General features: G+C 37.5%; 1 protein-coding gene, 1 non-coding gene and 1 pseudogene across 2 annotated transcripts; 1 reads left to right on the forward strand and 2 right to left on the reverse strand.

Moving 5' to 3' along the window:
- Positions 1 to 8,939: 8,939 nt before the first annotated feature.
- TRNAL-UAG lies at positions 8,940 to 9,019 on the forward strand. The gene has a single exon. It is a non-coding gene; the product is annotated as a tRNA-Leu (tRNA).
- A 10,383-nt stretch (positions 9,020 to 19,402) lies between these two features.
- Positions 19,403 to 23,692, reverse strand: LOC110941679 (annotated as a pseudogene).
- A 37,471-nt stretch (positions 23,693 to 61,163) lies between these two features.
- LOC110941179 lies at positions 61,164 to 62,686 on the reverse strand. Its single transcript, XM_022182796.2, has 6 exons — positions 62,618 to 62,686; positions 62,267 to 62,534; positions 62,089 to 62,185; positions 61,608 to 61,735; positions 61,426 to 61,510; positions 61,164 to 61,323 (listed from the first exon to the last, which is right to left on the reverse strand). Exons 1-6 carry the CDS (start codon positions 62,684 to 62,686, stop codon positions 61,164 to 61,166), a joined length of 807 nt encoding a protein of 268 aa, XP_022038488.2.
- Positions 62,687 to 72,089: the final 9,403 nt, after the last annotated feature.

Raw genomic sequence — 72,089 nt, forward strand, 5'->3', positions numbered from 1 at the left:
CCTAGAACTTTCCTCAATTTTCGTTTTCTTAGGCTTGGGTTTCTCGAGAGATAAAGCATTGAATTCTATAGGTTCTTCTATGTCTGGTATATACCTATTGAAATCTTTGGAAACCTCTATTCTTACTGGATAGAGATTTAAATTCTGAAGGGCGTCAGACAAGTCACTCATGCTGTTTAGCAAAATACACACAATTACTAAGTTTAAAATTCATAAAAAAATTTATAGAAAAACTTTTAAATATTATTTCATACTAGGTAACTACCAAAATAACTGAAATTTAAAACACACTAGGTTTTATTTGTAAATTTATTTATTTACTGAATAAGATTTCTAGACTGTAGATAATGAAGGTGCTAAAACTTGGGTCAGATTTGTGTTAATCGCTACATTGGCTAGCATATAAAGATCTGCCCATACTGTACACAATTAGTCAGATAATAAAACACATAATCATAAAATAGCAATTAGAAATTCCTAAGTATTTCTCAATTACTTTAATAGGCTAAAATCAATAGTAAGCTTAAATCAGTGGCTCTGATACCACCTTTTTCTGTCACGGCCCCCGACCCGGTTTGACCCGTTTCAGGAGCCGCGGGACAGAAATCCCGTGGTATTTAATTTAGGCGACAGCGGAAGTCTTTTAAAACAGGATCTTTCAATATTTAAAACTACCCGTTTACATAATTTAGGGATAAAACCCCCGGTAATTTACAATCATTTGATTTCACTGGAAATCTTTTATTTTACAAAACATGTTTCTTTATTTTATCATGAGCCACTTTCTTAAGCTTGTAGTGCTTCACGGCACCTTTCCTGGATCATAACAGATCACCTGAAACATGTTTGAAAAGGGTTTTGTCAGCGGGAAATACTGAGTGAGTTCATTCATGTTTTTATAAAATGACCCGTAGTCATAAAATTACAGCATAAGAGCGATTACAATGGTTTATATCTTATATTTATCTGGCGCCATGTCACAATGGTGACATGTCACAATGGTGACGATGGTCATACCACTATTAGGTCAATGAACCCAAATAGTGATGATTATCCCTAGTAAGTTAATGAACCTAACTGGGAGAAAATTAGTAATGTGCACAATACCCCACTAGCCAGTGATTCAAGATATCCATGACTTAGTCCCTGTAATTATAACTTCTGAAAATAATTTGGAGTATTGTAAAACAGTTGATAAAAAGAGAATGACTCACATTGCAGATTTAACGAGCAGAGTATAAGCCTACTGATTAGCCTTGATTAACCTAATCTAATTCACAATACACGCAAACGGGGTTAGTAACTAATACAGCAGTTACGTCAATTCACGAGATCAAACCCTCACAACGATTAACAAAGTGCAATACTTAACAATTCAGTTGATTCACAACGAATGATAGAGTATAGCCCGATTTCGGACAGCACTCAAACATTCAAGTCGAAATCACGATGAATAACAAAGTATAAGCTCAATTTGAGCAGCACTCAAACAATAGTTGGATAGTTTCAATCGATCGGACGTTGAATCGTAATAGCGATCGAGTTATTACCCTGATTGCGGCAGCGATTCGTGATTCGTGTGTGTTGTTGGACTGTTCCTACGATAACTCAGCGTACGTTTGGAATTTTTACGTCGTTTCAGTGTCAGAATTCAAGTCCCAAGGCCCTCTATTTATACTGGATTTTTGCATCTCCCGCGTGTCGCGGAAGAATACGTGGCCTGTGCCGCGTGTCGCCTGGGGTGACAAAGTAGGGTAGGGTAGCCCCGTCACCTGCATAGCCTTGCTGAGTTGCTTGTACGATGAATTTCAATTTAGACAGCGTTTTCGGAGGATAATTATCAATTAGGGTTTAACCCCCCTTGAGTTTTAGGGGCCCTGATCCTAATTCCAATTGTTATGAAAATTTTAGGGTTTATGCGGAATTACTTGGGTTTCTCAATTAGGGTTTCCTTACTAGACAATTAGCATAATAAGTATTGATTTTAGTGAGAGTTGTTACAGACATCGCGTTAAACAACTGAAATTCCATCAATTCCGACCCGTTCTAACGGCCGGGAACCAGCCCGTTCCATCAGATCTGGCCGTTCTTGACGGTTTTTCCATGTTTAACCCGAAATCACACAACACTTTGATTAGATACATAGATTCTAGGTGAGATGGTTATAAAAACATGTGAAAATCACTCAGATCTGAGTTGTTCATGGTGAATTGAGGTCATACTTTGAGGTTCATATGAACTCTTGATGACATCATCTTAGAACATCTCAAATCAGTAGATTTCACGGTTAAAAGTTGATTTTTAAAAGATAGAAAGGTGTAGGATTGAGTGTAGATCATAGAAGTACAAGATTTAGGTTGAGATCTTACCGGATTCGCGAGAAATCGAGAGAAAATGGCCCCAAAGCGTGCTGGTAGAGTGGGAGCTGTCACATCACTGTTCAAGTGATATGACATATGCTATTTATAGGCAAGAGAGGAGAGAAGGCGGTGCAGTGTGTTGGATCGGATAGTTGTCCGATCGGATGGCCATTCAATCAAACGCCTCCGGTGAGCTGAGTTTTGGCGTTCCGTTTCGATCGTTAAGCGTTGCGATAGTTTGGGTACGCATTTTCATCAACATTTTTGTATACTTAGTATAATTAGTCACATTGGGCTGTATATACATATCCATATTTCATATCCTGCGATAATCGAGTCACGCGTGCCTGCGAGTGCGCTTTTGAGTATTGAGTTGCACTGCGACACATCACGGCTATCAAGGAGGGTAGAATTGGTCCTCACTTGACATCTTCGTGGTTGTCAGCAAGTACAATGTGATGTGATAGCGATAAAATATGCGTAATATGCGAAAATACTGCGAAATAGCAGTGTATGCGATATAGCTACATTATGATCCGAATCTCTTGTGCTAGGCGTAACGAGTATAACGAGCAGTAACAACGCACGAACGTGCGGGTTGTTACAAAAGGAGGTTACGTGATGAAACATAAAAAAGGAGGTGATGGAGTGCGTGCGGTAAAGAGCAAGAGTTGGCAAGATCAACGATAACAGTGACGGTTGATACTGATGACCATATGGTTGTATTCAGATTCAACATAGGGTATCCAATATAGCGTGCCATTAGGTGTAGAATGTACAATAGTTGTAATTATTCTTGTAGTGTAGAATGTACAACACTTGTAATTGTTCATGTATACATAAAAAGTAAAACATATAACATTCTAATTAATAAGGTATATGGTGTCTGTACACACTTGTTCAACATTTATCCGGTGATGATTACGGGGCGTTGGTAATGTGATGCACATGTGCATAACATTATGTACTGATGGTTAACAGTTTATTTGTGATTATCATGGATTGTTATCAACATAATGCACATGTGCATGATTTATGTAATATATGAAAATAAAAGTAATGAATGTAAAAAAATAACAGTTATTTGTTTAATGTTTATTAGTGATGATTATTGGGTGTTAATAATGTGATGCATATGTGCATAATTATGTACTGTTGGTTAACAGTTTATTTTTTTTGATGATTATAGATGGTTGGCAACATAATGCACATGTGCAGGATTACATGATGTATGAAAATATAACTAACTTATGTAATAAACCAATTGCCTGTTTAATGTTTAATGATAAAAAAGAAAAGGGTTAATAATTAAACTTGGATTATGGTGTATTGGTAAAATAATAAACATTATGATTGTAAATAAATGTGATCTACTTAATGAGAGAATAATGAAGCATGTAAGTGTAAACATGAAAAACACTTTAAGGATATAATAATGAATCATGTGAGTGTAAACTTCGAAACACATATAAATGTATAATGCCTTTAATCTCAAAACGTATGAATTGCAACTCTAGTTGATCTAAATTTGTAGATGTTGTTGCGGTTGATGTTAAGGTGGTATCACAGGAGATTGAGTGTTCAGAAACGATGGCATTGTCTGCTTATACACAAGGGTCAACAACTCGAACCAACCACCGATGACTAAGATCACCCACAGGGTGAAAATGACCTGCATGTCCACAAGTTTTTTTTAATGGCCAATATAAAATTATTCATAACATTTAGCAAGGTGCTACACCATAATTACATCCACCAACAGAAGGACAACTCATACAACAAAAAACAAACAGAATACTATACTAGAAATACATCAAAATTGTTCTAGGCCGCCCAAGTTAAACTCACCTCCTTTGATCTATTTTTAACCATAACTAACTCATGTTCTTGATCTCCTCGACTACCTTCTGCACCGACAATTGACTTTGATTAAAAACCATCTCGTTCCTCATTCGCCAAACGTTCCAGAGGTAGACGCCGCATAAATCGCCTTTTTTCTTTTTTGCAGACCCTTGGACAAGAATATGATATTCCAGCAAATCTTTGAGACTGAAGATAAATGCAGTCGGGCCTTTGCACCATTGAGTAATTACAGACCAAACTGTTTGAGCGAATTGACATGAAATGAATTTATGTTCATATGTTTCTGGGGAATCGCTGCAGAAAACGTAGCAGTTTGACTGTGTTTAGATGCCTCTTGCGTTAAGTGCCGCCTTTGTTGGGAGTCTCTCGACTAAGGCTATCCACCCGACGAAACTAACTTTTTTAGGTGTCCAATTCAAATACCTGCTCGAGAACCTCCTTATTATAGGTTTGTAGCCTAGACTTAACTCCGAACAGAAAAGTCTCCCGACGTGCTCAAACCGCAAACTCATAAATCTTTTCAAGTCTCTCCCAGTAGTCATTTCCATTAATTATAAGCAGGCCTAATTGATCTGGTCCATCACAAGGAGAGCAATAGCATCACAAATTTATTGAGACAATGTAATGTCAGGAAACTTTGGAGGAGACCTATCAAAATTAAAGGTAAATCAAGCAAGAATATTGAAATTTTAATTTGTTAGGAAACAATTGGTTAGCCTGTATATGGAGTTATAGATACCAAGGTAATCAATTCAATTGTTAACAAAAGAATACAAATTGGACTGCAAGAACAATATGGCCAGAGTAAGTATTAAAAAGTGGCACAAAATGGAAGAAGATGGTAGCCTATCCTCTCAAACAGAAGCTATATGACAGTTGCAGAAACAAAAAATGGAAGAAGATGCAATAGCTGTATCAACTAAGTATCTCGCTTATGGATTTACCGTTAGAGCTGATGGGTTCATCGTCGGAGGAGGAGTATTCGATGTGGTTATCGTCGGATGAGAAATTTTCGTTGTAGTGGTTGGGTGATATTAATGTCGATTATGTAGACGTGAATGCACCATGAATGCCGCTGTGAACGTCGCCGGTGAACACCACTAGTGAATGCCGCTGGTGAATGTCGTGAACGCCACCGGTGAACACCACCGGTGAGTACCGCCGGTGAATGCCGCCGGTGAATGTCGTCGTGAATGTTGGTCATACCATATTAGGGTTCGTAAGAGAGAACAGTGGTTATTATATATATAAATGAAAGTCCGTAATTCATTACAAATATTAGACAATTGCACTTTCATTTACACTACCACGTGTAATACACTACTTTTTACGTTAACAATATTAGAAATGCACATGTGCATCTATATGTATCAATATGAAATAAGATGTGTTGGTACACTACTTTCTCTTTCATCTATCATTCCATCCATAATACACAAACATGCACATGTGCATTTTTGTCATTTATTTGACAAATTACGTAATTCATTACAAATATTAGACAATTGCACTTTCATTTACACTACCATATGTAATACACTACTTTTTTTAGCCCATGACTTTATAGCCTAGTGGCATCTTGGGGGTGGGATAAGGCTTTGGGACCAATAGGTCCTGGGTTCTATTCTCATAAGGGGGTTTTTCCCATATTTATTGGGTTTCCTCCTGAATTGGTGTATAGGCATCATGCCTAGTGGAGATGGATATGATCGGGTGGTTCCGCTGGTGGCACGATGATACTCTAGTGGTCCGTCAGTGATCCAAATTTGCCGTTAAAAAAATACATTACTTTTTACATTACCAATCTTAGAAATGCACATGTGCATCTATATGTATCAACATGAAATAAGGTGTTTTGGTACACTACTTTGAATACACTTTCCCTTTCATCTATCATACCATCCATAATACACTACCATTACCTTCTACCATCCATAATACAATACCATTATCTCCTACCATCAATAATACAATATCATTACCAATATTTTCACTTTATTACATGTATATCAACACCATTTATACCATCCAATCAACATATTACATCATAAATTGACAACTATAACCAAACCATCAACCACTAGATATAACTAACCAAAAAACATGTATATGGACCTACTTCTCCATTCAAAATCACAAACTTTTTGTACCAAAACACGTTATATCATGGTTATACATAATGATGCACATGTTCATTTTGAACATTGGTAATGTAAAAAGTAGTGTATTACGGATGGTATTGTAAATTAAAGTGCAATTTTCTATTACTGATAACGTATTACGGAATTTGTCGAAGTAATGATACATATGCACATGTGCATGGATAACTGTTACTCGAAAAAAAAAAGTTTTTTTTTTTTTTTTTTTTTTTTGCTAACTAAATATAGCGATTTTTTTTTAAATATTTAAAAAAAAATTTTTTGAGTGCTTTTTGATTTTTTTAGATTTTATTTTGTGTTCACATTGGTTCTTGCGTTTCTCGCAATAAGGGTGGTTCTCAAATGAACCTTACCCAAATGAACCTTACCATATATATATATATATATATATATATATATATTGTTGACGAATGCTTATGAATAGTAACATTATTCTGGATTTGCTAGAATCCGGTTTAGTATCGCCGGAGAAGGATCAAAAAGCGGGCTTCATATATTTTTTTTTTATTTTTTGAAAGTTTTGCAATTTGGCAAAGTAAGTCCCTGTAGTTCTTATGTTTATAAAACAGATTTTGTAAATTGAATTTTCTCTTGTATTGAACTGGATAGGTATGGCATTTTAGACCTTCTAGTTATTAAAGAGTATTTTTGTCATTTTAGTAAGATTTAACAAGGTTTGGACTTAGTACTCAACATTGTGACAAATTATAACGTTAATAACTAATTTTGTAACAAAAAAAACTTATAGTACCCGATATTGGAACTTTACAGAAACCAAAAGTACCAGCGGTATAAATTTTTCTTGGAATTCTCTAATTTTTATTGTTTTCAACTTATTTACAGTGATAAGCAACATACTTTAACAAAAAAGCATGTTGTTCTGCTTTATTGACGAACACGTCTTTTTAAAAAGATAATAATAATATAATAATAAATTCTCTCTTGTCAAAATGTTTTTGGAACTGTTTTTCTCATTTGGTATCACCGACATTACATGTTTTGGAACTGTTGGGTTCGACTTTATCAAATAAAAAATTATTAAAGAGTCTCTCTTGTCAAAACCTATACACAAAAGCTTTTCTCATTTGGTATGACCGAGATTAAATATTTTAGAACTGTTGGGTACAAATGTGAATTTCGGACACGACCCGAAAATACGAGACGGAGATAATACGAAATTCACGGATTTGGGTTTAGTCTAAATGGGTTCGGGTCAGTTTCAGGTTGAACCCGCGAACCCGTTTAGTTTAAGGGGTCGGGTTCGGGTCAACCCGATCAGGTTGGTGGGTTGACCCGTTTAACACATTTATATTATATTATATTTTTTACAACTTATTTTATGTCATCAATTAAATAGTGTGTATTTTATGTGATAATTATAACTTAAAAAGAGCAATTGTCATACGATTTTATAATTTAATATAATTGTCTTATATACATTTGTGTTTTTTAAGTAAATTTTAATTTTAATATATTAATTTCAGAAAAAAAAATAAAAAAATTCGGGTTGAATGGGTTGTGTTCGGGTTCATATGTATGATACGATTTTCGGGTTCGGGTTCTTGTAAAATTTTTGGGTTCGGGTCGGGTTGAACCCGTCAACCCGCGAACACGACCTATTTAGCACCCCTACTGTTGGGTTCGACTTTATCAAATAAAAGAAGTTAAGTTAAAAAGTTTGATTAATTGAAGATAAACCAAAGAAAATGTTTTTATATAATTAGTTAAGTATTGTTCATTGTAGTTAAAGCTCACTCTAAATGATATATTTTTTTTATAAACTTCTTATCAAAAGAATATTTATTAACCTAAAATTATTCTCTTAAGTTTTATTAAAATTTACAAATAGTAAAAAAAAATCTATTCATGCTGGTTATTTTAGTTAAGATATAAAAAATATAACTATATGCTTTTAGGTTACTTTTCGAAGATGCATGCTCCATTTGTTATTTAATTAGCATTTGGAGACAATGTTTTAAAAACCGGTTTTTAAGTCAAACTGGGTTGGACTCTAAAATGGTTTAACCGGTTGAACCAGGTTGTATTGGGCGGTTGAACCGGGTTACTAGTTAACCCTATAAATTCCATAAAATACAAATTCATCTAAAAAACAATCTAATCTCAACTAGGATATATGTAACTGTTCATAGTTTTATCGAAAAACAACTATTTTTATTGTAAACTATTAAGCATTTTAAGAATATTTTTATTAGTTATAAACAATATTGTATTGTACGATGTGAGTAACAGTTTCAACAACGATAAAATATTGGAATAGAAGGTACTAGGTTAATTACCGAAGATATGGAAGATCAATATTACCTTAATATCGTATTTTATTAAAATTAAGAAATCAAATCTTAAGATAATGCAAATCGGTTCAACGGTTTGAACCGGTAGAACCGGGTTTACCGCCGGTACATAAGACATACCGTATTCGTGTTTTACCGGCTTTTTTCGTACCAAACTCGTGTCCGATATCCGGTTTAACCGGTATAACCGGCCGGTTCATACCGGTATTTAAAACATTGTTTGGAGAAGCACATAACATCAATAAGACAGTTTGGCCGAGTGGTCTAAGGCGCCAGATTTAGGCTCTGGTTCGAAAGGGCGTGGGTTCAAATCCCACAGCTGTCATCTTTTTAATCTTTTAAACCAAACGTATGATCCGCCCGACCATTTGTAGAAATGAGTTTTACTCGCAGTTCGCAGTCAACATTAGACTGTCAAGGTTGAAGGGAATCCTTAAACGAGTCAAACGTTTAACAAACCGGACCCAAATGTGTGTTGAGTGAAAAATATTTGTGGGAATAGGTTGATGGGTTACAAGTGGGTTGTAAACATGTTAAATGGGTTGATTGGTTGTAACATTTAACAAACGGGTCAATATTTTCAACTCAAGTTTGTTCAAAATCTAACCCTCAATAGAAGATAAACCGTTAAATGAGTCAAATGTTTAACAAACGGACCTAAATGAGTAAACGTTTAACCCATAATATTAAATGAGTCAAACGGATATGTGGTTGTAAACAGGTTGACGCGTTACAAATACGTTGTAAACATGTCAAACAGGTTTGTGGGTTATAACAAATGGGTCATAAACAATTGGGCGAGTCGACATGTTTTATTATACATGTTAAACAAGTCAAGCTAATTAAACGCGTTAAATATGGCCACCAAAAATCGGATTATTTTCATTTAGTGTCATCGATTGCCACCAGATTATAACATTGATTAACAAAGCTGCAGACCAATAAGTATAATCTAGTGTTGATCTTAAAGTCAAATTAATAGCACAAGAACTAACAAAGTTAACTAGCATGTGTTTAGAAATAATCACTTTTAAGAGTAACTAGTTCAAAACCAACAATTGTGTTTTCAATTTGATTGTCTCAATCAAATTCAAGAGAATCTGTTGTGGTTGTCATCGTTGTTGTTTCATCATTTCGTTGTAGTTCTAGTCGTTGTCTTTTTTTTTTTTGGGATCTTATTATTATAGGGTGAAATAATTAGTTTTCAACAATAAACTTAAGAGTACCTAATTCAAAATGATTTTTGCGTTTTGAAATCACATACGATTTAGGGGTGCTCACGGTTTGGTCACAAACGATTTAGGGGTGCCCAGACCAGTCATCAGTTTGATTTTGCGGTTGTTTTTTTTTTTTTCTAAATTTTTGGTCAGTCGGTTTCAAAAATTTCAAACTATAGTGAACGGTTTGGTTTATGGTTTTCACCCAAGACTCGGGGACCGTAAAATTTGGATATATTTTTTTTAGAGTTAAATGCCATTTTACTTCCTGTGGTTTGGGCCATTTGCCCAATTTAGTCCAAAGGTTTGAAACGTTGCCATTTTAGTCTAAATAGTGTCAAGCGTTGTCATTTTAGTCCACTGTGTTAACTCCATCCCTTTATTTTGTTAACTAGAAGGGCATTTCGGTCATTTTAAATGTAATTATGTTAACAAGAAGGGCAATTCGACCATATAAAATGATTGAATTCCCTTCTAGCTAACATAAAAAATGGACGGAGTTAACCCAGTGGACTAAACTGGCAACGCTTAAAACTATTTGGACTAAAATGACAACGGTTCAAACCTTTGGATTAAACTGGTAAAATGGCCCAAACCACAGGGACTAAATGACATTTAACTCTTTTTTTTTTTTCATTTTCAAATTGAGTTAATTACTGTTTTCGTCCCTGTGGTTTATTAAAAATCACTATTTCAGTCCATTAGTTTAAAAATTGCGATTTCAGTCCCTGTGGTTTCACTTTTGTAACCATTTCAGTCCCTGTGGTTTCACTTTCGTAATAATTTCAATCCATTTATTCTATTAGTACAGGGACTGAAATGGTTACGAGGTAGACTGAAATGGTTACGAAAGTGAAACCACAGGGACTAAATCGCAATTTTTAAACTAATAGACTGAAATAGTGATTTTTGACAAACCACATGAACGAAAATAGTAATTAACTCTTTCAAATAATTTGTATTGCATATATTTTCAAATAACAAAACTGGCCAATATTAGTCACTCCACACCTCCATTTCGCGATTGTCCATCTTCCTACTGTTCTTGTCATTCACCCTTTTTTTTCCTGCACTATTTATCTATATATATTAAAGGAGTGTGCCATGGCCACGACCGTCGTCTGCCCTCATGGTGGCTGTGAAGCTACGGAGGTGGAGGGATTCCGGTGACTAATGGTTTGAGGTTTAAACTCTTGGTGAGTTGGGAATTAGGTAACCAACTAGATCTGATTCAAGCTAATTAGGTGAAGTTGAAGAAAATTATCTCGACAACCTACCTTTAAGCAATTACTCGATGAGTACTCAGCCTCCTAGATCTTCTTTTACAACATTGTTTATCATAACACAACATATGATTGAAAATAAATTAATATAGGCATTATTGTATGTTTATAATTATTCAGAAATTGGATGAAAATTAATTATATTTATATTTTAATACTAACGAGTTTTTAGGGTTTGTGCGTTGCGACAGGACTGTTAAATTACTTATTAGCATCGGACGACTTTTTTATTATTTTCTTATAGATAACATAAATAACATTAACAGTAAAATTATTTGAGAAAGAAGGAGGTGTTGCCACATGACATTAATTGGAAATATGAAATATTGGCATCCTCACTATTATTATTACTATATTAAATCGTAAACAAAAAAAAATCGGTGTATAATTTAAATAATGATAAACATTTATCATGTTAATTTGAATCATTTTTCGAGTACTATTCGTGTAGAGAAAAATGAAAAACGCGCTGTTATATTTTAACTTTACATCTTTATTTATAAACTTGACTAGATTATAGACCCATGCATTAAAAGATGATGTGCCATGAAAGCGATTTGATTATGTAATCTGTGGAAAACATTATAAAATTGATGTATTCTTATTATCATATGATAATTCTACAACTAACTTAAATCTATCATAAAAACCGGCCTATATATTTTAATTACGTAACACTAAAAATACCACGGGTTGAATACTAAAAATATAAAATACATAAATATATGCATTAAGTATAATATTGTATATAAATAATATTATTTTCTATTATTATGTATCTCTAAATATTACTTTTAAAGTAAATGAAAATTAGTTAATTACTAGTTTTCTTTTAACGTCGCGTGTTGCGACGAAACAGAGCAAATGATAATATAAAACAAACATGATTTGAAAAATAAAGCATTTTGTTTAGAAAGCCAAACCATTAGAACGGTTCAGTTTATCGTCGTATCGTTTTATGATACAAAATAATATTTTATTTAGAGTACAACTTCGTTTTTAACAAAACTTATAACAGAATGTCGGGGAAAAAATTAAGCACAACTACGTGCTTAAGTTTTTAGAAAAAAATTTATGAACGGAAATTATTAAAGAAATATCAAATTAATCGATAAATTAATATATGTTCTAAATAGGAAAAAAAAGAACTATTAAAAAAATGGTATAGGAAATATATGATTTTAAAAAAGGGAAAAAACATAAAAATATGTTATTAAAAGTAAATATAATAATAAACTATTATAATATATTAATAAACTATACATTTGGGGATTAATCGATGAGATTAGGCATGTAGTCAAAGCAGCTAGACCTCAAACTATAGAAGAAGCTGTAGAACTAGCAAACACCTTGACTGATGAATTAGCACGTACACGAGAAGAGGACCAGAGGAGAAACCTAGCTCAAAGGCTTACCCAAGAATTTCGTTATGGTAATTCCAACCGTGGGAAAGATGTAGGTTCTACCTTTGCACCTTATTACAAGGCCTGCAAGAAAAAGCATTCAGGAAGATGCTCCACCTACTGCAATTTTTGCAAGATACCATGACACAAGGAAGAAGATTGTAGGAAGAAACCTAATAATGGAATGTGCTTCAACTGTGGAGAAAAGGGCCATATCAAGCCGAACTGTCCGAAACTAGCTCCAGCCATGAATAACAAGACTACTAAAAATGCTAGAGCATTTGTGCTGACCGCAGAAGAAGCAAAGATGATTCCGGACGTGATTGCCGGTATGTTTTTAGTTAATGATGTTTTTGCTAATGTATTATTTGACTCTGGTGCAAACCAAAGTTTTATTAATACTTCATTTTGCAAGCTTCTCAATCAACCATTAACTAAACTCCCACAAGAATGTCTAGTAGAGACAGCAAATGGGGAAACCATTAAGATTTCCGAAATCTTGTAGGGAGCAAGAATAAACTTTTTAAATCAAAAGTTTATTGCAAACCTTTACCCAATGAATCTGGCAAGATTTGATGTTGTATTAGGAATGGATTGGTTAATAGCCAATAAAGCCAGTATTTTACGTGATCAAAAAACAATCCAGGTAATTTCACCAAAGGGTGAAAAGATCACAATTAAGGAGATAAACCATCTAGATCCACAAAATTCATCTCTGTGATGAAAACAGCTAGTTATATAAGAAATGGATCATTAGTGTATTTGATTTCTATAATCACTAACACTAAAGGAAAAGAACTGAAAGATATTCCAGTAGTATCCCAGTTTCCAGATGTGTTTCCAGAAGAATTACCAGGGTTACCACCGGACAGAGAAGTTGAATTCAGAATCCATCTGCTACCAGGAACAGCGCCAATTGCCAAAGCACCTTACCGTTTGGCTCCAGCAGAAAGGCAAGAGTTAAAGAAACAGTTAGACAAACTGTTGGAGAAAGGATTCATACAACCAAGTTCATCACCGTGGGGAGCACCGATCTTATTCGTTAAAAAGAAAGACGGATCAATGCGTATGTGCATTGACTACCGCGAATTGAACAAGGTCACGATTAAAAATCAGTATCCATTACCGAGAATCGATGATCTGTTCGATCAGTTGCAAGGAGCTCGATTTTTCTCTAAAATTGATTTACGATCAGGATATCATCAATTAAAGGTATAGGAAGAGGACATTCCTAAGACCGCATTTAGAACAAGGTATGGCCATTATGAATTTACTGTCATGCCATTTGGTTTAACCAATGCCCCAGCCGCATTTATGGACATTAGGGGTGTGCATGGGTCGGTTTGGTTCGGTTTTTACTATTAACCATAACCATAACCGCTAGTTCGGTTATGGAGTTTTGGTAACCATAACCATAACTAAACTTCGGTTATGGTTAATCGGTTATGAAATCGGTTATGGTTCGGTTTTGGTTAATTTCGGTTAAGTAACCAAGCAAGGTTTGAAATAAATAGGGTTATGCACGATTTGAACTTAGCTTGACCCTATTTTATAAGATAACGGAGACTAAACTTTTTGGTTAAATTACCAATTTGGGATTCTTTTTAATAAGGTAATTCTCAAACAAACAAAAAATTATGGACATCACACCTTAGTTCTTTATTAAAATAAATGGCATCTACATCAAGATCATTTTGTTACTAACATACTTTTATTTTAGTAAAAACCTTCTATATGGTTTTGTAAAACACAAATCCATTATATAAAGTTAGCATTACAAGTTTGGTTCGGTTTCGGTTATATCGGTTAACCAAAGCTTCATAACCATAACCATAACCGATTGAGCGGTTATACAAAGTTTCATAACCATAACCATTGGTTATATTGGTTATCGGTTATTAGTGGTTCGGTTATGTCGGTTATGGTTTGGTTGTCGGTTATGGTGGTTAATTTGCTCACCCCCTAATGGACATGATGAACCGAATATGTAAGCTATATTTGGATAAATTCATAATTGGTTTTATAGATGATATTCTCATTTACTCTAAAAGTAAAGAGGAACATGCCAAGCATTTGCACGCACTTCTAAGCTTATTGAGAAAGGAAAAGCTTTATGGTAAGTTTTCAAAATGTGAATTTTGGTTAGAAGAAGTGCAGTTTCTTGGACATTTAGTCAATCATGAAGGAATTCATGTGGATCCCACAAAGATTGAGGCAATTACCAAATGGAAAACCCCTGAATCACCAACCGAGGTTAGAAGTTTGTTAGGATTGACCGGTTATTATAGAAGGTTTATTCGAGATTTTTCTAGAATAGCCATTCCTTTAACTAAGCTAACATGTAAATTTGTTAAGTTTGAATGGAGACCAAAACAAGAAGAAGCCTTTAGAATTCTTAAGCAAAGGTTAACCAACGCACCCATACTAGCATTACCAGAAGGAACTGAAGACTTTGTAGTCTATTGTGACGCTTCTAAGTTAGGTTATGGATGTGTGTTGATGCAACATCAAAAGGTTATAGCCTATGCCTCTAGACAACTTAAGAATCATGAAGAAAATTATTCAACCCATGATTTGGAACTAGCAGCCATAATTTTTGCCCTTAAGATTTGGAGACATTACCTTTACGGTAGTAAGTTTACCATTTTCACCGATCATAAGAGTTTAAGGTATGTCTTCGGGCAAAAGGAGTTCAATATGAGACAAAGACGCTGGATGGAAATTCTTAGTGATTATGATTGTAATATCCAGTATCATGCAGGAAAGGCAAATGTGGTAGCTGATGCTTTAAGTCGAAAGTATCATGAAAAGCCAAAAAGAGTATGTTCTCTTAAGTTAAACCTGCAGGTAGATTTAAATGAACAGATTAAAGAAGCACAAGAATCGGTAATCAAGGATGATACTGAAAAGTTAAAAGGAATGATTAAAGAATTAGAGCATGGAACCGATGGAATTTGGAGATTCCATAAGAAAAGAATGTGGATACCTAAATTAGGAAACCTTTACCATTACATACTAGAAGAAGCCCATAAATCTAAGTATACGATGCATCTTGGAAGTGATAAGATGTATCAAGACTTAGGAAAGAATTTTTGGTGTATAGGAATGAAAAAGGATATAGCCGTTTATGTTTCTAAATGTTTAACTTGTTCACAGATCAAAGCTGAACATCAGAAACCCTCAGGATTGTTGCAACAGTTAGAGATGCCAGTATGGAAATGGGAATTGATAACAATGGATTTTGTTACCAAATTACCCAAGACCAGAAAATGTAATGATACAATCTGGGTGATTGTAGATAGGCTAACTAAGTCAGCTCATTTATTACCAATGAAGGAAACTTTCAGTATGGAACAGTTAGCTAAGTTGTATGTAAATGAAATAGTTTCATTACATGGAATTCCTTTATCAATTGTTTCTGATAGAGATAGCTGTTTTACCTCTCATTTTTGGGCAAGTTTCCAAAAGGCAATGGGAACCAAGTTGAATCTAAGCACCGCTTATCATCCTCAAATGGACGTGCAAAGCAAAAGGACAATTCAGACAATCGAAGATATGCTTAGATCTTGTATAATTGATTTCGGAAGTAATTGGGACGATCACTTACCCCTGATAGAATTTTCTTACAATAACAACTATCATACCAGTATCCATGCTGCATCATTCGAAGCACTTTATGGAAGAAAGTGCCGAACGCCAGTCTGTTGGGCAGAAATTTGAGAAAAGCAACTATCTGGACCCGAGATAGTACAAGAAACAACCGACAAAATTTTTCAAGTCAAGGAAAGACTAAAAGCAGCACGTGATCGACAAAAGAGTTATGCTGATAACAGGCGGAAACTGTTGGAATTTCAAGTAGGTGACAAAGTTTTATTAAAGGTCTCTTCTTGGAAAGGAGTGGTAAGATTCATCAAAAGGGGAAAGCTAAGCCCCAGGTATGTTGGACCTTTTAAGATTATTAGAAGAATCGGAACTGCCAGAGGAAATGGCAGGAATACATGATGTATTTCATGTATGTAATCTCAAGAAATGTTTAGCTGATGAATCACTGGAAGTACCTCTTAAGGACATAGAGGTAAATGAGCAGTTAAAGTTTGTGGAAAGGCCTCTACAGATTGAAGACAGAAAAGTCAAGAATCTCAAACACAAGAGATTAGTTCTGGTCAAAGTGAAATGGGATTCCAAGAGAGGATCGGAGTACACTTGGGAGCTTGAATCGAAAATGCAAAGGAAATACCCGCACCTATTCCAGTAGACCTCGAGGATGAGTTCTAAAAAAAGGTGGGGAGGATATAACAACCCTCCAAAACATTTTTCGACACCTCTAATATATTTAAAGTGTCCTTATATGTCTTAAAATACACCCCACATGCTAAAACTGAGCCCTAAATACCTTATATAATTAAAAATTAAATAAAAACAAGGAAATGGGGTCGCTCGCGGGCCGTGAAGGCCTTGCCTTCAGGCTACGCGGGGCGCGACAGATAAGCGATCAGGCAGCACCCGATGCTGCCACGTGTCAGGCAATGTGTTGAGGCTACGACTGCTGACTGGTCATAGCTAGGCCCTACAACCCTACGTTGGGGGCCACGAAGGACTATCCTTCGGCTTACGCGGGCCGCGAGGGAGTCCGAGATCAGCACTATAAATAGAAGGCATCGGCTGTTTAGTTGAAATTGTTCACAACAACTTTCTCTCTCGAATTTATATAGTGTAGGCACTATTCTCGGGCATAATACCCCCCTAAATAACGAAGTTCTGTCCCGTTGTAAGTATCATAACCCCGGTTACGTATTAGATACGCTACCCGATCGATCCAGGGTTCCGTAACGGCTATCGTGGTTCTGCCTGACGTAGTCGTTGGAATGCCGTCTCGGGGAGGGTATTACTAATGTAAATATTGGGTTATTATACTAACGCGTGTGCATTTGTGTATTTAATAGATAATCACCAGGAAATCCTTAAGGAAAACCCTAAGACAGCAATGTGAGTGATCTCCTTTTTGTAAACCTTATTGCAAACTATTTTTACAAAACCTCAAAACAATTAATATTATATTAAACAGAGATTGAGTATTTGTATTCTACAATATCGTCAGTATGTTGGGGTTTTGTATACAAAATTTGTTACTACATTGTGAGTAGTAACATAACCACAAGTCGGGTTGACAGTACCGTGGGTGGTCATTAAAGTAGATGGAAACAAATGTAATTGCGCAACCGCCCTCAATACTGTACAATGGTTTTAGTTAACTTGATTAAACTGAGATTCACTCACCAGTATTTCCCACGGAAAAAATGTTTTTAAACGCGTTTCTGGTAACAAAATGTGAAATCCAAATAGAAGCCAGCTGGACAGCACTGAAGGCTTGAAAAAATGGCTATAAACTTACCTAAAATAAAAGAGATGTTTTTATTAAATAAAATAGGGTTTATCCCTATAAAAACGTGTGTACTTAAAACTTGGGATTTCCCACATGTTTAATATTATAAAGTGTGGTATTTTACTCTGATAAAAATATTTCCTAACTACGGTCCTAATGTAAATTCCGCTGCCAAAATGATAAACACCGATACCACTAAAACTGGTCGCGGCCACCCGTTCCCGGGTAATTAGGGGACGAAGGTTGCGACAGGGCTATTCCCAATGGATAAATGTAGTTACATAGAATATGAAATGTTAAAGATACCATCTAATAAAGAAAATAGAATTAATTATTTAAAAAATATATCAACTGATAAATAAAATATAAATTGTTTTTTAAAAAAGAAACAAAAAAGAATATTCTATAAGATACCTCAAATTTAATTCCCAAATTGTTTTATTATCATACACTAGCGGTAAGACCCGTGTGCAAACACGGGTGGTTTTTAGAAAACCATGCATAACACATTTTATTAAATAATGAATGATTATACATTTTATAAGTTTAATTAAAAATTAAAACTCCAAATCCTATAAGTAATATGATACTTAAGCCAACGAAAAAAATCATAAAGTCAAAGGTTTTTGCAACTGAAGGCCACCATGCTCAATATGTTCGGAAATAATTAGATAATTCAGCACTGCCACCTAAAACTGGGCTCGGCTCGGCAACTTGAGATTTTCTCCGTTCAACAACTTGACCAGTAATGTGATTCTCCTCCACATGTACACTTTCAATCACCGTAGATAAAAAGATCTAACCAATTAACAATACTGAGTAACAACCTTGGTTTCAAAAAGCGAGAGGTGTACATAAGCGATAGGGTCTAAACCAAGGCATGAAACACCAACTGAAAAGCGCCATAACAATATACAAAGACTTAGGTGTTACTTGTTCACTTTGAAAAAAATATCACATAAAGTAAAAGCAGCCAATTAAAAAGCACACCTATGCACCCTTTCATGTCCATTATAATTCTAGCCTATATAGTTATATCTGTAACTTGAGCTTTTTTTCATTTTTCTTGTAAAATATGTTTCTTAACGTTAATCTCATAGATCGTATGCAAATAATTGTATCCTAACTCAATAAAAATATTGTTTAGTATGATAGTAGTTTATTTTAATAAGTAGGCTAAAACATACTGATTAAGAAAATAGTTATTAGATTATTTTGGACATCTCAAAATTATGGTCATCGAGGAGGATAATGCATTGAATTAGCTTGTAAGTGGTATTAAAAAGAAGTAAAGATGCTTTTAAATAAAATATAGTCAAAGAGTGGTATTTTAGTCACCTGGCAAGTGATTCAAAACCTCATAAAATCCCAACAAAAATATGATATTTACCTTCTTTCGAAATTTATACCATTTATTTGACATTTTCTAGAGATTCTGTATCATGTTTACCAAAATCTCAAGGATCTAAACCCTTCATAGTATAAAAGTTTGAACCACAGTACACTTCAAAATTTGAATAAAAAGTTAGAAATACATGAGGGAAAAGACAGAATATTTTGTATTTCTTTGCCATATCATCATCTTCCTCACTAACAACATCATCAAACTATGTTACCGATTCCTTGTCAGAGAAAATAACAGATCAAATGATATCACAGATCTAAAACAAAACACTAACAATCAGACGTAAAATAGTATATATCTAAATCAATCGAACAACTAATAAATCAAACAACTAATAGATCAAGCACTATTGCATATATAAGACGGAAACCTAAATATAATGTGAAAAACAAAAAAAATGACATTGAAATACCTCAATCATTGTGTGCTCATTAGATTAAACCAGACAGATGGAATTGCCACAGATGACACACCCATTCACCTTTCCCCAATCTTTGCCATAAAATCGCTACCCTCATCCTCAAAACATGCTTATCAGATCCAAATTAGGTAGAGAACCACTGTCACCATACTCATTTAGTTGACTAATCCGTTCTAACCTTTGTTGACTAACCATTTTAACCTCTGTTGACTAACCCTTTTTAACCTTTGTTGACTAACCCTTTTAACCTTTGTTGACTAACCCTCTTTTAACCTCTGTTGACTAATTCGTACTAACCTCTGTTGACTAACCATTTTAGCATCTGTTGACTAACCCCTTTTTAACCTTTGTTGCCTAACCCCCTTACCTCTGTTGACTAACCCTCTTTTAACCTCTGTTGACTAATCCGGTGTTGACTAACCATTTTAACCTCTGTTAACTAACCCCCTTTTAACCTTTTTCGGCTAACCCTTTTAACCTCTGTTGACTAACCCTCATTTAACCTCTGTTGACTATTCCGTTCTAACCTCTGTTGACTAACCCTTTTAACCTCTATTGACTAACCCTTTTTTAACCCCTCTTGACTAACCCTATTTTAACCTTTGTTGACTAATCCATTCTAACCTCTGTTGACTAACCCTTTTAACCTCTATTGACTAACCCCTTTTAACCTCTATTGACTAACCCTTTTAACCTCTGTTGACTAACCCTCTTTTAACCTCTGTTGACTAATCCGTTCTAACCTTTATTGACTAACCCTTTTAACCACTGTTGACTAACCACATTTTAACCTTTGTTGACTAACCCTTTTAACCTCTGTTGACTAACCCTCGTTTAACCTCTGTTGACTAACAGGATCCACACGTTTAATTTGACGTAAAAATATCAAACTAATAAACATACCTAAATAAGAACTGAAGTTACTAATTTCTACTCTTCACCACATCGTTACTTTGTGATCCCTAACTAAGAACTGGTCTCAACATTCAGCAGATGATGTCTTGACTCATATATGATAAAGCCTTTCAATTTCCTTCATATTTGACCTTTTCATGAAAAACTGTTAGGATATAATAACTAATTTAAAAGATGACAAGACTACTCTATGTATATCAAATTGAGATATGATAATTAACATGTTTGACTTTCTAAAAGTCAAAAGTTCAAAATTTACCAAGAATAAAGGGGCAGGCCTTCCAGGTACCTGTTATGCCAATCATTCACAACACTCGTTTCCTATTAAAAAAATGAATAACTCAGTTTTTGACTTTTAAGAGTCAAATGAGTTGCTTTTTAACTTCAAAATTGACATTAAATAACTCGTCACAAAAAAAAATTGATTATTAGTAACCATTGTAACAAAACTGTTAGGATATAATAACTAATTTAAAAGATGAAAAACTACTCTATGTGCATCAAATTGAGATAAGAGAATTAACATGTTTGACTTTCTAAAAGTCAAAAATTCAGAATTTACCAAGAATAAAAGGGCAGGCCTTCTAAGTATCTGTAGTGTTCCTGTTAGGAGGGTTGTTTTTGTAATCAACAATTCCATCTTTAGTGTATATATCTTCTTCCGTATCAACCTTGGTTGTGGTATTTACAATTCTGCCATTATACCATCAATTGCTGCAGAAAAATAATTAATTAATAAAAATAAAATTAATAAATGCTGCACATTTAACATTTATGGAGAATTATTACAAGAATTAGCAACTAAATTTCAAAGAATGAATCTTTCATAAAAAAACAGTAAAAATATCAATCTTGAATTTTGATTTATAGTTTGTGTAAAACATTTGACTAAAGATTAACAACCATTCATGTGTATTTAACCAAAGATTCCAAAATATTTAAGATAACATCCACTGTGACATGTGGCTGAATCCAAAACTTACCCATGGATGTAAATTCTCAACATAATCAAGGCCAACATGTTCAATGATCTCAGGTTCCTTCATCTTCATGAGTGCAAAGAGTTTAGATTCGAAATAAAGACAAAAACTTGTATGAACGTACCTGAAAATTCCAGTATCTCATGAAAGCCTTTGATCCATCTTGTCTCAGTGTGTAATAGTTGCACATGAGTTGTTTCAAATCAAGAAGATAAACGTAAGGTTGACCTAAGTTGATCGGATACGTAAACTCAACAAACCTAATCTTGCATATTATTAATGATTAAGAATATAGATTAAACCTGGTGGTCAAGACCAAGGTCAACCATCCACCATGAACAGTTCTTCCCATCCTCAATACGGGGCCCAGCAAAAGACGCACTCTGTTACAAATTAACTATAATTAATTAAAGATCGATTATACAATTAGATTAAAATTATGTATAACTGTAATTATGTCATACCTAGTAAGTCCTTGAGGCCAAGACTTTAGGATCTGTGTATCTTGAAATAGGATTGCTAGCCATGATGCTAGTTTTCTGAAGGACATAAAAATCAATTTTTTTCTTATCTTTCCTTATTCTATATTTTTATTAATTATAATTAAAGGAAAAATATACCTTGGCTAAAACAGGATTAACCCATTGGTGTTTACCATATGATGTGCCTGCATAATACGGAACTCCATTGTTATCGCCATCGCGTATGTATTGAAGCTCCTTAAAACTTGATTGCCTATGTTGAAACCTTAAAATAAGAAATTAATGGTTACAAAAGTTTATATTACTATCATCATATGCAATTAATTATCATATATATGCACATATATGTTATAAAGACAAATTGCGTTTTTACTTTTGAACATACTTTGGATGACTTCCTGAAGTTGGGAAACCCGCTTCCAAGAACGTGATTGCCTCTTTCACCTGATAAAATATAAAAAAAATTAAAGACCTCAATCGTTGCAATATTATTAGGTGGGGGCAAGTTCATCTCTTTATGTTGATTTGGGTCACATCTTACTGACGACGAGTCAACCAAGTAAAAGAATCAAAAGGTTTAAAAGTAGTGCAAAGTATAGTCAACTATTTGGATTCATATTTCACATACTACTAATGACTACGAAATTCTAAAAAATATTCTGACATGTTACGCAACACACTTGACCCGCACATTTTGCCATCTATAATATGCAACCAAAGCTGTATATAACACATGATCTGCAACTCACCAAATGATAAAAAAAGTAGGAATTTTCAAGCTTAGATTTGCAGCACACACACTGTGACATGTGGCTGAATCCAAAACTTACCCATGGATGTAAGTTCTCAACATAATCAAGGCCAACATGTTCAATTATCTCAGGTTCCTTCATCTTCATAGCTTGAGGCATCCAATTAACGCCTGATGGGAAGCTAGTGTCAACTAATGTAAGAAGCATGCTCTATTTAGTTACATACAAAATCACAATTTTATGAAACAATAGTGAAATTCTATAAAACATTTTAGCAAACAACTGGTGGGCATTCTAGAAAGATGTCGATTTACTCACCTGACAATGGCGCCTTTTTTAGATTGGAATGAAATGAGATCAAGAGAACATTTATCGAGATGGAGTAAATCTTCAGCTTACCCATAAAGGAAAAGACTTTGAGCAACCTAGATTTCAAACACTCTTAAAGAATAACAATGTTAAAAGGGCGATGAAACCCTAAAATGTACAGAGATTAAGTACAATAATCAGTAAGTTAAGTGCAACAATCGGTTCTTACCTGAGATGCAACCGATCTAGCCATGCACATTGAAGATGTCGAACAGAGCAAGAAGATGAAGCAGGAGATGATAAGATTAGGAGCCAGGGTAAGGAGGTGGAGGGATTTAAGCTACAGATTGTAACAACGGGTGATGATATCAGTTCCGAATATGGATGTTAAATGCTCCGCTATTTTTGTTTCGAGAGAGAGTAATTGATTGAATAGAGAGAGAGAGAGATTAATTGATTGAAGAAGAGGGTATGCTATATATCTATATGGTTTGAATTTTGAATTTGGAGCCAGAATTTTGAATTTTGAATCTTGCCAGATGTTTGAATTTTGAATGAAGGGCAGATGTTTGAATCATGAATGAAGAGCAGATGTTTAAATATTGGATAGAGGGCAGATGTTTGACTTTTGAATCAAGGGCAGATGTTTGAATTTTAAATGTATTTTAAATTAAACTTTATGATGTAATAATGACATAAGAAAAGCCTTGTTGGGCAGCCTCAATGGCTGCCACCTCAGCTTTTCTTATGTTATTTGGTTTTCTCCTTTTATAGAAAGTACTAGCGGTAAGACCCGTGTGCAAACACGGGTCGTTTCTTAGAAACCATGCATAGCACATATTGATAGAGAGTAAAAAAATAATTAGTGCAGACTTATAAAATTGATATACACTAATGGTCAATAGGTTTATTCAACAGCAATTCCATTATGTTGATAGCAAACCACTGTTGTCTATTAACTGTTAAAAACTTCTGTTGCTTTCCAACAGACTTTCCTAAAAACTGTCATCCATTATGTCCAACAGAACTTGCTAGATGGATAGATAGTAAGTATCAAATGTTAGAAAACCATGCATAACACAGATTGATAGAACATATGGATATGTGTATAGATATTGTGTCAAAACGTGTTATCTATTATAACTAAAAGACAACTATAAATATGCATCATCAGTTAATATAGAAAATACATATGAGTATTTCCATTGTCCTATTCACAAAAAAAGTAGCACCCACCCATTGACAATGAAAGCTGTTTATAGACATAACTACATATAGAACATGTCTAAGAAGCAAAATTAGTACCACCGATGAACCAAATATACAATCACGACATGAAACTAAGAGGACTTAATCTTTGTCACGGTATGCACAACTTTTTTTAACTTCAACAATTGAGTAGACTTGTGAAACTCTAACGAAAGTTCATCACCAAAAGCAATATTGCAAGATCTCATATAGAAGACCATCCAACAACAGCGTAGTTGAATCCAGTATTGGTTTTTTGAGATGTTGTAAACAGTTCCTTGACTTCACATTTGAGATTCTGGATCTTGATAGGCTTAGGATTATCAGTATGCAGATCCAACACAGAAGATACATCTGATGGCAGATGCTAAAAAACAGAAAATTGAATAGTGTATTTTATAAAATATTGATATATAACTGAAATTGTTGAAATAACGAAACAATTCAACGACTGCAAAAGCTTACAAGTCTATCTTCAGCATGTAGTTTGGTGAAGAGTAACACTGATTCTGAAGTGGATTATACTAAATGAACCTTTCGAACTTTACACGGTCTATCAACAACTATCCTCTACAATTGTCTTGCCACGAAGTTTGTGCATCTTATCCACCTAAGTAAACTAATTTAGCATATAACAACACTAAATTCTTGAAATTTTATAACTTTCTTTATCAACATAAACTATCTTCTCAACTCAACTTTGAAGTTTAAGACTCAATCATACAGAAGAATATCAATATATTGAGACAATAATAAAATAGACAGTATAAAACTCATAAACACTTACATTAGATACAACACTTGTAGAGGCACAAATGTCACGAACAGGAAAATCTTTAGACTGTAGTTGAGGATCCTTAACATCATCAGCTATTTTTACAGAATGATCTTCAGGCTACAACAAAATTTAAAAAACCTTCTTATACTTATTATACAATAAAATATATGCGTAGAAAATTATAAATTTACAGCATTTTTAACTTCTGACTCGTCAACCAGACGCACAATCTTTGAATCAAATAGCCCATCATCAGCAAACTATATTTATAAGAAGAATCATATATAAGAAACCATATTTTAAATCATAATAACATATAAATATTACATGTGTATATATTCATTAAAAATATCCTCAAAACTCGTAAACTGCTTATAATTACCAACCGAAGCTCCAGTATCCTCATCATCCAAAGCAACTTCCCTGGAATCCAGAAGCTGTTTGTGTTTATCACCGACATGTTATCAAACAATGTATTTTATTGACGAGGTATGGTACTGGACCCGACCCGAACGGTCGGACTTTCCTGCTATTTATCACTTTTATATTAATTATATATTATTATTGCGTACTAACCCGCGAAGCCCAGCGCGTTGTAGTTTATACTACACTAGGCTGTGGGCTCGTAGAGACAACCCCTAACTGGGCCTGGCCCATTGAGGTTAGGGTTTTCCCATATCTCCTATTTAAGAAGGTCTCCACCTCCTTATTAGGGCATGCAATATGGGGCAAATACTTTTGTAGCTGGAAATAGAGGATTCTTCCTCTACTGGCCGTCTCTACATTGCCCACGTTTTTCTCTCCTTGTTTGCAGGTCTAGGATGGATCAGAATAGACGAGGTGTAGCCGTTCATCATCGTAGAAGTTCTGACCCGCTCAGGTTCATGCTTCTTCATTGGCGCCATCCGTGGGACTGGTAACAATCTCATCTCGTTTTTCCACTCGATCTTCAGACTTGTGCTTTTCATACAAGGTATTCTTGATCTTAAACTTTGGATCAGTGTCGGTGGAACTCAAAAAGTTACCTTTGGGTAAGCACGACCTGTAGATCCAAAAATCCACATATGCTATACGAAGTCTTTTCATTAAAACCACTCAGAATTTATCACAAATCTAACAGAACTGTGAGCAAAATTTTTTACATAATCCCAAAATCTTTTGAAGTTTGGGATTGAATATTACATGGGGGGCCCAAACATAAATTTTATTGGATTTATTGTCTTATAAACTTCATGCTAACTTCATTGTTTTGGTTAGTATATTATTTTCCATGATGATACGCATGTTTCCGCCGTAGTCATGCAATTAACTCCAAGCGGGCAGACGTCTTTTATCTACCTACGCCGCTTCGGAGTACAACTTAATCATCCCTCCGTTTATGGCCGATACTTTTGTTTATCATGCCGTGTTCGGCAAACACATTTATTCAACCCGTTAGCTTTGACGGGAGCCTTTTGTCCATACACACAGTCTTTAGCGGAAGTCTTAATTCTACCCGCCAATCCAGCGGGCGTCTTTGTTCACTCACGCGGCGGGCACTGTCGTTGCTCACGCCATACCCGACGAACACCATTCCCAATCGCCATGTTAGGCCGACGAATCTTTTTACCCAATCGCCACCTAGGCCATTGAATTTCCTTAGGTGGGCAAATTTAGCCATGCCACCACTGTTACTTGCATATTGTTTGCTAAAGCCGCCATCCGCCTATATCGGATACCCGCCGTCAATGGCAGACAACTCGTTCACGCCGTTGCGCATATTGGCCACCCGCCGTCATCAGCGGATATCTCTTCCATGTCGTCGCGCACATCAAATGCTCGCCGTCAAGGGCAGACACCCGTTCGCGCCGTCGCGCATATCGGCCACCCCGCCGTCATTAGTGGACAACTCTCTCACGTGATCGCGCAAATACAACTCCTGTCATCGTGCATAACCCAAAATGATTCACTACGCCTTGCGCCGGATTCGAGCCCGCTCCAGCTTGTCTCCGCCATGGTGTTACGTTGGACTTCTTTCGGACGCGGGACGCCGCACCAGATAAGTATCCCGGCAACGCGCATGCCTCCTTTTGTCTCAATCTTTGAACCTGTAATAAAAGGTATGTGCTCTTACAAATTCGATTTCGGGTTTTCAGCGTGAAGTAGTACAGGATAAGATTTATATGTTGCATTAAAGCCAAAGCATATTAAACTCTTATGATTTTATTTCTCTATACCATACGTTACCCATCCATTAAACACATATGCTATCATTTCACACCAACTTACAAAAACCACCCTTATAAAAAGGGTGAATTATGGTACAACCCCTCTTTTTAAATAGTTTACTTATCTTGAGAAACTATTAAAAAGGGGTTAATATATATATATATATATATATATATTAATTATATTATGGATGTATTGGGTATGTTGAAGATCCCATGTAAACCTCAAAATGCGACTTGTTCCTGGGCTTCACTCCTGGCTCAAAGTATTTTCGCCGGCTTCGCTTCCGGCGGACGTCTTTTATTACCCCGCCACGTATGGCGGGTGCTTTTTCTTTTCCATACCACCTCCGGCGAAAGCCTTTGACCATAGTGCGCAAAACGCCACCTGGGGCGGATAAGGTATGCCGCCACCACGTGATCCGGCGGGTGACTTGCGAAGATCTTAAATAACGGGTACAACTCCATTTGTCACTCGGTTTGTTGTGCCATCCGTAACTCGCCTATCCTAGTGTTGTGGTGAAGCGGCACACTCTCCTTCACGCGGCTAGCATTCGCGCATCAGCACTCTTGCTTTCGTGCCCCTGCTTTGACCGGCCCTCGCGCCACTCGCCTTACGCCGACCGGCCTTTGCGCCATCTACCTTTATACCAACTTGTATCCACATACGCATCACAGACCCTCGCGCCACTCACCTTCTATTATTCCATCTATTTAAAGCAGACTATCTACCTTGTATACCAACCTTTATTTGTCGCGCCACCCCTAGAGGACCATTTTCATTCTACCCGCCAGCTCGGCGGACTTTTTCGCTCACTCCCACCATCTCCAGCGGGATGCCATCACGCTCCGCCTATCTCCGGCAGGTGATTGTTTCGGTAACGCCATTACCGCACCCTGAACACATAACATAGAACAGACCCCGCCACTTGCACAGCGGGCCAGGCCTCCTTCACCCTTCGCATACGATGTGCCAGCAGACACACCTCCGTCACTGTGCGCAGCGGGCCACGCCACCGCCACCGCGCATTATTTTCATGTTAAATATTAATGATTCACCTCCTTGTACATATGCTTACGCCTCTGGGTATTTTCTAGTCACACACCTTTTGGCTATTGACGTAATTTAATGATAAGCCCCAGAGTTAGTATTTATCTAAAATATATATATGATTCTCTCGAACCTCTGTGATTCTTAGTTGCATAAGCAGAGTTTATGCTAAAGATATATGTATGACTTGACTTCATACAATATTGATATAGGGATGATAAATTGGTGAAAGGGTGACAAATGCTAGTGTACAAGTAATAGTGCACATCGTACAAACATGTAGTGCACGACTGCAACACATGTATATACACATATCATATACGCTTATTTCATGTATATAGTGTGTGAAACCTAAACTTCAAGAATGTATCTGGCCTGCCGTCTCTAGCGGATAGTTTTCAGGATTACGCCAACTCCGACGATAACTTTCTTTGCCGCACCATTGCCGGCGCGCACTTCTTTTGCCATTTTTGGTCTGATATTCCCCTTTCAAGCATTGGTTGAAACTCGAAACGCCTCACTACATGGCACTCTTCAGCGTGATTCGTTGTTTAGCCAATACACTCTTGGACACATCTTACCGGTTGGATCGCATGGTCGTTCTTTCCCACGCAGCTACCGGCGGAAGCTTTTGTTCACCCCGGAACATTTCAAACGGACGTTTTTCCAACTACGCCGCTTCCTGCCGATACTTAATAACTCCGCCACCTATGGCGGATGTTTCGGTTCACCACATTGCCCCTGGCGAACATTTTTACACACTCCGCCACCTCCGGCGGATACTCTCGGCCCACTCGCGCCTCTAGCGGGAGCTTTCATTCTACCCCCCACTTTAGCGGAATTTTTTTTCGTGGTCGTCCCACCGTCTCTGGCGGATACTTTCCTTGCTCGCGCCATCTTCGGTGAGCACTGTCCTAATTCACGCCTTTAGTCGCGCTTATAAACTCATGTTACTATACAACAAAACACGAGGGTAAATGTTGGAAATTCTCAGCTGTAATGCATAGAGATATACCTTCCAACCTTCTTGTCTATTATTATAAATAGGGTTGTGGCGCATTTAGTCACGCCACCGCTGTAGCGCCTACGTCGCCACTCATCCACCCGTGTATGTCGCACATACACCAGCGTGTTGCTTTAGCTCATGTTACTAGAGCTTTTGATGGAACCAGGTCACTTATAATGGTTCAATACTTTCCTCTTTATACTACACCACATTTTACATGTGCCAAGGCCTTATAGCACGAGATCGTACAACTGCTATTGCACCACTTTCAAACATATATGAGCATGTATTCATTTAACTAAGACTAGGGGATGTCGGGTAACCTCCCCAATATCCGCATCATCTCCACATCATGGACATGCATTTACGTTAACTAACATGAGCTGGTACTTTAAATTTGGTGGCATAGATAACCTGTACCATTAAAAAGAGCATACGTAAATTTTCTTCAAAATGATCGAAACTACATAAATATTATCGTCGTAGTATAATACCGCCATGGGCAAGATATGTTAAAAACAACCAAGCTCGATCATTTCGACTTGTACATAAAATAGTCCTTGTCTAAGTAGGACGTGTTTTGGAAAACCTTATGTATACATACAAATAATGCAATTTTCTACTTTGTTATTTCAATGCTACTAATGTTTATTTAAGTAGCAATAGGCTGGGAGACTAGCACGACAGGATAACCACTCACGCCCCAACTACAACTAAGTTTTGAATGCGGGCACTTAGTAAAACCGAGTGGCACATCGGTAGGAATAGACATCCTCAAGCTAGACGGTTTTCCTGATAATGTTCTCACCGTCTCCAACATGACACATCGAGCACATGACGCCCCTCCTAACATTATCTAGCAACAGTGAAACAATGGAAGGGGACGGTGTAACACTACAAACACTACAGAACGTAGTCACCAAGACCAAAGGCCTTGGTTCGCGCATTCGATTTACACACCTGAAAACCCTTCTCCAACAACGATATCGGTTGGACAACTTCTTGTCAAATTTTCTTACTTGTAGGTTGGTCCTTGTCACCATTTACGCCTTCACTAAGCTATACTTTGGTAAGGATATACCTAAGCTGGAGTTCATGCTACGCAATTCCAGGTACAATTCTTTTTTATTGTTTATTTAGTGGCGCAACGCACCTCATTTGTTCAAATGTGCCTCGCATCTCATTGCATGCCCTTGGTTCACTTGACTATATACATATATCTCTATATGATGGTCCGTATATACTGCATGTTTACTTGCCGATTTCTTTTTAGTACCTATCAAGTTCAAACCTACTAACATACTTTAGAAGCATTGAACTGGGGGACTAGCAGGGTATAGCTCTATTACGCCTTAAAAGTGACCAGTTTTCCTCATGCTGCCCATTAAGGTGATATCCACTACACATTAACCCGCATCGGCTCTTATATAATGTGGATGTTTCAATACGCCAGGCAATATTTATACTTCTCATATCATCTGGCCTACAACTATACCACTTGACACAACATATGCAATTTGGTAGTCAAGACAAACGCACGACAAAACCAATATACTTGATCATCCGAATAAGTTTTCCACATGCTATGCGACAGGAAAAATACTTATTCGGATATGTATTCTCCACGCCAATACGCGACAGGGATAACAGAAAACCCTCACGCCATAGTCGGCGAGGTAGTTTAAACAGACACACCACCTACTATAAGCATTCCACACGCCACTGCGCGTCCTGGAAAAGCACGTAGTGGCCTACATAAAGTGCTCATTCACGCCTAACGCGTATAAAGAATTTTATTATCTCAATGAGTGTTCACTCACGCCAAGCGCGTAGAAAGCACTTTATTGTTCAAGTGTTCATTAACGCCACGCGGGTTATAAAGCACTTTCTGATATCAACAAATGTTCATATAAACATTTGTAAACACAACATACCACCGCATTTAAACTGCATATTACGATACAAAATATTACCACCGCATTTAACGGCACATAACGGTAAAAAAGCATCCTTGACACGGAATATTTTTCATATATAAGTCAAAGGGTCAAATTATACAGCGCTAAGAGAGGGCATCTGGGTAATAGATGTATCCAACCACTACTATTCCAGTGGGTATCTTGGTAATAGATGCACAACCACTGATGAAAAACCAAGTACTTGTCCCACAATTATAAAAACATTGTGCGGAACACAAATAACGCTCTAAGCACCCTTCCGAGGTCACTGAGCATAGCAAGCACTTCTGCAGGGGTGCATTGTATATCATTCTCTCCGACTGTAATGATAATTGCTATAACCGGATCATCAATAACAACGACTCGTACAACCACCAGCGGTTTCACATTCGCCTAAGGTGGCATAACATCTGCATGTGCATCTATGACCACTAATGGTTGCACATTACGACAGCGGAGACCCCAATGACACGGACGCGTGGTAGGGACCTTCGTCACATCAACATCAACTATTTCAATGAGTTGAACGCCGTCAGCGCACCATATGGTAACCAACAAAAGTCACACCACAGGGTGAATATTTTACAGTAGCCTACATGACTATGGGCGCGCCGCTAAAGCAGGGCCACACCTGCAAAAATCATCCAAAGGCGAGGCATTTAACCGCCAAAACTCAGCCTGTTCCAAGACTCATGCATGAGACAGCACACGGGGATCGGCCCTACGCATCGGGCCTTCTCTCATTTTGGTGCTAGTAAGAAAGACCGTAGATGAATTAGGAAAGAGGCAACCGCATACGCGCAATCAGCCTGTTCCAAGACTCATGGCAATGCACCAGTACAAATGGCAACTGTCTATAACCAATCAGCGTGCGTCAGGTTTACCCAACCAATTTCCACGATGAACAATGGTATGCTATTCATTGCTCCATTATCTCTACTCACAGCCAATGACAACCACAACAAACGTGGCCAACAACTTTCTCGCACTCGGACGACATGTAAGCCTAAAACTAGTGATCTTCACTCCCAAGCTCCTAATAAGTCTAAGTGCTCCTCCCACGCTTGCACGCGGGAGCAACACTAGACTAGGGGACATGACGAGGTATGGTACTGGACCCGACCCGAACGGTCGGACTTTCCTGCTATTTATCACTTTTATATTAATTATATATTATTATTGCGTACTAACCCGCGAAGCCCAGCGCGTTGTAGTTTATACTACACTAGGTTGTGGGCTCGTAGAGACAACCCCTAACTGGGCCTGGCCCATTGAGGTTAGGGTTTTCCCATATCTCATATTTAAGAAGGTCTCCACCTCCTTATTAGGGCATGCAATATGGGGCAAATACTTTTGTAGCTGGAAATAGAGGATTCTTCCTCTACCGGCCGTCTCTACATTGCCCACGTTTTTCTCTCCTTGTTTGCAGGTCTAGGATGAATCAGAATAGACGAGGTGTAGCCGTTCATCATCGTAGAAGTTCCGACCCGCTCAGGTTCATGCTTCTTCATTAATCATCAAGATTTTATACCGCAGCCAATAAATCAAACCCATCATCTCCATAAACTGAATCATCCTAAACAACTTTATCAACTTTCTTGAAGGAAACCTCAGTTCCAGTCTCGGAATGGAAAATGGAAAGCTCAAACGTTTTAGATGCAATCATGGTGAAAACCAACCAAGATTCAACTGCTATGGGAACTTCTTCAATCAATTTTAACCATCCATCAGTAAATCCGCATCCATCAGTCCATCCTTTCATCATCACATTCGAAAACCTTTCGCCAACATAGATAGTTGCCATCCCATACTCGTAATTTTTACCATAGAATTGTCTCCAAAATTTGTCAGCAATTAGCTATAGAAGAAGAAAAGGAATATTTAGCGCAGACTTACAAATTTGATATGAACTAATGAGCAATAGAAGTTACAACGGATTAGTCAACAAAAGTTAAAATGAGAATTACTCAACAGGGTTAGTCAATAGTAGTTACAGTATTTACACACAACCTAACCACTGTTTGGCTATCAACTATTACATACCTCTGTTGCTATCCAACAGAGGTTTCGTAACAACTGTCATCCATTATGTCCAGCAGAGGTTGCAACATGGACAGATCTTAAATATCAGATGTTAGTCAACCGAGGCTAAAAGACTTAGTCAACAGAAGTTAAAAAGGTTAGTCAACAGATGTTAAGATTATAAGGAAACATACGCTAAAAGGGCAAACAGATGTTAGCAAGCTGTTGAGCTAGCATAAAATATTTAGAGTAATTAACAAAATAATATATCGTTACTCACAGTCATGCCAACTTCAGGGCTAATATTTGTTGAAATGTAAGAGTTCTCGTAGACTTTTTCTTTAAAACATAAGACAACGAATGACAAACGTCCAATAGCTTTCACCAATACAACATCTTTCGTTTTCAAACAACAATCTCTAACAAACTTTGTCCATCCATCCGTAAATATACAATGATCATCTCTCTTCCTTACTCGTACTAACCATGATTTGTCACCATCAAGTAACTCTACAATTTGCCCATACGGGACCTCCTTGCCACACAACAGAGTCTAAAAATCAAGTGGTATATTCTGCAAAAGTAGTTAACAAACATCTTACATCAAAAATTAACGTAGAATCCTAATAGTAGAAGGAAAGTTAAAAAACATACCAAAAATATAAAATCATCTTCATTAATGAATTGTAAAAAGGATGGTGTTTGATTGGATAGATTCATATCTGCAATAAACAATTTAAACTTACAAGATATAAAAATGAACATCCAATAAAAGTCATAAACAAACAACATTATAAAATAGACATCACTAACATCCCTTAAAACAAATCAGCACTTAAAAAACAAAAGTACCAAATATTAACCGGACTATTTATATAATCACACACTTAAGGTATTATAAAAACAAAGCACAAAACAAAAATCATCATCTCTCACAACAATTAAGCAAATGAGCATCAAACAAAAATTATATGGTTGATTTATCAATCGAAATGTAGAAGACAACATCACGAAGATGCATGCACAAATTGTGACTGAGAATGCTATCAGTAACTTCATTTAAGTTAATGAAGTACTTGATCAATAAAAATACACCGGATTACAGCAACTATTATTTGCTTCAAGAGAGAATATGAAACGCCGTCAGTGATAAACATATACTCATAACATCAAATAATGATTAATCTAACATATATAATACAAAAAATAAATTCAAAGAAACAATACTTGATTTTATAGCGTGTAATCTATATTATGCAATAGAAACTTGCCGATTTTGATAAGAAAGTTATTTGAGAAAACTTTCGAATATGTTTTCTGGAGCTTATACTCAATAATGAAGATGAAAAGTATATTAAATGGAGTTAATACAGATGTTACATTTACACTGGTTGATTGAAATTAAATTTTGTAAAATTTATACTTTACCCCCTTTTACATTAAAACAACGCAATTTTTGCACAGCGATAACCACTGTTTGAATATAAATTTAAAATGTTAAATACGAAAAACTTATCTATTAATTTAATATATTTATATTTATATAATTAAAAATAGTTTTTAAATCCTGATATTAAAGATTATTATTACAAGTTAATAAATAAATATCTTATTTTCAACAATCCCAATACAATCTCACCTCTTCTTCTCTGGCGAAAAAACTCGACAGTTTCTTCTTCCTCAGACTTGACGATCAGAAGTTTAAAGTTTTAGATCAGGTATTTTTTTGGTTCTCTTGTGTATTTTATAGGTATGCTTTGACATGTTCCTTTCAGTTTCTTCATTTCAAATTATATAAACATCAAAATCATAATCTACTGATGTTAAAATAGATAAACTTATATGAACTTATTTTCTTTATTTTATAATAAGATTTATATCAACCTATTTAGTTACATTTTGATTCATTCCATCTAAATAACAATCTGAAATATTATTGTTTCATAAATATTTAGTTGTAAATTTTACGAATGGTTTTAGAATTATTGTATGAACTGCCATGTAGTGTTGATACATTTGTTCTATCAATATTAATTTTGACAAAATATTCTGCAATCAGTTTATAGTGAATATAGCCTTGTCTGCTGAAAAAAACTGAAGTTTAAAGTTGACTCAAACATGAATATTTGAAAACTTTATTGCCATATGATACTTTTTTATTATACAAGAATAAAAATTTGATCATACACAGTGTTAGATTCATATTGTTGGTTGTAGGGACCATATTGACAACATATAAGTTTGGTCCTACAGAGTGTTGGATATTTTTTTTACTTTAAATAGAATGCTTTTCAGATACAATTGATTTTATGTTTTAGTATTTAACTGGGTATTGTATTTTTTACTTTCAGATGGAGTTTATGATAATTATCAACGTCTCTGAATTGGCAGACCTAAATGAGGGATTGGTAAGCTATATTCTTAGAACAAATTAGCTCAAATCACAATTGTATGCTAAAAACTGTATTTATAAAATTAAAGATATATTAAATGTTGTGTATTTTATATACATAGGTACTTCCAAGGATAATGAGTAACCAATTACCAAGAAAGTGTGAAGTAATAAAGTTGGTTGATTATACGGGTTTTAAGTATAAGATTGCAGTACAGAGCATCGGTCATAAAAGTAAGAGGATAAACTGGCCAGAATGGACTCGGTTTGTTGAAACTTATAGAAATAACAACATAGACAAGCTGTGTTTAAAAAAAATTGAAGGAAGCAAAATTTGAGATAAATGTTTTGAACAATGAGGGATTGGAGATTAGAAAAGATGGCTCGAACAGAGATTATGTTCATGGTTGCTTGATACAGGCTGAAGAAGAAACATACTACAAGCAGGTTAAAAATTGCTACTTATTTTTATATATTGCCAGTGTATCTTTTGGACTGATAGAAAAACTTCTAATTTATATTTTGTATCCTATATAAAATCCAATATGACATTTCTAAAATATATGAAAATTATAGCATTTACCATACGATTTGCTGAAGTTGTTGTCGCAGAGGAGATTAAAAATTGATAACTTGGTTGCCAAAGTACATGGACCAAAGCAAAGTAGTAAAGTTGATGTGCATTATGTTTTCTCTCATGAAAACAAAAAGGGATTAGCTGCTGGTTTTATGGGACCAGGATGGACAACTTTTTGCTTCGAAAATGACATTGAAGAAAGCTGCCAACTGCTGTTTCAATGGATGGGAAGTACTCCTGAAGACGACTTTAACTTCACTGTGAAGGATTTTAACAAATACATGATTGCACTTCACGGGGAGACAAAACATCACTGCAGCCGTACCAATCACCAACACCGCAAAAGGCGTCCACATTATAAAAAATAGTTTGAATACCATGTTTTAGAGACACACAGCTTGGTATTTACATATCTACTTTTAATATGGTTGATTTACTTATAATCTTGGATCTATCTGTTATTACTTAAAGTATATGCTGTTTTGAATGAATAACTAAAGAAAGATTTTTCCTTTACAGGCAATACCGAGGAACTTTGTTCGAGAACACCAGCTAAATGATTACCGTAGAGCTGTGCTGTCATTTGGTCATGTGAAGTTTTTGGTACAGCTGGTTGTTAGGAGAGATCCTAGAAGACCTGACGACAACAACCAACTAGTGATGCATACAAACGGGCAGCGTATCATGGATGAAACGGGAATATCTGTGGGGAAAAAGCTGAGGTTTGAGATAGTCGAAGAAAAAAGTGTAGGAGGAGATAAAATACACTTTGAAGTTTGTTGACATGATCTTTGAACACCTTTTCAGCCTTTAATAATTTATGTTTTAGTTGACATGTTTGATGGACAAATTTCTTCTTTGGAAACTAACTTAACAATGAAGTTATGTAGTCTTAGTATATACTTTCAAAACTTTGTGGTTTTACCTTTTCATATTTTTCAACTAAACATTACTTTATTTTGCATCTAAACCTTACTATTTTCCATTACATTTCCCGGTCACTCAACAAAAAGAAATATAAGACTCAAAATTAATAAAATAGTAAACAACTTGTAATTACAAATAATAGTGTTTTTAAAACTGTCCTACCAAAGGGACAAACTCAAGATTTGTTTCGCTAAACTTTGCAAAACAAAACGTCTGTTGAAGACAACCACTTTTGAAAGAAAATTCTGTTACTTAAACCAAACAACCTCAGCTCATGAGCCAAACAAACTCTGCTGATGAACCAAAAGGTCTGTTAAGACAAAGACTGCTGAAGCAAAGGTCTGCTAAAGAGAACCTCTGCTGATGAAGCAAAATGTATGATGAACCTAAGTTCTGCTGTGCACCAACAGATATTACACAATTCAACAGAAGATCTATAATATAAGATCTTTAACAGATGATGATCAACAACTCATAAGGTCTGTTGAAGCACGCTATAACAGTACTTAGCCTTTAACAGATCTTTAACAGTGCTTAGGGGTTAACAGATGTTAGCACGCTATAACAGTGCTTAGCCTCTAACAGATGTTAATGTATCTCAGACCCCGACAGTTTTCCGACTAACCAATTGATTAAATTTTCATTCATCAATCTAACAATAATATACAACCCTACTACTTATCCATGTAACACCTCATGTTTTCGAATGTCAAAGTCAAAGTCAAAGTCAAAGTCCAAGTCGAGTTTGACTTCTTTGACTGTAATCAGTCTATTCTATGTTTTAATTGTATTATGTAGAGTAAGTGTTGTTAATCAGAAAAATCGAAGTAATCGAATGTGTAATCAGTCGAGTTTGACTTCTTTGACTATAATCAGTCGAGTTTGACTTCTTTGACTGTAATCAGTCTGGTTTCTGGGATAAGCCATCCAAGTCTCTGCATCAAGCTACTACTGCACCAACCGTCGACTCCACTGCTCAACCATCCAAGTCATCACACCGCAAGAAGAAGCACAACAATAGCAGCTCCAGCAAGAACTGTGCCGTCACGACAACTGTCGCTCCTCTGCAAGTCGTACCAGCTCAGCAGCAGTCTCATCACCGACCAGCTCCAGTGACCAATGCACCGCCAGCAAAGCGTGCTTACACAGGTCCCCAGCCGCTCTGCCCAACATGCTCGTATCACCATCTGGTGGGAATCGCCTGTCGTTTCTGCGCTCACTACAACTTCTACGGTCATTGCACTGCGAACTGTCGCTATGGTCCCCGCAACACCGCAGCTCCTGCCGCCGCTCATCAAGCTCTACTCCTAGCCCCTCAAGGCTAACCCGCAGCTCAAGCACCCGCGATCAATGCTCGAGTCTACTTTGCATGTGGTGATCCTAACCACTTTGCAAACATGTGCCCGAACAGGGTAGTGAAACAAGAGCCCCAAGAGCAGCAGCAGCAGCCTCAGCAGCAGCAACAAGCAGCCCGCGCCAGAACCTTCAACATCAACGCCCGACAAGCCCAGGCTGACAACAACGTGGTTAATGGTACGTTTCTTATGAATGGTATTTATGCATCATGTTTGTTTGATACTAGAGCCGATAACTGCTTTGTGTCGTTTGAATTCGAGAAGCTCCTTAGTCGTAAGCACTCTTATCTCCCCTCGTCATTCGAAGTCGAAGTCGCTACTGGAAGAACTGTCACCGTTAACTCTGTTCTCCGTGATTGTACTCTCGAGCTCAACAATCATATCTTCCCTATCGACCTTATTCCTATGCAACTCGGAAGTTTCGACATCATAGTAGGCATGGACTTTCTTCGCGAAAACCATGCTGAAGTTGTGTGTTTTGATAAGATGATTCGATTCTCACTCGCGAATGGTGATTTATTATGTGTGTACGGTGAAACAGCTTCGAAAGGTCTCAAACTCATGTCATGCATCCAAGCTAAAAAGTATCTCCGCAAGGAATACAGAGCTTTCTTGGCCAACATTGTAGTAGCGGAGAAGGAAAAGAAAAAGAAGGCCGAAGTTAAAGACGTTCCAGTGGTCCGTGAATTTCCTTAGGTATTCCCTGATGATCTCCCCGGACTACCGCCAAGTCGTAATATCGACTTTCGTATCGACCTCATTCCTGGAGCTAACCCCGTTGCCAAAGCCCCTTATCGACTCGCGCCATCCGAAATGAGGGAACTGTCGAACCAACTCCAGGAATTGCTTGAAAAAGGCTTTATTCGCCCGAGCACCTCTCCTTGGGGCGCACCGGTCCTTTTCGTTAAAAAGAAGGATGGGTCGTTCAGGATGTGTATCGACTACCGGGAATTGAATAAACTGACCATCAAGAACCGTTACCCTCTAACTCGAATCGATGACTTGTTTGATCAGTTGCAAGGTGCTAAGTGTTTCTTGAAGATCAATCTACGTTTAGGCTATCATCAATTGCGCATTCAAGAGGAAGACATCCCTAAAATCGCTTTTCGAACTCGATACGGCCATTATGAATTCGTTGTTACGCCTTTTGGTTTAACTAACGCACCCTTGGTTTTCATGGATCTGATGAATCGCGTGTGTAAGCCATTTCTAGACCGTTTCGTCATCGTGTTCATCGACGATGTCTTGATATATTCCAAGTCGAAAGCCGAACACGCGCAACATCTACGTTTGGTTCTCGAACTACTCCAGGGAAATCAACTCTATGCCAAGTTCTCCAAGTGCGAATTCTGGCTAGAGGAGGTTCATTTTCTGGGTCACATCGTTAATAATCAAGGTATTCATGTCGATCCCGCGAAGATTGAAGCAGTTAAGAGCTGGATTACGCCTAAGAACCCGTCCGAAGTTCGTTCTTTTCTCGGACTAGCGGGCTATTATCGACGATTTATCGAAGGATTCTCTAAGATCGCTGTGCCGCTTACCGCCCTTACCCATAAAGACAAGTCTTTTGTTAGGGGAACTGAACAGGAGTCTGCCTTTCAAGCCCTCAAGCATATGCTTTGCAATGCTCCTATTCTCACATTGCCCGACGGAAACAACGATTTCATTGTCTATTGTGATGCTTCCAACCTTGGTCTTGGCTGTGTTCTCATGCAAAGGGACAAGTTTATAGCTTACGCATCTCGTCAGCTCAAAATCCACGAGAAGAACTATACAACCCATGATCTCGAGCTAGGCGCAGTTGTTTTTGCATTGAAGATTTGGCGACACTACCTGTATGGTACCAAGTGTACGATCTTCACCGATCACAGGAGTTTACAACACATCTTCAATCAGAAGGAACTTAACATGCGTCAACGCTGATGGGTAGAACTTCTTAACGATTACGACTGTGAGATTCGTTATCACCCAGGCAAGGCAAATGTTGTTGCCGACGCGCTTAGCAGACGGAGTTATTTGCTCAGTATCCGCAATACCCAAGCCCAACATGATCTCGAAACTCTCATCCGCGAAGCCCAGCATGCTTGTTTTAATGAACGCACCTTGAAGAAAGAGAGGATTTATCACGATGGAGCTCAGCTTGTAAGCAAAGCAAATGGGATTTTCTATTTTCTCGATCGAATTTGGATCCCTAAGCGGACCGATTTGCGAAAGATTATAATGGACGAAGCCCACAAATCCCGGTATTCTATTCATCCCGGTGCCGATAAAATGTACCAGGATCTTCGCTACAACTACTGGTGGCCGGGCATGAAACGGGATATCGCTCTTTATGTTGGAAGTTGCCTGACTTGTGCGAGAGTTAAGGCTGAACATCAACGACCTTCTGGCTTACTTGAACAACCTCCAATCCCCATATGGAAGTGGGAGAGTATAGCCATGGATTTCATAACCAAACTCCCGCCCACGCCATCAGGTCACGACAGCATTTGGGTTATAGTTGATCGTCTGACCAAATCAGCCCACTTTTTGCCAATCCGGGAAGACTACAAGGTAGAACGACTAGCCCGAATCTACACTGATGAAATCATTTGTAATCATGGTACGCCTCGTGACATCATTTCAGACCGTGATGCTCGGTTTACTTCGCGATTGTGGGAAATGTTTCAAGCAGCTCTTGGTACGACGCTTAACCTAAGTACCGCATTCCATCCTCAAACCGACGGACAGACTGAAAGAACGATCCGTACTCTCGAAGACATGCTCCGTGCGTGTGTCATAGACTTCGGTGGTAGTTGGAACAAATACCTACCGTTAGTCGAATTCTCGTACAACAACAGCTATCATGCCAGCATACAAATGGCACCATTCGAGGCTTTATATGGAAGAAGATGTCGTTCGCCTATTGTATGGCACGAGATCGGTCACTCGCAATTAACCGGTCCCGAGTTACTACAAGAAACGACCGACAAAATCCTCCAGATTCGAGACAACTTGTCAAAAGCCAGGGATAGACAGAAAAGTTACGCCGATAGAAGACGCAAGCCCCTCGAATTTGACGTTGGCGACTACGTACTCCTAAAGGTATCACCTTGGAAGGGTGTGGTCAGATTTGGCAAGAAAGGGAAACTAGCGCCTCGATATGTTGGACCTTCTAAGATTCTGGAAAGGATCGGAAAATTCTCCTACAGACTCGAACTACCGGAGGAACTTAGTAACGTCCACCCGACTTTCCATGTGTCAAACCTCCAAAAATGCCTAGCTGATCATGATCTAATTGTACCTCTCGACGACCTTCAAGTAAACGAAACGCTGCATTTTGTGGAAAAGTCTATCGAAATCATGGATCGTCAAACCAAGCAACTCAGACGCTCGCGCATCCCTATCGTGAAAGTCCGATGGGAAGGCAAACGAGGCGCAGAGTTTACTTGGGAACTCGAAAGCGACATGAAGGCTAAGTACCCGCAGTTGTTTAAATAAAGATCTGAAGCGAGAAATTGGTAAGATCATTCACGGTGATGTGCAGTTTTAGCCTAATTTCGGGATGAAATTCCCTAAACAAGGGGAGGCTGTAACACCCCATGTTTTCGAATGTCAAAGTCAAAGTCCAAGTCGAGTTTGACTTCTTTGACTGTAATCAGTCTATTCTATGTTTTAATTGTATTGTGTGGAGTAAGTGTTGTTAATCAGAAAAATCGAAGTAATCGAATGTGTAATCGACGCAAAACGATTTACTACTGTGAATAGTAGGAAGTAACAATGCGATAAAGTTAATCAATCAATAATCAAGCTAATCGAATCATCAATCGAACTCGAAACTCGAATATTGCGAATTTGGTGTTATATTACGTGTGTGTGTGACTTATGTGTTACCTGTGCGTGTTTACTTTATGTTATGTGTGGAGACCAATCGAATCAATCAAATCGAAACTCGAAACTCAATCGAACTCAATCGAAATCGAAATCGAATATGGAATGTAGATGCTTGTATGTAGATATAGTGGTTGGGATCAAAAGTAATTTGAATAGGAAACTCTATCGTACTCATATCGTCTTCAATCGAAACCGAAATATCAAAAATAATCGCCCCGAACACTCGAAACAGGTTGTGGATCGATCAGGCTCCTAGCCGATCGAACAACCCAGCCGATCGGACAGACCGTCCGATCTAGCAGGCTGTCCGATCGGGATACCTGGCCGATCGGCCAGCCCTTTCTTCTTTGGGAAGCCTATAAATAGGCCTGTCATTATCATTCTTTCCACTTTTAGAAACCCTCTGACCGACCAGCTCGTGCTCCCATTCTTTTCTCAGATTTCTTCCGATTTCGGTAAGTTTTCATCCTAAATCTTGTACTTCTTGATCAATACATGCTCCTACACCTTTCTATCTTTCAAATCTTGATTTCTAACCGTGAAATCATCAAGATCTAAGCATTCTAGGATGATGTCATCATGGTGTTCTTCAAGAACTTCATGTTTTGGCCTCAATCCACCAAGAATCACGTGGATCTAGCCGATTTCCACATAAAAACACTAAGATCTACCACAGATCTGAACATTAACATAGTGTGGAGGATTGAAAGATGGATTTTCCAACTTTCTTTCAACTCTTTTACACTTAATGCCTTCAAACCGGTAGAAACGGAGCTTGAGCCAACTCACCAATCATTCTAATGGTCAAGTGGGTTATTATACCAACCGATCGAACATGTCAGCCGATCGACCAGGCCAGCCGATCGGCTACCACATGGCCCCACACTTGACAATTTCATGATGTGTAGTATTGAACGAAGTGATGTTCAATCGAACGAGCTGTTCGATAACATTACTCATCGGATCATGAGATACTATGCTTCAACCCTTAAACGATTTTCAACTCGTTCGACGTATTGGAGTGCCACCCGATCGAACATGCTTTCTGATCAGGTGACATCCAGCTGAGGACTTACTACTGAAGTGTCTAACCGATCGGTTAAGCCGGCCGATCGAACGGCCCGTTCGATCGATCGACCTGAAAGGTAAGAACACTTCAATGTTCTTAAATACTACAACGAAAACCTCAAAAGGACAAGCCATCATACACAAACACATCCTACACAAAGGAAGAAACAATCCACTCGAATAGTCCAACCGATCGAGCCTACCGGCCGATCGAACAGTCTGTCCGAACGGACTGTCCAACCGAACGAACAACCCGTTCGATCGAACCTACTGTCCGATCGACCAGGCAGTTCGACCCATCATCACTTGTTTCCATTTAACACGTCTCTCATCGTTATGCTATCGAACTATTCAGGCTAACCCTATGTAACACCTCAAAATTTTGCGTCCAATAATGTATTGACACGTGTCGTAAGTTTACACGTGGTATTAAATACTAATTAAAGGACTAAAGTTGACAAACTGTGAATGTATATAAATTCGAGGGTTAAAGATGTCAACGAGGGATAAATATACTGTGCAGTAACCCTAAATGATGCTCGTACCTTTGAACGAATGAATCATGGATCGTACGGAACGAATTGTGAAAGAAAGTGAGGGATTACAAACTACAGGGGCCAAATGTGTCAACATGTTTAAGTTATACCTCTGAGTGACCTTTGGGCATACCCGAGGCTTTGTAATGGTAAATTATACTCACTAGAACGCGCGATATAAATTCCGCGAAGTTCCGATTCAAAACGAGAAAGTTATGATCGAATTCGTTAATAAGGGTTAAAAGCGTCAAACTTTGAAAGTTATGACTTTTCGGGTAGTAATAAATTAACCAAGGGTTAATAAGCTGGGTAAAGTTCCGAGGCCCTTATTCGTAAATAAACGAGGCCCTAAAACGCAAAGTTACCCCTTCGAAACCGAAAGGCCAGGCCAATAATGGCAAAAGATTTGAAAATCTTGGAAATCAAGTCTCAAGCGGGCCGCGTTAAGGATACAAGTGATCTTACGCGGGCCGCGAGCCATGTGTAGATTCGTTTACTGACATTAGGATCCAGGCGACCCGCGTAAAGGTAGTTTGATCCTTAACGCGGGCCGCGTCAGACCGCCAGATGCAGAATACGGGGACAGGTTCACTGTTTGCTATTTTAACCGACTTATATGGCAATTATGGCAGCATGGGTGCGCCCTAGACGACCCCTAGCACCCAGGGACACATGTTGATGATCAAGGAACCCTTGTAGCCTTAGTTGTGATGATCTTGTGCTCCCATTTTCACTATAAAAGGCCATAAGTTGTGCACATTGTAACCACACCTTCATTCTTCACTCCTGGAGCTTTCTGAAGCACAAGAACTCTCCTCTAGCATCTCTGGTCGTGTACCAAGCTTCTGTAAGTGTGCCTAACCCTTTGTGGTTTAGTTTTTGCATAGTTATAGCCTAAAAGTCAATCCATTGTATTTAACGATTGACTTAACAATAAATCACAAATGGTCCAGTGGTTTGTCGAATCAAAGGTAGTTATATGTTGGTAATCATGTGGGCATTAAACCCCTAAAAGGGCACCCTCTGATTCCCACTCTAACTAGTCCGAATGTCGAGTCAAACTTGCTTAGAAAAATTCAACAGAATGCTATTTTGCGATTTTATGCATAATCAGTAATGTAGATAGCGTGAAACCTGTTTTAACACTCATATAACATGATAATAAGTATATTAACTAGTCTAAGCTTGTTTGATCTGACCATTTACTCTTTTGACCTAGTTCGGAACCGATAGTCGCAAAACTTTGACTTTTGCTTTGACTTTAGTTCTGACCCGTTATGGTATGTTTTAGATATGCCTTAGGACTCTCTTAGGACCAGGATACATGATGGTATAACCCTCTGTGACCGGTTCATTGTTTGTCCGAGTCTTTTGCACATTTCCGTTAAACGCCTAAAAGTTGACCATAACGCCCTTTTTACTTTAAAATGAGAATTTCGGACATGTGAAAGGACAATAACCTTAGTTACTGATTTCTAAGCATGTCCCAAAATTTCACGTCAATCCGAGGTCTAGAATAGGAGTTATGCTAAATAGCGCAATTACGGGAACTTTAGTAATTAAACGACGCATTTAGCATAAAGCCTATCTAAACCCAAATTTCGACACCAAACCTTTTACACACTGATGTAAAATAATATTTTGGGATTTTTAAAGATTTATAATCATTTTTAACCTGCTCATAACCTGCGGTTATGGCATCGGTTCAGTAAATACCGAATATACCCTTTTCGGACATAACTTGAGTTCTACAAGGTATTTTGACCCGATTCCAGTTGCTACTGATTTTAAATAATAAATAGAGTATTTTGGACTTTATAAACTGTTCGGAAAACTCAGATTTCCTGTAGAACACAGAAATCTCTTTTTATAATCTTTAAATTTACCGAAATACCCCTTCGGGGCATTTATTGGATTTAAACTCATTACGGGCATTATGGAAGGTAGCCTACTGATACCACAACCTCTTTAGAGCATATTAACTTAGGAAACCTGTGTAGGACTCCTACGGTTACCCGTTACGCCTTTTGCGCGCACGGTTCAGTTTATGTAACTAGTTTACATAAACTAGCCGAAACGGGTCAAACCTTATCGTTTATACTTCAAAATCCAGAGTGTGGTTATTATACCCATATAAAACAGGTCTTCAAACTTGTTGGGTCCAAACCACATTCCATTCCCGGTTTTCGCCTTTCACGCGATTAAACCGTAATTATCCTTTGAAACTGACCGGTCTAAGCTAAGGCTAAATTAAAGACCCGTTAGGATTCTATTAGGTTGTTTAAACCTTCGTTCCAGAATAGGAGACCAGTAAAAGAAACTTGCATTTGTTTATTAAGGATATTACTTGCTCAGGTAAACACTTTTAACTTATTTTCCGTTATACAGGCTTGGGTTACGGTATTTAAAATACCGCTTGGTCGGGCAATTGACCCCAACTCATTAGTAGTCGGGTGATTTCAATGTGACCCGTTTAAAAATTGGTTTTGTTGGCTTTACGCCTTTGGGAGCTTAATGACCATGTCCCGGATATCCTTGGCATCATTTTACGAAATGGCCACGACCCCGACACACGGGTGTAGGCGTACAACCGTAATGTGTCTATATTATTAAAGGTATAACCGTTGGTTTTCCCGCCACGGCTTTATTCTTTGTGGCGTGTCTATTAACCTTAAACCCAGCACGACCCGGGCGACCGAACGCATAGTGAACATGTAATTCTTTTACAAGATTTAATTATAAATTATCCCAAGTTATAAAGAGTTTGTGCCATGTGCATTCAAATCAATTTTATTAAACATTTTACAAAAGTGTCGGTTGAATGTATTTACCAGTGTAAACTGACGTATTTTCCCCAAAAAGATTAATGCAGGTTCTACGCGTAATAGGCTGGCCACTCCTTAGCATCATTAGAGTCTCGCAAGCTTGGGATGCCAATATCTGTTGAACAATTATTTTTTTTATCTTATTTTGATCCCCTGTGGATTATATTTCGACGATTGTGATACTTGGATATTACATTCAATAGTTGAAATATATTTATCTTTATGCTTCCGCTGTGCATTTATATATTGTGTAGTTTGACTATATTGTTGCCAACTACGTCACGGTAATCCCCCACCGGGCCCACCGGTGAGACACGTGGAAATCGGGGTGTGACAGGTTGGTATCTGAGCCAACGTTGAGTGAATTAAACACTATCCTTATGTGTTTAATCTCAATGACACAATTGCACATACTTGAGTCTAGACAAGAACATAGGACAAATTCGAATTGTTATTCTAGTTTGTCTTTTATTGTTTATTGTGACTTAAAGATCTGCTAAGCAGGAAATATGCCACCAGCAATTAGAAGAGGAGGAAGAGGCAAAGGGCCGATCACTACTCATAATGATCACGAGGCCGGACCTTCAAACATGCGAGCTCCTTCCAGCACAAGGAGCGAAGAACCTCAGAGACGTAGAAGAAATCTCTTTGAGCCAGCAAGACGGTCCACCTCACACAGTTCGACTCCTTCATACCGTCACTCTTTTGGACCAGATTCGGAGAACGATCCCAGTAACCCTCAACCTTTGTTTATACCTCTCCAGCGATCTGCATCGCACCGTTCCTATGGCGATCCTACTCATTTCTTCCAAGGTCGGTTCAACCCGGCCGATTATGTCCAAGAACCAATAGGTTATAACCCTTTAGGACCTGAAGACCATTTCTCCGAAGATAATGCGGTAGATATGGATAAAGACACGGATCCCATAGAACCTGCACGAGGTACTCCCAACCATCCTATCGAGATCTCTGATGGGTCATCCTTCCATGGAACACCCTATCAAGGTCCCGACAGTTACCAGGCGAGGTTTAACCAGTGTGATTGGTACTTCACACCTTCTCACCACTTCTCGCCTCATGAGCAGCAGCAGCAACAGGATCCTTCCGAGGATTCGTGCTTTGTGGCAGTTACGCCACCGCCTCCACCGCCTCCAGTTCAGCAAGCACCTCCTGATCCGCCAAGGCGTAGAAGATCAGGCGCGCGGATGTCTACCCGATGAGGGGAATTCCACTTTAGCACCCCTCGCCACTCGAGTGCAAGTCACTTTCCGCCAGTGCCTGAAGAACCACAGTTAGGGGAACCTTCTGGTCACCCTGCAGAGGTGAATTCTGCACCAGTTGCACCACCTCCGCCACCATTCGGCTATGACGATCCGATACCAGCGTACGCCGGTTCCACCGCGTACAACCCGTTTGAGCAACCGACTCACACGCACTACAACTATAATTATGATGCCGACCCATACGTGGTAGCGGCCAATTACAATGCCCTCCATCCCGACAGACCTTATGGAAACCTTTGGGGACTAGATTACTCAGCTCATGGGTATCCAGCACCTCCTAGACCTCCGGTTCAGCAACCGTCGCAGCAGCCACGTTTTTCTCCACCAGAGCAAGAAGAAATCCTCCACCGTCTAAACCGAGTGGAACGAGACTTTGAGCAAGAACGTAAAAGTAATCGTGGATTCCTTAAAGGCCTAGCAAACCTACTAAAAGGGAGGAAGAAACGAGATTATTAGTCTCTTTGTGTACTATAGTATTTACTATTACAATCAAGTCCCTGCGAGGACATTTGTTTTGAGTATTTTAGTCCCTGCGTGGACAATTGCATTTCAGTCCCTGTGTGGACTTATCTTTTAGTCCCTGTGCGGACATCTATCTATATATTTGGTCCCTGCATGGACTTGTTTTCTGTAAACCTCTGCGTAGGCATTTATTTATTTAAAAAGTCCCGTTTAGGGCAGTATGTAAGCATTATTATGATTAATGGAATGTTAAGTCTATAAATTTCATTTTTGTCGTTTTAATACATTATTATAAGAAATAAATCAAAAATCATTCCTTCTAAATAAATCTGCCTACTAAATAAAGAATCTTAATGGTGAAACCTAGCCTGGTGTCATTATAAGACCCGACCAAGATGGTAAGACCTGATTAAAAGATTCAGATTCCTGTTAACCTCTGTAAACATGTTGACATTCTTGAAAGTTGTGATTCGTTAAAATCACACGCGTCATTCTTGTATAAAAATCCTTCAAGGGATTTCAAAACCCAAATTAATGATTTGTAGATCATGGGTTAAATCGTCAATAAAGATAATCAATTATCAAACATCCATTAGTGATGAAGTGCCTACGGGCCATACTTATTGTCATATAAGACAAAAGACAGTTGTAGTCTATGACTCCCTGTCAGAAAAGGTAAAAGAACTATGGTGCAAACCATCATGCCTTGATTCTCTGAAATCCTGGCTACTAATATATAAAATGTCCTTGTGACTAGGCTTTTTTGTGCCACTAACAATATTATTTGTAAATAGGATAAGTTATATCCAAATCCTGAATAAAAGTGAGTAACAAATTAACCAACAATGGTCTATGTTTACCATGGTTAATGAATTGCCATAAAAGACAATTCCATAATAAACTCCTAAAATGAATTCTGTCATATTCCTTGTAGCAGATCAAGATCTCGATGGCTGACCCAAGTAGAGTTAATAGTCAATCAAAGGAGGATGACAACGATAACGCCCAGATTCATATAACGGGCGCTGAATTGAAAGCTCTAGTAGACGGCGCTGTTAAAGCAGCCTTGGATCGGCAGTACGAAGAGTACACCGAGTCTCGAAGCAGAACCCTATCTACACCACACTCAAAGCCAAAAACCCACTCTAAATCTCACAGCAAACCACCTTCGACTCCGTCTAAGCCTAAGAAGGACGACCGATAGGCACTCATCCAATGAGAATAGCGTCCATCCTAAGAAGAAAGTGGTCGATGACGCACCTCGCGCCAGGCGTTGCACGTATAAGTATTTCGTTTCTTGCAAACCCCGAGATTTTACTGGAGAGAAGGGCGCGGTGGATTGTATGACCTGGTTAGATGAAATGGACACAGTTGTGGACAAAAGTGGTTGTGCTGAGAGAGATGTGGTGAAGTTTGTATCCCAGTCGTTCAAGGGTGAAGCCCTAGCATGGTGGAGATCTTTGGTTCAGGCCTTAGGGAAGGCTGTTTTGTATAGCATGGCATGGGAGGAATTTATCGCTCTCATCAAGGAAAATTACTGCCCTCAGCACGAGGTTGAGAAGATAGAGTCTGACTTCTTATCGTTGGTCATGAAGAACCTGGATTGCCAGGCTTATCTCACGACTTTCAACACTCTGTCGAGATTGGTTCTGTACCTTGTTACACCGGAACCCAAACGGATCGCGCGCTTCATTCGGGGTTTGGCCCTAGAAATAAAAGCTAGCGTGAAGGCTTCTAGGCCTGCTACCTTCAGATCCGTGGCAGATATATCGCTGTCTCTCACCCTGGATGCAGTGAGACAGAGATCTCTGAGAAATGCCGACAGTGAGAAGAGGAAGCGTGAAGACGATGATTCACGAAGATCTAACAAGAAGCATCGGGGCAATCGTGACCACAAGAAGGGGTCAGAGAACAAGAAAAACGACCGACAGTCGGGCGATAAGCCCTTGTGCAAGGTTTGTCAGAAGCACCATTTTGGAAGGTGCAGGTTTGAAAAGAAATCCCAACCGAATGCGTGTGGGATATGCAAGTCTTCTGAGCATAGGACTCTTGAGTGCAAGAAACTCAAGGATGCAACTTGCTATAGTTGCAACGAGAAAGGGCACATCAAGACTAACTGCCCGAAGATAACAAAGAAGACTGAAGAAGGTAAAAAGACCAATGCGAGGGTCTTTCAAATAGATGTTAAAGAGGCTATCCAGAACGACAACGTCATAACCGGTACGTTTCTTATCAATGATGTTGACGGGTGGTCCGTAGGACAACCCTTAAGTGCCTTAAAAAGATTAAAATCCCATGCTTTACACGTTTAATTGTTTGAACTTGGTAACTACTAGTTGTTTGGACATGCAGGTGCAAATGGAACTTAAAATGGAAGGAACACGGAGAAAAATGAAAAATCAATTTTTGGAATTGAAGAATTAAGAGGATAGCATGATAGAGGACGAAATTACGAGAACGTAGGCGAAAACGGTGAAGAAAACGGAGTTGAAACGAAAAAGTTATGCTGAAAACAAGTTTTCAGGCTGAAGCCTGCCGTAAGCTACGGCCATTGGCGTAGCTTACGGCGATCACTGGCACTTTTTGTCACCGTATGACAGTTTAAAGCCACCGTAAGCCATTCCAAGCCACCGTAAGCTATGGTGGCCACCGTAGCTTACGGCGTTGACCTACGTAAATGTGTAACTTCCACCTTTTAATGCGGATTTAGGATGCCCTTTCAAGTCCAATCATTCCCATTCGGTTACATACACTTTGTGAACGAATTTGGTGAGTTCTTGGAGACTTTTTGGTGTGAAGAACACATTGGAATCATAAGTTAATTGTCTTTGATCTTGATGAACAATATTACTTTTGTTATGATGTTGCTTCAAGCCATGTGTGGCTAAACACTTTATGATCATCCTAGGTTGAAGGTTTGCTTGAGACATTTTGTATTTGATTTCCTAATTTCTAGAATAGCAATCCTTATCTTTATGGTTGGTTTGTTATGGTGTGTGATTGTTTGTTAGTAGCTTGTTAATTCTTATGTTAATCTAGTTTGAAACCATACGTTCTTGGTGCCGTTGGCAATCGAGATATCATGGGTATAATTAGGATTGGGTAAGGGTTGATTGATCATCGGGTAACAACCTCACGTTCTAGGAATCTGAGTACTTAGTTCCCTTTCATCACTGCAAGTAATCACACATGAACTATGTCTACGTAGTTCTTTCTAGTGGAATGATAATATGAGTGTCAAAACAAACCGGAAATCTAGGATGGTCATTTGTCTCTAATTTGCTTACAACCAAACTTTTCTCTTGCAATTTAATTAGTTTAATTTAGTCTAAAACCAATTCACTCACATAAACTCTTGAATTTTATTTCTCTTGCAATTAGATTAATTTAGTTAAATTAGATAACTTTCAAATAACACATATTCCACAAACTCCCTGTGTTCGATACCCACTTGCCACTATCTATATAGTTGTTATTGGGATTAAATTTGATTGTGACCACGACATCACGTCAGATGTATTCGCAAGAGTATTGTTTGATTCTGGAGCAGATAAATCCTTCGTGGATGATAAGTTCTGCGAATTGTTAAAATTACCTGTTAAAGCCTTGAATGTGAAATATGAAGTAGAACTAGCTGATGGGACTATGGGAACAGTTTCAACTATTTTAGATGGATGTGTTATATCCATTAGGAATCACTCTTTTCCTTTATCCCTATTACCCTTTAAACTAGCTGGTTTCGACGTAGTATTGGGTATGGATTGGTTATCGCATAACCAAGCCTAGATTGTGTGCAACAAGAAACAGGTGGTAATCAAGACTCCGTCTGGAGAACCACTTACCATCCAGGGAGATACTCGTCATGGATTGCCTGCCCAAGTGTCTATGCTGAAGGCATCCAGATGTTTGAAGAAAGGATGTGTCATTTATATGGCACAGGTGACTATTGGGGAGGAGAAACCCAAGATTGAAGACATTCCTGTTATCTCTGATTATCCTGAAGTTTTCCCAGAAGAACTGCCTGGTTTGCCACCAGACAGGCAAGTGGAATTCAGTATCGACATCATTCCAGGAGCCGCGCCTATTGCGAGAGCGCCCTATAGATTGGCTCCCATGGAAATGAAAGAATTGAGGGCGCAGCTAGATGATCTGTTAGCCAAAGGTTTTATTAGACCAAGTTCATCTCCTTGGGGAGCACCAATCCTGTTCGTCAAAAAGAAAGATGGTTCGATGCGTCTATGCATCGATTACCATGACCTGAATAAAGTTACAATCAAGAATAGGTATCCTCTGCCCAGGATCGACGATTTGTTCGATCAGTTGCATGGAGCAAGCTATTTCTCCAAGATTGACCTACGGTCAGGCTACCATCAATTGAAGGTCAAGGACGAAGACGTGCACAAGACTGCTTTCAGGACTCGTTATGGTCATTTCGAGTTCCTAGTGATGCCTTTTGGGCTCACCAATGCACCTGCCGCATTCATGGATCTCATGAATCGCGTTTGTAAGCCTTATTTGGATAAATTCTTCATTGTCTTCATCGATGACATCCTCATCTATTCAAAAAGTCAAGCTGACCACCAGAAACATCTTCGATGTATTCTTAAACTGCTTCATCAAGAAAGCTTTATGCCAAGTTCTCTAAATGTGAATTTTGGCTACGAGAAGTCCAGTTCCTTGGGCATGTAGTCAGTGAGCGTGCTATCCAGGTGGATCCCGCCAAAGTTGAAGCCGTCATGAACTGGCAGGAGCCGAAGACACCTACGGAGATTCGCAGTTTCCTAGGTCTAGCAGGATACTACAGACGCTTCATCGAAAATTTCTCAAGAATTGCTGCACCCCTGACTTCTTTAACTAGAAAGAATATAAAGTTTAATTGGGGCCCTAAACAGCAAGAAGCTTTTGATATCCTCAAACAAAAGCTGAGCAATGCTCCAGTGTTGACATTTCCGGAGGGAATGGAAGAATTTGTTGTGTATTGTGATGCATCGCACACCGGTATGGGTTGTGTGCTTATGCAGAGGGGCAAGGTAATTGCCTATGCTTCGCGACAATTGAAAGTGCATGAAAAGAACTACACCACCCATGACTTGGAGTTGGGTGCCGTTATATTTGCACTAAAGCTTTGGAGGCATTACCTTTATGGCATTAAATTTGTGATCTATTCTGATCACAAAAGCCTTCAGCATCTGTTCAATCAGAAAGATCTGAATATGAGGCAGCGACGTTGGATGGAAACTCTGAACGATAATGACTGTGAAATAAGATACCATCCAGGCAAGGCCAACGTAGTCGCATATTCCTTGAGCAGAAAAGAGAGAGTGAAACCGATAAGGATCAATGCAAAGAGCATTGAAATTAAGAACAGTCTGAATGAGCGATTGTTGGCTGCACAGAAAGAAGCTGTGTCAGAAGCTAACTATCCCAACGAAAAGCTAGGGGTAACTGAAGAGCAGTTATCTTATGGCAAAGACGGAATTCTGAGATTGAATGGAAGGATATGGGTTCCTGTTTATGGAAGTCTTCATGACGTTATCCTCTAGGAAGCCCACAGTTCCCGATATTCCGTTCATCCTGGTGCTGATAAGATGTACCAGGACTTGAAGGCGAATTTCTGGTGGATAGGCTTGAAGAAGTCTATAGCCACCTACGTAGCAAAGTGCTTGACTTGTGCGCAAGTAAAGGCTGAACATCAAAAACCGTCAGGCTTGCTACAACAGCCTGAACTTCCCGAGTGGAAATGGGAAATGGTGACGATGGATTTCATCACCAAGTTACCAAAGACAAAGAAGGGAAACGATACAATATGGGTAATATTGATAGACTGACTAAGTCTGCACATTTCCTACCCATAAAGGAGACTCATAGCTCTGATATATTAGCCCAGTTGTTTGTAGACAAGATTGTAGCCCTTCATGGCGTGCCTATGTCTATCATCTCTGATAGAGATACCAGATACATGTCACACTTTTGGAAAAGCTTCCAGCAATCTTTGGGCACACGTTTGAACTTCAGTACGGCTTACCACCCTCAGACAGATGGACAGAGTGAGCGTACAATCCAAACGTTAGAAGACATGCTCCGTGCATGTGCGATCGACTTAGGTGGTAGCTGGGATAACCACCTACCATTGGTCGAATTCTCCTATAACAACAGCTACCATACGAGCTTTAGGGCTGCACCTTTTGAAGCTCTATATGGTAGAAAGTGTAGAACGCCCGTTTGTTGGGCAGAGGTTGGAGATGTCCAGATGACAGGACCTGATATAATATTCGAAACAACGGACAAGATTGTCCAAATTCGCGATCGATTGAAAGCTGCCCGAGATAGGAAGAAGAGCTACGCAGACCTGAAGCGTAAGCCTTTCAATTTCGAAGTAGGCGACAAAGTATTGCTTAAGGTATCACCCTGGAAGGGGGTGATGCGATTCGGTAAGAAAGGAAAGTTAAGCCCTAGATATATTGGACCTTTCGAGGTAATCGAACGTGTCGGATCGGTTGCCTACAAATTAAACTTACCGGAAGAGCTCAGTGGTATCCACAATGTGTTCCACATCTGTAACCTGAAGAAGTGTTTCGCTGACGAATCACTGGTTATACCGCATACAGACGTACACATCGACGAGAGCTTAAGGTTCGTTGAAAAACCAGCATCGATCGAGGATCGACAGGTTAAGAAACTTCGCAGGAAGTATATACCTATAGTAAAGGTAAAATGGGATGCCCGTAGAGGTCCCGAGTACACGTGGGAGGTAGAGTCCACGATGAAGGAGAAGTACCCTCATCTATTCCAATAAATCTCAAGGTCGAGATTTCTTTTAAGGGGGTGAGGATGTAACACCTCGAAATTTTGTGTCCAATAATGTATTGACACGTGTCGTAAGTTTACACGTGGTATTAAATATTAATTAAAGGACTAAAGTTGACAAACTGTGAAAGTATATAAATTCGAGGGTTAAAAATGTCAACGAGGGATAAATATACTGTGCAGTAACCCTAAATGATGCTCGTACCTTTGAACGAATGAATCATGGATCGTACGGAACGAATTGTGAAAGAAAGTGAGGGATTACAAACTACAGGGGCCAAATGTGTTAACATGTTTAAGTTATACCTCTGAATGACCTTTGGGCATACCCGAGGCTTTGTAATGGTAAATTATACTCACTAGAACGCGCGATATAAATTCCGCGAAGTTCCGATTCAAAACGAGAAAGTTATGATCGAATTCGTTAATAAGGGTTAAAAGCGTCAAACTTTGAAAGTTATGACTTTTCGGGTAGTAATAAATTAACCAAGGGTTAATAAGCTAGGTAAAAGTTCCGAGGCCCTTATTCGTAAATAAACGAGGCCCTAAAACGCAAAGTTACCCCTGTGAAACCGAAAGGCCAGGCCAATAATGGCAAAAGATTTGAAAATCTTGGAAATCAAGTCTCAAGCGGGCCGCGTTAAGGATACAAGTGATCTTACGCGGGCCGCGAGCCATGTGTAGATTCGTTTACTGACATTAGGATCCAGGCGACCCGCGTAAAGGTAGTCTGATCCTTAACGCGTGCCGCGTCAGACCGCCAGATGCAGAATACGGGGACAGGTTCACTGTTTGCTATTTTAACCGACTTATATGGCAATTATGGCAGCATGGGCGCCCCCTAAACAAACCCCTAGCACCCAGGGACACATGTTGATGATCAAGGAACCCTTGTAGCCTTAGTTGTGTTGATCTTGTGCTCCCATTTTCACTATAAAAGGCCATAAGTTGTGCACATTGTAACCACACCTTCATTCTTCACTCCTGGAGCTTTCTGAAGCACAAGAACTCTCTTCTAGCATCTCTGGTCGTGTACCAAGCTTCTGTAAGTGTGCCTAACCCTTTGTGGTTTAGTTTTTGCATAGTTATAGCCTAAAAGTCAATCCATTGTATTTAACGATTGACTTAACAATAAATCACAAATGGTCCAGTGGTTAGTCGAATCAAAGGTAGTTATATGTTGGTAATCATGTGGGCATTAAACCCCTAAAAGGGCACCCTCTGATTCCCACTCTAACTAGTCCGAATGTCGAGTCAAACTTGCTTAGAAAAATTCAACAGAATGCTATTTTGCGATTTTATGCATAATCAGTAATGTAGATAGCGTGAAACCTGTTTTAACACTCATATAACATGATAATAAGTATATTAACTAGTCTAAGCTTGTTTGATCCGACCATTTACTGTTTTGACCCGGTTCAGAACCGAAAGTCGCAAAACTTTGACTTTTGCTTTGACTTCAGTTCTGACCCGTTATGGTATGTTTTAGATATGCCTTAGGACTCTCTTAGGACTAGGATACATGATGGTATAACCCTCTGTGACCGGTTCATTGTTTGTCCGAGTCTTTTGCACATTTCCGTTAAACGCCTAAAAGTTGACCATAACGCCCTTTTTACTTTAAAATGAGAATTTCGGACATGTTAAAGGACAATAACCTTAGTTACTGATTTCTAAGCATGTCCCAAAAATTTCACGTCAATCCGAGGTCTAGAATAGGAGTTATGCTAAATAGCGCAATTACGGGAACTTTAGTAATTAAACGGCGCATTTAGCATAAAGCCTATCTAAACCCAAATTTCGACACCAAACCTTTTACACACTGATGTAAAATAATATTTTGGGATTTTTAAAGATTTATAATCATTTTTAACCTGCTCATAACCTGCGGTTATGGCATCGGTTCAGTAAATACCGAATATACCCTTTTCGGACATAACTTGAGTTCTACAAGGTATTTTGACCCGATTTCAGTTGCTACTGATTTTAAATAATAAATAGAGTATTTTGGACTTTATAAACTGTTCGGAAAACTCAGATTTCCTGTAGAACTCAGAAATCTCTTTTTATAATCTTTAAATTGACCGAAATACCCCTTCGGGGCATTTATTGGATTTAAACTCATTACGGGCATTATGGAAGGTATCCTACTGATACCACAACCTCTTTAGAGCATATTAACTTAGGAAACCTGTGTAGGACTCCTACGGTTACCCGTTACGCCTTTTGCGCGCACGGTTCGGTTTATGTAACTAGTTTACATAAACTAGCCGAAACGGGTCAAACCTTATCGTTTATACTTCAAAATCCAGAGTGTGGTTATTATACCCATATAAAACAGGTCTTCAAACTTCTTGGGTCCAAACCACATTCCATTCCCGGTTTTCGCCTTTCACGCGATTAAACCGTAATTATCCTTTGAAACTGACCGGTCTATGCTAGGGCTAAATTAAAGACCCGTTAGGATTCTAATAGGTTGTTTAAACCTTCGTTCCAGAATAGGAGGCCAGTAAAAGAAACTTGCATTTGTTTATTAAGGATATTACTTGCTCAGGTAAATACTTTTAACTTATTTTCCGTTATACGGGCTTGGGTTACGGTATTTAAAATACCGCTTGGTCGGGCAATTGACCCCAACTCATTAGTAGTCGGGTGATTTCAATGTGACCCGTTTAAAAATTGGCTTTGTTGGCTTTACGCCTTTGGGAGCTTAATGACCATGTCCCGGATATCCTTGGCATCATTTTACGAAATGGCCACGACCCCGACACACGGGTGTAGGCGTACACCCGTAATGTGTCTATATTATTAAAGGTATAACCGTTGGTTTTCCCGCCACGGCTTTATTCTTTGTGGCGTGTCTATTAACCTTAAACCCAGCACGACCCGGGCGACCGAACGCATAGTGAACATGTAATTCTTTTACAAGATTTAATTATAAATTATCCCAAGTTATAAAGAGTTTGTGCCATGTGCATTCAAATCAATTTTATTAAACATTTTACAAAAGTGTCGGTTGAATGTATTTACCAGTGTAAACTGACGTATTTTCCCCAAAAAGATTAATGCAGGTTCTACGCGTAATAGGCTGGCCACTCCTTAGCATCATTAGAGTCTCGCAAGCTTGGGATGCCAATATATGTTGAACAATTTTTTTTTATCTTATTTTGATCCCCTGTGGATTATATTTCGACGATTGTGATACTTGGATATTACATTCAATAGTTGAAATATATTTATCTTTATGCTTCCGCTGTGCATTTATATATTGTGTAGTTTGACTATATTGTTGCCAACTACGTCACGGTAATCCCCCACCGGGCCTACCGGTGATACACGTGGAAATCGGGGTGTGACACCCTACTCTTAAGCGCTCCCTTTAATCCATCAACCAATCGCTGTGAGTATACTCGAACCCTTTTTGCTTTAGCACTTTTGGGTGTTACATACGTTACTTATTTAAATCACAATCGATCACACTACTCAATTACTTTAAACGCTAACCGTTATGCATGTATTACGTGACTAAATGAATTCTTGTTGATTGTGTTTACACGTGGAATGCTGTCTACCTGCCTTAATGACGTAGTACTATAGTTTGGACTCAGCACCCGTTCACACAGGGGTTGTTAAGGACAATTACTTGCATGGATTACGGTGGTAATAATGTATTGCGAACTGTCTCGGACAGTCAACCCACAGTCATTGGTATCGATAGATCCATGTCGATAATTAACATGCTTCGTTTTCCTCTGTGTACGTGCTGGTTATGCGTAAACTATTTTGAACTCTATATGCTATTATCAAACTTGTATGCTCACCTTTGCATTTTATGTATTGAATTTATTTTAACGTATGTGATAGGCAATTAGGATGCTTATCTGCTAGGAAGGTGAGCTAGGAATAAGCGTCTAGAGCATAGTTGTCTGTAGATCTTGCAGATCGAGTCTCTAGAAGCATTTGAACAATATTTATATTTTTATTTAAATCTGAGTTGTCGGAACAGTATATTTGACTAGATGCTTATCTGTAATAACTTGTTTTATTATTTGGGATACGGTATGGGACGTATTATTTAAAATAAATAGTAATGATAGTTGTTGTGGAAACTTCTGGACAATATCTTTCGCTCAGTGCCATGCCCCGATGATTCCGCCATCGGTTGGGGTGTGACAATCCAGTCCATCAATATCACCAAAAATGTATATAATGTATAATAACAATATTATATAACAAACAAAAGGTTAACCTTACTTGATATTTAAACCGTAGACATTACATACCATATTCATCATCATAGCCCTTACAAACCAAACTTTTAACCACAGTTTGTTAAAACAACAGTTAACAGACATAAATAAAAACCACTAGGATTCTTCAAAAATAAGTGGTTTCTATTTATCTCTCATAAGAATTGTTTTTTCATAAGCATCTAATTGTTAACCTTAGTCAGCTTCTTCCGGGTTCTTCTCACATTAGTGGATAGCTCACCAATGTTGACAACATCAGCATCTTGAGCCATCCGCTTTCCATTGGGACTTGATCCAGAATCCTTTTCAACTTCAACGGCTGAAGAGTCGGCCGTAACAGAGACAACATCCTTGTAACAGATCACAAAACAACTATTGATCTCATTTAATATAATAATGAACTCTTTTTAAACATACTTTAAAAATAAATACTCACCCTTGAAGTTCGTTCATCAGACACCTTGGAAGATTCTGAAAGGTTAACGTCTTTAACGTCAGCTACCTCTTGAGTAACCTAAAGGATCATAATATATGATATCATATAAAAAAGTACAGAATCCAGTGTTTAAAACTCAAAAGAAAAATAAATAGATTGAAAGAGTAATTTTATATGCTACCTCATCAGTATTTTCATCACCATTACCATCTCCACCAACCAACTCATCAATTATTACTGGATCATCACATGTTTTTTGCACAGTATAAACATGATAGTCATTTTTAAGATTGAACTCTGAAACATCAATCTTAAAAGCAGCCTTCTTATCAACCAATCGAAATATCTCATGAGGGTATCCAATATCATTGGCCTTAACCTACCTCTCTCTTATGTCACTCGCCGCTAATCCAAGAAGCTTCTGAACATCTCTATCAAACATAACAAAAGAAACACTACCACTCTCATCCTGCACCCGCACTTGCACCTTGAACCTGAAATATACACAACTAACAAGTAAACTGCAAAACTATATTCAAATATCAGTCTTAGAATGTTACTTATATAAATATAGTGCTAAATAATCATCATTGCTTACTTTGTGGTGATCGATGTACATCTTTTCAGTATGACTTTTGATACAAATCAAAGAAGTCGCAGGCAATCGAAGAATATCGTCTGAAACATTTTCAACATTCTGCAAGTATTCACTTTTATCCATCACCATCTTGAAACACTTACGGCTACTCTTCTTGCACAATCTTAATTGTCGCAACCACAACACAAAGACATTTCCTGTAAAAACACAAGACACTTCCTGTAAAAACATGCAGGTGACAAACCAAACAAATAACCAAACTATATAAAAAGATGTGAAACCTTTTCTATCTCAGTAATCCCATCAACATGTTTCTTCACACCATCAGTTACAAATTCTTTATGCAATGGAAAAACACTCTGAGACGATAGTATTGTTTGAGAAGTAGAACCACTCCCTTGTCCAAACTTCAGTATAAGCCTTTTGAATACCACAAATGATTAGAATTAGTATACAAATAATATGAAACCAAGTGTTTGACTTGAACATCTATATACAATAGAAATTACGTTGACAAATTACCTCCTCCTTAGCTCATTAACTTCACCAATTCCTTCATTCAGAAAAATTCGTGTTGCAAACTTATCACTTTGAACAGTATATTCACCTACATGGAAAAGTATATAGATATTTAATGTATACCTGTCTTTATATTGCCAGAAATAAACAGTATAGTTATGATTTGCAGAAAGTAACAAAAATACCTTTCCATTCCTTACACTTTCCATGCTGTATAACAGCCATCACATGCTCATGAGGTGGGGTTTTAGAAATAAAGTCCTTAATCTGCAGAGCATAATCATTCCACACAGTACACCGCAAAACCTTACCCCTACATGAAAAGAATATTCATATGACGATATACTAAAGACTAATTTATGACCATTTCTTTACAAATCTCTAATATCAAAACAACATTGAATGAATAAAAACAAAAATCAAAGGAAAATTATGACATTTATTAAAGTAGCAAATGAGCCATTAATTAACTACCATATTCACTAAGAATAAACTGTAGACCTCATTTATTACCATGATTCAGCATTACATACAAACACTATAGATCTCATTTATTACCATTACAAAGATCCCACATTAAATACCAACATTCTTCATCTTATTTATTAACATCATTAAATACAAACAATGATCAGTACATGACTTCGCATATAAACAACAACTTACTCCAAGTCTTCAATATCGAAATTCATCTTCTTAGTCTCCTTTGGAGGTCGATCAAAGATTTCAAGATCTCCACAACAAATCACAGATCCAACAACAGCTATGATCACATTATACAAAAATATAAGTAAAACTCTCTAATATTATTCAAGCAAGACACGATAACAAAAATATACACTACCAGCACTCAAAGCGTTTAACGCCTCTCCTTGAAAAATATCTTCATAAGCTCTGAAATTGAAACCATACTCAACACCTTGCCAATCTCTCACATGAGTAACAGTTGTGCATCTATAAAAGTTGATTTTATAAGGCTGCACTACTACTTTATATAAATCTTTATTCTCACCAACACCAAATTTCAACAGAATCACAACAACATCTTCTTGAAGCTGTCCATCAAAAATAGGTATCAGATGACTCTTAATACCTGCTTGAATCTTAGCTCCCTAAAGAACATTTAAAGAAAGTATCTTCTTAGCATACAACACTACATTCTCTAATAACACGGAAAAGCAGAGATACAAATTACCTTCTCATCAATGAAGATGAGATCCATCTTGTAACCCTGATTCCATTTTCGAATAATTCTCGCTTTCATGTTCCACATATCTTTCTAAGGATTCAAATCGTTAACAAAACTAAGATTAATACCTTCAACTGATATTGACATGCTTCTAATTCGGAATTCGGATTGTGATTAGATTTCAAATTTCACAACCAGAGAAGATGAAAGCGTGATGAAATATGAGGAGGAAAATGAGAAGAAAAGCCTTATATAAGAAGGTTGATTGACAGGAGTTTCTGAGTGACATGCATTAATTGCTAATTACTTATTCCCATGCATATTTGAATTTGAATTTCCCGGTAATTAGCGTTACACATCTGCTGTTCTAAAAGCATTACGGGAGATAACAACTGCTGCTGCTAAGTATACGTTTGCCAAAGGAACCAGCTGCTACTTTCTTGTAGATGGGCAGTGGTTTACCCTTTGGAATGTGGGCCAGACTTTTAACATTTGAAAATATACAAGGTAGTGGTTTGATAGAGTAAATTGCTAAAATCGTCCCTGACGTTTGTTCATAGTTGCTAGATCCATCCAAAAAAAGTTTTTTTCTCATAGGAACCACCGAGGTTTCAAAAAATTTGCTAAATCCATCCAAAATGACTAATACCCTAAAAATACTAAGTTTAAAGAGGGGTAATTTAGTCATTCTCTTAATTTATTTAATAAACCCTTTTTTTAAACAAGTTATTAAATGCCCTTATATGAATAATACCCTAAGACTAATATATTGTTTCTATTTTGTATACAGTAAGTTAAAAGTGATAAAGTAAATGGCATGGTCAAAGGTTCAAGAGTGTTCAAAACGTAAATTTATTTTTGTATACAGTAAGCTATATACAGCTGCTTCTTTGGGCAATATGCAAAACAGTTTTATTCGAGATTTTTAAAAAAGGACAGCAGCTAAGATACAAATGTTAAAAGAGTGTTCTCAAGTCCACCACGTCCTTGTTTACGCCTTCTCACTGCGCCCCTTACCCTCGTTACCCTTCTGTTGTACTCGATTGACCCCGCTGTGAACGAAATTACCTTGCGGAAGGTTTTTACCTTCACTGCACACTGTTTGGCTGTGCAGCGTAAAAAGATTTCCATACGGCTTGATCCGTCGATTTGCCTGTGTAGCGTAACTAAGCGCTGACCCATATCAGTTGTGCGCCGTAAGTAGGCACTGTAGAAGCGTAACGATGGGGTTGTAGTTACATTACAATGAAACCCATTACATGCCAAATATACCAACTGACCAAAAATATACCATCGAAACAGTTAATAGATGCCAAAAAACCACATGCCTATAACAGTTTGACACGTAAAAATACAACCCTGACAGTTAATACATGCCAACTGACCAAAAATTAAACAAGCACCCAAATAACACTTCTAAGCTGCATCTCGACCACTTGTTCCAGCACCATTTGAGCTTCCAGCAACACCACTTGTTCCAACACCATTTCCACAAGTCCTCTTGTTATGTCCTTTACTTTTGCAAATACCACAGGTTACAGAGTTGCTATGTCTTGGCATTTTTGAGCTTGTAGAAACCTGCTTTCTCAACTCTTCAACCTCAACAATAGATTTCTTTCTCTTTTTCTTAGGTCTACCAGTTTGCTTATGAAATTTTGGAGAAACTAAGGTAGTTGGGCATGTATGTCAGGTTACCTCCCTCATATCTTAAGTCTGAAAAATCACTAAATTTCCCACCATGATGAAATTCCAGTGTGAAGAAATCATGGTGATTATCTGAAATCATATACAACATGAAAAATTAACAAAATAGTAACAATTTAAAAAGAACAAATCGCACAAAACTTGAATGAGAGGAACAAACCGTATTCAACTTCTGGATTGAAATACGAATCTTGCTCTCTAATATTCCAGATGCTCGAGTCGTCATTCATGGTTTAACTTGTTCTCTAACAAACCGTATGTTGAGGTCGACTGAAAAGGTTTTAGGGTTTTGTTTATAAGGGCATTTCATAACCTGTTTAAAAAAAGGGTTAATTAAATAAATTAGGAGAATGACTAAATTACCCCTCTTTAAATTTAGTATTTTTAGGGTATTAGTCATTTTGGATGGATTTAGCAACTTTTTTGAAACCTCAGTGGTTCCTATGAGAAAAAAACTTTTTTTGGATGGATCTAGCAAATGTGAACAAACGTCAGGGACGATTTTAGCAATTTACTCGGTTTGATATAACATTAAATGTATTTTAAAGTGATTTATATATTAGGCTTTATGATGTAATAATGACATAAGAAAAACATTGTTGGACAGCCTCTCCTGCTGACACATCAGCTTTTCTTTTGTCATTGGGATTTCTCGTTTTATAGAAAGTATAGATAGATACGATTTTAAGCATTCATATGCTATTATATATATATTGTTAATATATTTAGGCATTTATATGCTATTATGTATATTTCTAATATAAAAATATAATAGATATTAAAGTATTAAACAACTATATATAAGATATTATTAAACCATGTCATTATTATTATTAGTCAATAATATTAACAATGTTATTCCTAAACCAATAGAGAGAAAGACACATGATATTAATATATTATTAATACGGCTTTTATTGATTTTTTTTTCTTTTTACTCAATCCGTGTAACATTCAGGGTGAACAATCTAGTGATATATAAATAAAGAAAGAAAGAAAGATAACATAAACAAGAAAGAAGCATTCTAAAGAAAGAAAGATGACATAAAAAAGAAAGAAACATTTCTCATATTTAGTCCCTATAGTTTGCACAAAATAACATACTTAGGTACTAATAGTTTAAAATCACCTTCTAGGGTATTAACTTTTCATTTTGTAACGTTTGGAGGTATTAACTTCTAGGGTATTAACATAGTTAGTCCCTGTGGTTTGCACAAAATAACATACTTAGGTACTAATAGAATGTGATTTTAAACCTACAAATAATGTTAATACCTCCAAACGTTACAAAATAAAAAGTTAATACCATAGAATGTGATTTTAAACTATTAGTATCTAAGTATGTTACTTTGTGCAAACCAAAGTGACTAATTATGTAATTAACTTTATAAAGAAAGAAAGATAGATGACATAAAGAAGAAACAAGCATTCCAAATAAGAAAGAAAGATGGCATAAAGAAGAAAGAAGCATTTCTATTTTGACAATAAACGTTAATTTCCTATATTTTTGCACGTGCCTATTTGATATAATATTGAATCTACACGTATGTAAAGCATATATATTATTTATTATTTAGAATTAAATATAAAAAAATGTTAACATTAGGCTAACTTATTTAATAGACATTTTCTCTTTAGTCAGAGATCATAGGTTACTCTCTTGGCATTTGGCAAGGGATATAGGAGTTTGGAGGTTTTATCTAGAGAATTCTAAGGTATTGTTTTCCTTATTCTAGGGGACTTTTAAGTGCAATTATTCATTCACACACATATACATATACATACATAAGAAAATGATATTTATTAAAAACTTCTTGAGTTGAGAAAACCTTATTAAATATAATATTATTTTTTATGTAATATATGCTATTGTAGGTATGTGTAATCTTCTTGTACTGCTTGCTTTACCTACTCGATTGCTTGTTCTTTGAAGTTGTTGTACATGGTGATGAAATTGGGGTGGTTGTGGAGTGAAACCCTAGGTGAATTTGGTGGATTTAGGGTTTTGATTTTGGGGAAAAAGGAGATGATGATGGTGGTGATCAGGTGATGTAGAGGTGAAGAAATACGTTTTGTAGACACACGATTGGGGTAGATAAAAAAGAAAAAAAAGTGATATGGGATGAGTTTTGAACTAGCGCCAAAGCTAGGAAAACACAACATATCAACCACTAAACCAAGAGCCAGATCTTGTAGGACTAATGGACTATAAAATAAAATTGTATATATGCAGTACAAAAATCGGATGAGACTAACTATTCATTACTATTCATTAGCTTTGTTTTTTAATATATTCGTCACTCTTAATTAGACGCATCTCAAGTTGATGGACAAAATTATAGAAAACAAATATCTATGGTTGCGATTTAAACTGCATGCGTTTATCATTTATAAGTAAATTTAGATGCGGGAATTTAAAATAAATGTTAGGGTAAATTACACTTTTCGTCCTTTATGTTTGTAACGGGTTACAATGGATAGCCTTTAACTTCGATAATTACAGTCACAGTCCTTTATTTATAAAACTCGTTACACTCTACGTCCTTTGGCCCTAACTTTGTTAAAAAAATTCAGTTAAGTTGGCATGTGCCTTGCACATGAGGGTAAACTGGTAATTTTATTCATTTATTTATCTAAAATAAATTTAAACAATAAAAGAAATCAGATTTAAAAAAATATATATACATTATATATAAAAAAACACAAAGCCATCTTTTTCATAAACAGAGTATTAACATCAAAGAACCCTAAGGAATACCTTGGATCAAAATTCACAAAAAAGGCACATGATTCAGGATCGCATTTGTGGAAATTAGAGGATGAAAATCAAAAAGGAGGATCTGGAGATTGAGGATTGAGATTATCGCATAGAAATTGGGGGGTTTTTGTTGTTGTTGTGGTGCACAACATAAACCTGTAGATTCAAAGCACAACCATATCCCATCTCCACTACCACCACCACCCCAACCCTCCGACAACCACGAGCACCACCACCACCACCCCAACCCATAGATCTGAAACCATTGTAGACGTTAACCTCTGATCTACTCAACTTCCACTTCATCAAGAATCCCCACATCATTGTCACCGATCAACCGAACCACTCTCAACATCACCTACGGCACTCCCCGGTAACGTATTCGAGCCCTAAATTTTGTGTTGAAATTGAACTTGTTTGGTTGAATATTCGAGTAAATGAAGCCGGAATGATGGTCGTTAAAAAAATCAAAGCGATGGTTGATGGTGGTGTTTTGATTTGGGGATTTGGTTGAATATTCGTGTACGAGCTAGACGAAGTGTGGTGGTTAAGTCACGAACTAGATGGAGGTTGTGGTGTGATGGATCTTATCACACCCTGGCTTTGCGGAAGCATGGTTAATTTTGGTGTGACTTCTTAATACCATAGCTTAATCATAAGAAAGCTATATGAAATAAAAACCATGCAAGATCATCCGTAGATTTAGTTTTAAAACAAACGTAACACGACATTGTCTTGGAAACTACAACAACATAACATAAAATATTGTTTGAAAGACATAAACATCAACATGAATAAAACGCAGTTTAAGATTTGTGACTCGTCCAGGAAAAAGTCACATTTCCTAAACCGGGATGACCTCGGAACCCATATGCAGCGGGAAAACACAACATACCGCGCCAGCTCCTTTAATTTCCTGAAATACATGTAAGTTGGAAAAATCAACAATAATGTTGAGCGAGTTCATGTGTAAGTGAGTAAATAAACCTTTGTATGTATAAATAATCCTGGTATGTAGCAAATAAGGAAAAAGAGATCACCAATGGTTTGCAAGGCCATTGATATGTGTGAAGTGCAAGTAGGGAGACTCAAACCTAGCGGATTTATGCGTTGGGCACAAAGTCACCCCGAGGTCCATACTGTTGGGCCTGGGGCTGGGCTCGCTACACCCAAGTAGATCTACCGCTCCTGTCCCTCGGTCCTACCCTGAGGATTAATGGCCTCAAGTTTCCGCCTACCCACTCACATGATCTAAGTAGTAAACCTCTTTACGCTAACCATACCATGTATAAAGTATTCGTAATCATAGTAACATGTATTTCACCCCCGCAGTTTAGAAAACTGAAAACAGTTAAGAGAAAAGTGGGACATGAACTCACAGTGGTGCGTCTCTACCAAGTATATCTCCTGATCAAGCAGCGGTGCGACGACCTACACGTACTAACTCTATTAGACGGACGACCGTGCCTTAACTTTATGGTTTAAGTTTTTGGGAAATAGTTAGACAACTATTTCGTGTTTACATTCTGTATATACTTGGTGATTATTTTTCCTTTCCAAGGATGGGGGATTTATTACATGTGCGTTCGTGTACTTCGGAATATATTATTAAGTCTCACTTAATATATATCTTACTTCTTATTCCAAAATATAAATATTCTTCCCAAAAATATTATATTTTAGTACATATAATTTTCCCAAAATAATACCTTGACAAAAATACGCGTTCATAACTATTTCCTTAAATGCGTAAGTTACGTTTTAAAGATCGAGTGGTAATAATAATTACCGGTGTAACTTAAATAATTATTGCGAAGGCGTTCATATTATTTTGGAGTCGTTAACACGATAATATTATTTTTACCCTAAAAATAATATATGTATATTTCACAAAATAATCATAAACACATAACAAGTGACGTTATGAAAAATATATATTAAATATATATTTACCAAGTTTTATTTTGTGAAATCCCACCTCCGATATTTTGTAAATAAAGTCGTGGCGAAATCTATAATTTGAAAACATGTCAAAATGTATTTCTAACACTTGTAGTGAAAATATTTCTAAGTGTTAGGTTTTTGGAAAAATTTCACCAGAGTTTCCTCTGTAACTGGAGGTGGCCACGCTTTCAAGCGTATCGTTTTCTTTTATAAATCAAACCAACAATTTTCTCATTCAATCAAAACAACGTTCAAAGCAACAAACTAGTCAATAAATTTGTAAATCGCAAGAATCACTTGAACTTGTAGTTTTCCAAAACTATGAAGTAAATCTCATTACTTTTAGTAGATCTTTATATATATCAACCCGATTTCGTAAAAAGCCTCGTTTTTAAAGAAATTCAATCTTTACAACTTATTGTAAAATTTGACAAAACTAGTTCTCTGTCGAAACTTGTTGGATCGTCGTTGACCCTGAATGAGTCGATCAGAAGAGTCGTTTCCTAATTCAAAGGCGGAATCAGTGAATTAGATGCTCAAACTAAATATAATGCTTCACTTTATTGATTCTAACAATGTTTACAACCTGGAAGCAATTCGGCAGCACTTCGTTACAAGTTCCAAGCGTTCCAAATGAATTAACCATGCACCTATTTATAGAGATTCTGGATCGCCTATGTGGACATGCTCTATGAGCTATCTAGATAAGTTGATGTGGTTCGCTTTTATGAACAATGTTCATATAAGCGGTCCAGGTGAGTTAATCTGGTTCGCTTATATGGACAATGTCCATATAAGCGGTCCACAATGCTACTTCACCAGTTCTCGTTTCTCGAACCTCGTGCACTGGTTTTTCTAACCTATCCTATCCTATTACATGATACAAGACGAAGTCAATAGACGTAATGCACCAACAGACTCCCCCTCGGATATTGACGAAGTCTTCAGTGAACATTCTCTGTTATGCCACCTCTTCAGTCTTGATCATCTTTGCCAACTTCATCATCAGTAGGCTCCCCCTCTCATCAAGCTTCCGTGCTTTTAGAGATCATCACCTTGCTTTTCAGCTACAAGCTCTTCCTCACTTACAACTTATCTTCAGACTCCCCCTTAGACTCGGTTCTTCGGGATCGTAATCTGGTTCTTTCCTGTAATCACTCATACAAATGTTAAGTAACAATCATTTTAAAATCATCAACCAGTAACCATAAACTGGCACTATACAACTTTCTAAAACACTCCCCCACAGATTATCATTCAAGTTCAAATTAATGACCTTGAAAATATTCACAACCTGTTTTTGAAGTTTTCTAAAAATTTCAAGTTTCAAATTAATGAACTCGTTTAGTTTTCAGAAACACAATCAGCATACTTAGATTTTGAAATTCAGCAACTCAGACATCGGTTTATCGAAAATAATGCAGAAATCAAAATCTTTTTGTATTTTCTGAAAGTATAAAGCAGTAAAGAAATATATACAATCATATTTACAAACAATATTTTTTGTTTTGAGAATGCACCAGAGGATCATATCAGTTTATGACAAGTCACAAGTACCGTTAAGCTTTAAATCATACTCAGAATTAAACAATTCACTTAGATTGTCGATATACTGATCCATTTAAATTTTCATACAAATTTCAACTGATTCAGGATACGATTTAGATGTTTTAAGACTTAAACTCATTCATGTGTCCCACCTCTTGAATATACTCCCGTATCCAGAATCTCAATATTCAGTCTTACAGGTAAGAATACTACAATGATGTCTGTACATAAATTAGGGGTTAAATGCGAGAACTGAGGGATCTCAGGTCAGAACTTCCGTTCAGCAGAGAGATATCAGTTTCAACTTTGCAGTGTGTCCCCTTTAGAGGATCTTTTCAGCTACAACAGATGATTATCAATTTTATTGTCTAATCAGCTGAGGGCTTTATGCTATATTTCAAGCATTTCCAGATAAAGTATTAGCCAGGGACTAGGTCAGAACTACCGTTCAACAGAAGTCCCGGAATAATACCCCAGACATCATAGAGTATAAACACCTAGGATATCAGAATACGAAACCTTTCAAACGAGATTTCAGGGGTTACCTATATATCCAAGTAGTGTTCCCCACAAAATAAGTAAGTTTGAATTTAGGTTTATATCCCGAAAAAGCTTACTAAATGTATAAAAACCTATCGGCATATCATTTGTGAGACTGCTTAATGCTATTTAATCATTACATTTCTTTAGCATACTGTAACTGTCTACTGATGTACAATCATTTCCTCTTTTTACGCAAAACTCAAATTTTTGAATTTATCACGTTTTTGTATTTTTCAAATTTTCTAATGTTTTTGTATTTTCTAACAAAATTTCTCCCCCTAAAATGCAAAACCATTAAAGAAATTTGACAAACCGATACTGATAGCTTTGTCTCGCCATCCATTTTCTGCTTCTCATGCTCTGTTTTGCAGAAAATATAACATCAAGTACCCCCATGATTTATAACCCATTGATTTTGACAGTTAGAAAACCGTTCTTCAACTTGTGAGTAATCATGTTTGTTCCGCCGTGAGGGTTTCGGCATAGTCCATCACCACTTATTCAAAGTAGACTAATATCAAACATCACAATCATCAACCAAACAAACAAACAACCAACAAACAAACAGCAATCATCAAACACAACACAAACTTATACAAAACAACAAACAAACTCCCTGTCTGACCAAAACCAGGGATCTTCAACCTCTTCCTGTGCAACACTCTCACAATCTTCATCAGCAATTATCACCTGCACATTCAAACCTTATCAAATACGCAAACAACTTGTCATAAAAATATCAATCAATAAAGATAGATGCCGATTCATGCTTCGCAATCCAGGAAGCTCCGGCAATTCCAACCACTTAATCAAACATGGTGTCCACCCAGGCCTCAGCAACCTTAGGTGTAACCTTGATTCTAGCAACCTGAATTTTAAAATTTTCAGCCTTGAGTGGTGGAAAATTTTCATCATAAGCAACCACATCTGAATACTCAGATGTTTTCTCCGCAGAAGTTGAACTTATTGTGTCAGTTTTTG

This window comes from Helianthus annuus, chromosome 4, assembly GCF_002127325.2.
Source record: "Helianthus annuus cultivar XRQ/B chromosome 4, HanXRQr2.0-SUNRISE, whole genome shotgun sequence".
Lineage (NCBI taxonomy): Eukaryota > Viridiplantae > Streptophyta > Magnoliopsida > Asterales > Asteraceae > Helianthus > Helianthus annuus.

Coding starts and splice junctions, on each gene's coding strand:
- LOC110941179 (XM_022182796.2), bottom strand. CDS start 62,686: ATGAAAGCGAGAATTATTCGAAAATGGAATCAGGGTTACAAGATGGAT. Junction 62,186..62,266: donor GTTAAACGCTTTGAGTGCTG/GTAGTGTATATT, acceptor ATGTGATCATAG/CTGTTGTTGGATCTGTGATT. Junction 61,736..62,088: donor TTCGATATTGAAGACTTGGA/GTAAGTTGTTGT, acceptor CTTTTCATGTAG/GGGTAAGGTTTTGCGGTGTA.